Source organism: Erithacus rubecula (genome assembly GCF_903797595.1).
Source record: "Erithacus rubecula genome assembly, chromosome: 2".
NCBI lineage: Eukaryota > Metazoa > Chordata > Aves > Passeriformes > Muscicapidae > Erithacus > Erithacus rubecula.
In genome coordinates this window covers 68,048,201-68,120,289 of record NC_136685.1, presented here as the reverse complement: position 1 = coordinate 68,120,289, position 72,089 = coordinate 68,048,201, and the positions used below count along the sequence as shown (strand labels likewise).

General features: G+C 40.1%; 1 protein-coding gene across 1 annotated transcript; it reads left to right on the top strand.

Moving 5' to 3' along the window:
- The first annotated feature begins 48,607 nt into the window (after window positions 1-48,607).
- MAP10 (microtubule associated protein 10) lies at window positions 48,608-52,049 on the top strand. The gene has a single exon (XM_079297567.1). The coding sequence runs from the start codon at window positions 48,619-48,621 to the stop codon at window positions 51,061-51,063; it is 2,445 nt and encodes an 814-aa protein (XP_079153693.1). The 5' UTR covers window positions 48,608-48,618; the 3' UTR covers window positions 51,064-52,049.
- Window positions 52,050-72,089: the final 20,040 nt, after the last annotated feature.

Genomic DNA, 72,089 nt, shown 5'->3' with positions numbered 1-72,089 from the left:
CATCATTTGTCTGGACCTATACTCTTCAGTAGCAAAAATACAACCCTGTCAATAAGCAAATAAACAAACAGCCAATTGATTCCTATATCTGACTTTCTCCTACTTAAGTTCAAAGCATTTATAGAAGTATCTACTGCATTTTGAGTGTATTGTATCCTGGGCATTCAATTTGCTCAATTTGGTCAAACAGCACACTTTCTGAGACATGACTCACATCCCAAGGTGACATTACACTTAATCTAGAGCTGAAAGGAAACTAAACCCCAGCCTTTGTGGGGTTCAGTGCTGCTTTTAAAATACACAGCTATCACCCTGGAAGCTAAAACTCTGGTTGGTCAAAGACTTCTCAGCTGTAGGGGCATCTATGTAGGGGATGTCAATAGGAATGTGCACAGTGCATGATGCTAACTGGGAGTATGAATCTTGTCAGATTGGTTCTAGATACTCAACCCCACAAGATTCTGTGCATTCTGACCCTCGTCAAAAATCAAGAGAACTATTCATGTCATCTACTCTTTTCATTGAAGTATAAAGAACCAAAAAATTTTTAAAAATCTGTTATTGAAGGTATAGTATGATATGCTGTGTAGTCAAACAGACGCTTAGAGCCCATACTTTATATGGTAAATTTTCCTCCTGCAGAATTAAAACTGAACTGTATGAAACTCAGTAGAGTAAATGAGATTAATTGCTAGCAAAATGAGCCATGTGCAACAATGATTTTTTTTACCAGAAGAAAGTATTAAGCAAGGGAATTGCATCAAGAGTGTGTATTTCAAAAAACACACCCTGGTATTCTTTCTGTATCGATTGAAATTACCATTTTATTCAGTACTCTGATGAGTGTTTTATGCCATAGCTGAACTAACTTTGTTAAAGTGAAGGCTTTTTTACAGACAACTGTTTTTTCTCCTGCCTTGGTGGGAATATTAACTTGCATCCAGCCAATTTTAACATAACTCAGCAGCTTCATGTACAAAATACATGATAGTACACAGGTGCACAACTTTATGGATGGTGATTGCGTTTAAAAAAAAAAAGAGGTCAAATGTGGTCATGGGAATTTCCTTTAAAACTATATAAGGCATCAGCCATATGCAGTCTTCTGTGACAATTTTATGCTCTATCAGAATTTTTCCCATGTCTAAAAAAGCCTACAGGGAGCAGGAAACATCATGTTCTTTTAGTGCTGAGTGTGATGTTACTAGCAATTTGGTGAATTAAGGCTGATTTGCAGTTGTATCTAATTTCAACAGCTATTCCCTCATTCTAAATCTGGAGCTGGCACTTCCTACAAGCTGCAAGTATCCTCAGCTCCCCTTTGCATTCTTAGAGCTATCAAGAGTAGGATTCACCAGACCTTAAGGCATCTGTCAACATACATTTACAACTGAGCTAAGCAAAGCTAGGATCTCTTCATAAGCTTTGGGGAGAAACTGATAGTTTTAGGGAATGAGTCATCCAAGCAGTTTTTGGATACATGAAAGGAAGACACTTTGACTTTAAAGAGAAGTTAAGGTTACTAACTCAGAGATGCCTACTCAGAGTAGCTCTTTCTTAGCATAATTTATGAACTATATTGATTTCTCATAGCCCAGAACAAGTTGAGATGGATTCCTTAGAAGATGGAATTTCTTTCCTACAGACACATGGAAAGCTATGTAGATTTAAAGATGACAAGCATCCAATCTATATGACCAATAGCAAACAAGACTATATCCAGTTAAAGTAACTGAAAAAAGACATAAAAGAAGGTCAGAAAAGGCTTTCATTTTAGTGTCTACTATTTCTCCTTCTCCTACTTTCGAGATCCCCCAACATGACTTTCAGGCCCTGCTTCTTTACCTTCTGAAAAGCTGAAATTTCCATAAGGTTCAAATATGCATTTGCCAAGCAACCCTCAGCCTCAGCAAGAAATGGCCATCAGAAAATGGCAGCAATTGCAGAAATTAGAAATGTTCAGGTGACACCAGAAATAAAAAGGATCACAGGAAAGGGTTTCTGCCTCTACTGGTAAAGAGCAAGGCAGAACTATCTCCCTGTGTGCATAGCTAACCTTCACTGAACAACTGTGCTCCTAAAGAAAAGTGAGATTTCAAACTGAATGCTCTTCTGGGCTTTTGTCAGTAGCTGTTTCACTTTTTCATTTCTCCTTTTTGACAAGAAGAATGTCAGAAAGGTTCTGGAAGAAACAGCTAAAGGCAACAATAGGTTTACTGCAGGATTCCACCATTTTTTGTAAAACTAATGAAACAAACATCAGTTCTTAAATAAATGTCCAATGATGCAACCATGCTGCTGGGTCACATACCATTCAGAATCACTGCCAAAGGCAATCAGGGCAAATACACTGTAAATGTATTTCACAGAAAGAAAAAGAAGATGCAAGTCTTTAAAATAGTTAATAAAACAAACAACTCAACTGCTGTGTGATGGAGGCTGACCTCAGAAGACACTTGCTTCTGAAGTCAAGGGGAGACCTGACAAGTGATAAGAAATAACCAATAATTAGGCAATAAAAAAGTTTCTGCACATTTCAATGGAGAAACCCATGGATACATCCAGAAATGTGGCCCCAAAGAACCAGTTGTTGTGCAAAAATACTCAATTTCTTCTATACAAAGGTATGGATGTGTTTCCTATTTGCATTTCAATTAATTCTCCTGGGTATTCACATATGAAACACAAGGCACCACAACAACTGTTTTTGCAGATTTTGTTTCCTAAGGCCACTCTCTTAAAAGCCATCTTTCTTTTCCTCCACATTTATCATCATTTACCTGCAGGGAACCCAAGACCAAGGCATGTACGTCTCTATATACTCTAAGCGTGGCTGGCCCTGCTCTAGCAAGTGAGCAATAAGAAAAAGAAAAGAAAGAAATAAAAATAACCTGAAAAACATCCAACTTATCAAACCAGCAAGGACTTTCAGACTGGGACAAACATACTTCTTGTTTTCCAAATGAGTACACGAAGGAGTGCTGCCAGTGTTTTGTGGCTTTATTCCAAATTACATCACCGTAAAATGAGAGCAGATTCTGGTGCCCAAAAAAAAGTTGAACAAAAGTCAAGCAAGCCTGAGGCTCATGTAATGTGCTGAATTGATAGAGTACTTCACTTGAGAAGCAATGTACCAAAGTGTACCAATAATAATCAGCCATCAGCAGGGAATATCCATCAACTTCAAGCTTTTAAAGCCTTGAACTGTATGACTCAGTGATGCACCATAGTTCCATTTAGTTCAGTGAAATTGCACTGGCTTGTGCCATCTTGCAGTCTGGCCTTTTCTTCTTTATTGCTGATTTTTAAATCAAGGTAGTAAAATCACCCAAATTCCTAAGGACAAGACAGTTTTCTATTTATCACTTATTTCTGAATATGGTTTTAACTGTTTTTTCAAACCTTCTTGCAGTTTAGTTGGCAAGAATGAGTGCTTTCTCCTCAGAACAGGCTTGTTCTATACATTGTGGTAATTTTCATTACACACTTGTACAAGGCTCTGGATGTAAAGGTATAGTCCTTTATCACACCCCAGAGGAGGCAAAGATACAGATACCAGTGCAGACTTCAAACCACTGTCTGCCAATGCCTTTGGGCACAGATCAGTGACTGCCACCCACAGCTCAGGTACCACAGCACACTCAACTGCACTGACTCCTGCCACTACAGGAAAAAGTGCACTGTCCCGAACACCACAGTGACTGCAGACAGTACAGAAGGTACTACAGATGCCTACAGAAAAAGGTAGGCTTCCTTCAGAAAAGTATCTTTGCTCTCCCAGTTTAGCTCACTCCACAATCTTCCCAAGTACAAAAAGTACCTGAAAGTGACTAACAGCCAAAGCTTTGGTCATTGAAAGTCAGGAGGAAGTGAAGATCTAAAGATATTCCTCACTATACATATTACTGCTACAGGATTACTTGAAAAACAAATTCCCAAACCATCCTGAATTCTTCTTTGGTGAAGCTTTTGAATGAGGCACATAAATAGTTTTGAGTTGTGCCTATCCTTGAGAGAATGGGATAACAGACGATGAGTCTGCAGGTAACTCCTTAGGGGGATATCTGGGGGTGAGAACACCAAGCTGCTGCCAGGGCATCCCATTACCAGGACTGGCAGCTTCAAGACAAACACTTGTTTATGCAACCAGATGTAAAAATATGACTTTCAAGATTTATTTTCTTAGCATGACTCTCATTTCACCCATGGGGTGGTTCCGTATGAATGAAGCTTTGGAAGCGCCTACCCTGGAATTATTTTCACTAGGATAATGGGTTAGAGTAGTCATTCAGAGTCTACTGGAGACACACAGGTGCTGCTTTTGACATCATAAGTGAAAATCTCAGGCAAGCTAAGGCAGAGTAGTGACAATCATACCCATGTGGATTCAAAAGCAGCCTTGGGATTCCAGTTTCTGAGTCAGGTGTGACTGGAGGCATTGCACTCCAATTGCAATGTGTTTCTTATCTGAGGATGAGCTGCAGTCCAGTGACTCATACTGAGAGTATCTGCACTACTATTTGTCTAGCAGGGAATGCTGATAGTTTGTGGGGGGGGGGGGAAATGGCCTTATTGCAAAGGAGTAAAGTAATGGGACAATAGTAATAATAATTTACTTCTGCAAAGTGCCTCTTATTGTGAAGAAATCACTCAACAGATTATATACGTGTATATATGGGGATCAATCAGTGCCCTCTGCAGGGGACGTGGAAACCATTCTGCATCAGCAATGCTGCACAGAAGCATTTTAGAGGAGAAGTGAAGAACAGTTTCTCCAAATACACACATAGAAAGAAGATGTGCAGAAAAACTCATCAAGACACATTTATCATTATTGTAACTTTGAATAGGAAGCTCTCTTATCTTCTTTTCTAATTCCAGGGCAATGCCAGAACAAGTCGTTTTGCGAGCTTTAGAAAACATACAGGACATGAGAAAAACCTGAGGCACAAAGGAAGACAATAACTACAGGCCCCTTAGAGAGATAAGAACCCAGCAGCCTACCCACACTGTTACACTGTCTCATCCCAAGGGAACTGCATCCACAGAGCCAATCAAAAAACCTTGCTTTCACAAAACATGAAGGCATTGCAGTTTACCCTGTTAGATCAGACCACTAAACAAAGGGGGAAACCCCTGTGTGAAAATGTGCCTTCCACCACTGCCAGAGCAGACGTGACCCCTCCCTCTCACACTTCTCCCTGGTGCTCACACAGCCATGAAGTGTCTCTTCAGCTCACTGAGACAGGGCAGCTCCTCTGGACTTAGTGATTTTGTCCCAGGTTAGGCCAGCTGAGGGTATCATGTATCAGCTGTCACCCACCACCAAGGCAGAAGCCCAAGCAGGTCTCCTCACCCCAAGCAGCCATGGTGCAGCCTCTGCCCCACCCAGCAATGCTCTCTCCTCAACTGGAGCCACTCCACTGGGGACCAGGGTCCTCCTGCACCCTCTCATGAGGTACCCAGGCTCCTACACCCCTGAAAAAACTTACTTCAGCTTCGGGACTGCTGTGAAAGGGAGTGAGCCCACCCTCCTTCCCACCTCGACAAACACTCCACTCCCTCCTCCCCTCTGCTGTTAGTGATCACCTGACTGCAGGGCAACCAAGGGAACGGACAGATCCAGCACAAAACAAACAATAAAATAAACCAAAATAATATAAAATAAAATGTCGTCAACTCTTCCAGTTCCCCAACCCAAGTCACCGTGCAGGGCTATGTGCTTATGCTGACACAGTATACAGCCTTGGTTGCCACACCCTCTGCTTTGCAGCAGATGAGAAAACTCTTGGTTCAATCCTTAGTCACACCTGAGGAACCTGTGAGAATACCATAAGTGGATGCAAATCACCACGTGATAGTGGTAAGAGTGCTTCAACAGAGGGTCATATTTCTCCTGCAAACTGCTATTGTTTTTCTTCTTTTCACAAAAATCATAAAGAAATGCAAACTAAGGTTCAAATAACTGTGCTTATTAACCCCGTGTAAGGTGTTACATAAACACTTTGCTGTGCTGGCTGCCTTTCAAACCACAAAAGGGCCATGTAACAAGTCCCATACAATTTAAAAGTTGGCCTATTCCTGACTATTGCAAGTAGTCTCTAATATAAGAATTGTTGCCGTTAATGTATATAAGCAACCTGAAACAAAGGAAAAAAAGCCAGTTGGTCTCTCAAGACAATGCCAGCCAAGCAAACAACAAACATTCAGTGTGGAAATTCAAAGACAACCAACAGTGACCTAATTGTTCTCCTATCAAAGTCTATGGAGGTTTTGCTATTGATTTCCAATATAGCTACTGTTTGCATAGGCTGGAATTTAACAGCGAGGAAAAGACCTTTTCTTCACCTTCAGTTTTACAGATTGCCTCTTCCTGTTCATAACTCCAGAGTGCTTTTTTCATGTCAGCTCAAGAACCTTTTAATACAGAAAAGTCATATTCAAATACTCAACCATATGAAATTTTCTCCTGGTTCACTTTGAAAGCTGGAAGCAAGACAGGAAAACCAGTATCTTAGACTAAGAAAAAAAAAAAAAAATCAGCAAACATTGCAAAGTCCCTCTTCAGAAAACCACATGTATTGTCTGATATGTATTCCTTACAAAGTGCTGCATGAAATTTCAATCTGGGAAGATATGAGATGGATTCATGAAATGTCTGACATTTGGGGCAGATGGAATAGGTAGGAGCCTAGACCGCGATGCTATAAGCAGTCCAGGAACCATTGAGACCAAAATCCCAGCACAGTTTTAGGTCCAACACCTATATATATGGGGCATTTATATGGGGCATTGCATCCCCAAGCCTCCCAGGAAAGTACATTAGATATTCGTATAGCAGTAATGGCTAAAAACTGTTGGCCACAATTTGTTCCCTACTGATAGGAATGCCATGCTAAATGGTGTATGAAAGAATTCCCCCACAACAAGTAAGGGCAAAGCCAACACATTTCAGAAGGACAAGATGAACAAATGAATGACATGCGGGTATCATATATTGCCACCCCCTCTGCACACTACAGCTACCCTCCCACCCAGGAGATATTTTTCAGAGGCTATTTAGAATGTCAACAAGTGCATGTTTCAGTAAAAATATTAATTGTGTCCATGTAAAGGAAACCAAGATGATATTAATGATCCTCTCTGCTCTTGCTTTGACTTTGTTTTCATTTGTTTCATTGAGTTGCCTCACTGTGAGTTGCAGGGTGGCTGAGGCTTAAAAGCACATGATGGATCTCTCAGACTGAGCTACCCAGCAGCCTTTGTAGCGAAGGTCACATCTCAAACCGTTCCCTTGCTCGTAATCATGTCAGAGTCAATAAACGTTCCTATCTGAATACCAAATGTAGCAGTGCCAGTGGTTTAGATTAAAGAGGGAGGCACACAGGTCAGGCAAAGAGACCCCTCTATTGGTTTTCTCTGTCACAGTATCTTTGATCAATACAACTAGCATCTCTCATCACCTGTCCCACCACGTGAGAATATCCTACCTATCTCAGCACAATAGCTTGTCTGAATTCTCTTATTAAAAAAAATATGATTACTGTCTTGGTATTTTTCAGAACCTTGAAATGGGATATGTTCAGGTCTTTCTTCAAGGTGAGACTTGATCTTTTCAGCCAGCCATGAATTTGCAAAGCTAACATAACAACTCAGACATGTTAATGGGGCTGTTTCCAATGTCACCAGGACAGATCATAAATTTCATCACTTCTGCCAAAACCAGGAGATAAGCTCTAGGCTAAATTGTAAAGTCAGCATAGTCAGCTCAAGGCTGAGCCCAAATGCTTCTGACACTCCCGCACATATGTTGAAGTACACGTAGTCAGCCTCTGGCTTTCAAAATTGGCATTTAAGTAGCTAAAATCTCTGCTCCTCTGGGTCTCAAATAAATTTTACTGAGTGGAAAATAGAGTATGTAAATTATTAGTCCCAAGATTTGGGTAATTAGAGGTTTAGGCAATTTATATCAGCAATTGCAACAACAAACAGAATGCTTCAGCATGCCTTCTGCATCTTTCTGGATCAATTGGTACTTAACAACAATAAAATTTAAGGTTCACTGCTGACAAGCCAGCCCTCCCGACTGACAGCCAGAGCTTGTGAACTGCCTTCCCTGATTTTTCTGCCAGTGCTATGCACAGGTTGCTTGAAATCACACCTTTGTGGGAATTTGGGGAAAATGAGGAACTCATAACTTACTGACTACTCTCAAACAATTTTTTTTTCTGAAGCAACATCTGCTTTTAAGTGGTTCCTATCACACATTCAAAGCAGCCACTGGAGGGATAGGTTCACTGTGGCAAAACAATAACAATTTTGGAAACATTTTCAGTACATTTCAGTACATTTGGACTACCCTTCTGTGTATTTTTCCTTTGCTCAGTTTATTAAAGCTTGGTTATAATAACACCAGGGTTTTGAATTCCATCCCTGCATAGGCCATTTACTTAAGTGTTGGACTTAATGATCCTTGTGGGTCCCTTGCAGCTCAGAATATTCTGTGATTCTGATTCTCTGAGAAAAAGAGTAAGCTGAATCTAAAATTCCAACACAATGCAGTGTCTGTGTGCAGACTGGGTAAACCAGACCTAAAGCCAACTCTTCAGTGCCATGGACCTTACAGAGATAATCATGCCAAGGAAAACTTGTAAAAATTATTCTCTCACTTTGTAACATCACACAGGATCCCTTCTATGCAGGTGGAAACACTGACATAAAATACAGAGCAGTAGCAATCCAGACCAGTCGCCGTGATGGCCGTTCACCCGAACTCCAAACATAGCTCATCTTGACCCTGCACATCTCTGCTATTAATTGCTATTTACTCACAAGATACTCCATTCACCTCAAAGCTTGGGAAGCCCTGGGAACACGGAGCTGGAAGAGTGCTCACTCTTCCATGCTGGCAAAGACACCAATGACATCTGAAGTTATGTCTTCAGCTACCTTAAAAAATCACACCTCATCAGGATTTGCATCTGTCCCCTCCCATTACTGATGGTTTATGATTTGTTATGCTCTTCAGAAAGCTTTGCCCAGAAGCATCATGAAGTTTGGTAAAGCAATTCACCCCCATGAAATAGACAATTCAAACACCATGGAAATTTGATATTTTCTTCCATGTTTGTAAGAGCTGCATTTAGGGGGAAAAAGAAAGTGAAAGAGAAGAAAAGAGAGAAATTAGAACTCCCTAATTGATTCATGAACCAAAAGGATCAAGAATGCTTTGGATTATTTATTCACAGTTAATGATTTATCCAGCCCTAATTACAGCCGCTAGAACATTTTCCTTGCTGCAATATTAATTATATTTCTTTCATGGCTGCTATTTATATAAGCAGAAGATGAAATATGCAATTAGGTGATCAGATGCAGCAGCGGTGTCACTGATAATTTTTTTTCACAATAGTTATTATCCTCTTAAAATGATGGTAAAGGTTGGGTGTAATTGCTGCCCATCATTTACTGCAGAGTTCAGAGAGTTCCAGGACAGCTCTAATGGAGCCAAGTGAGTGGGTCCAAGGCATCCCCTTTCCCATAAGCAAGCCCAGGTCTCCCATAGTGCATAGAACATTTTCTTTATTTGCAAAGGCTTTAACATCAATTGCAAACATGAAAAGAAATAGAGAAGCTGAGGACAAGGCTGCCAAGAAACACCAGATCAGTCAGGACAACACAAGGTGCATGGTCCTAAAGAAAACCAAAACAAGGAAACTTCTGCACCTGTGTGCTGGGCAGAAAGGGGCTCAGAATCACAGGCAAGGACACCAACCAGCTGGAATCCCTGTGCCATCAGAAAACCAAGACTCTGGCTTGACAGAGAAGACATTAAAAGAAACCTTTGATTCCATCACCATTTTCTCTGGCTATGGGCACAATCTATCATGACACTTTATATTTAGCTGAATGCTTGCGTCAGAAAGGATAAAAACAGGAAGAGCACTAGTATCTTGATCTTTTACACTGCTTCATGTATACTGCCTTTCATAGGAGGTAACTTGCTATTTTAATTTTGTAGGCAGTAAAGCTGAAGTGCAGAAGAAAATAAAAATACGCTAAAGCATTACTGCATGATGCAATAGAAGAAATAATATTTCTATTATAGAAGCAACTATAAAATCTATTAAAGCAATAAGTTCTTAAAATTACTGTTAATGGCATACTAAAAAAAGAAAAAAAAACGAGTAAGAGACAGCATATTCCATAAAATCTTGGAGTAAATTATCCCTGTGAAAAGACACATATTCATATTCAACAGAACCTATAGTGGCATTATATCTGCTTATTTTACATCTCATATGATTTGTTCCCATAAAGAAAATAACAGAGGAGATATACCCCAGGGCTTCAGTTTTCTTACCTGCAAGTGTGAGAAGGGGGTGTTTACAAACTGTTTTTTACCCTATTCTTTCATCGAAAGTCCATTTTGGTCATTTCTGTGAACCTAGTTTCTAAGGTTAGTTGACCATTTGCACTTTCTGTGTGCAAAATGAAAACAGTACCACAGGTTCAAGGATTTCCTTTTAGAAAGAGAAGTATAAATATAAGAGGATTATCACATTTGCTGTTTAAAGTCCCAGTGACCTTCAGGATTTCTTTCTATGAGAGCTGTTAATTGTCACACTTCTAGGAAACAGTAAAATTTAACTAACAGAAAGGAAACTGGTTTGCTTGTGTCTTGCTCTAACACAGAGAATCAAGCCAAGCCAGACATCTAGTTATTGCAAGCATGCACATTTTTTAAGGCCTAAAAGGCTGCAGAAAGTAGAATATTTTGGTCAGAGATTTATTGCTCTGGAGGGGCAGCTGTGAGGCTGAATCTCAAACTGGTGAGAGGGTGCCTTAACACTTGTTCTTTTGCAAGAAACCATTTCACAGAGTTATTGTGAGCAGCCAGATTGCTGGTAAGAATAACCCACTGGTGGGACACACTTACTACCCTAGTGCTGGTCAAAAAATATTTAGTGGCCAAATGTTCCTTTAAAGCTTCTCCCAAAGTGAAACTCTGAAAGGGAATGCAGTGATTTGGGACAAGTTTAATATAAGTGAAAGCTTAAATAAATTTCCACAGCATTTACATTGGCTATTTCATCCAGTTAAGGTGAAACTGTTCTTGTGATGTTAAAGTGCTTACATTTATCTGATTATTTTGGCTTTCTATTTAAAATACTAAAGCATTACATTTAATAATTGATAATAAACTATTGTAATATAACAAAAATGGGATTATTAAACATTTTCAATTTATTTTTAAAGCAGGGATTTCCTTTTAAATACTTCTAAAAATTTGATTCCTATTTAGAGTGTAAGCTTTCAAATACTTGAATTTCTGCTTTCTAACCAATTTTTGCCAACCAAAGTGTCTTATGGCACTACCTAATTTTCACTGGATTTTTTTGTCCATTTAATAAATAAATCCTACAGCTCACTCAGAGTTTATTGCTGAAAGTATATTACTGCAGGGAGTTCCTTTTTATTGCCATGACACTTTTCCTTCCAAAATTTCACTTATTGGATTCCTTTTGTTTTCTTCATTGACTTGGGCTTGCCAGGGAGAAATATGTAGCTTAATATATTTGAGGTACTAAGAGCCCTCATGCAGCTGATGAAGCAGCAGCAGTGGCTAAGGTTGATGGGGAGCAACAATCCCCTTAGAACACACTCAGTGTGGTACCACGGAAATCAGAACGATTTCCCTGAGCAAAAAAGACATTTTTCTTTGAACATTGTCTCCTTCAAATCAAACTAAACTCCAGTCCCTCTCCTCAGAACCATGCTCTACTTTCTAAAGCTGAAACACATGATGGATGGCCCACATTGTTTGAAGACAAAGCTGTTTATAAATATCTCAGCTTCTGACAAAGGGCCTGATCTCACTTATAACAATTTTAGCCCAGCTTTACATTAACTTTTGTGAAAGAAGATCTGTAACATATGAACTCCGGAGACTAAAACTTCTTCCAGAAACGTGATCTGCTTCCTGTGTTTAAAAGATATTTATGCTCCCTCTGTAGCAGGCTGGAGTCTGCAGGGATTTTTTTTCCTGAGGAAAGATTGATTTATGAAGCTCTGTTCATGTTGCTATGCAGTCAGTCCCCTCTGCATTTAGGTCTTTACATTTTTACCTTCACCAGCAGGACTTATCAGCAAATGCATACAGCAAAAGGGGATCACCAGGATGTGGCTGTCACCTGATGACCTCAGGGCAGACATTTGCCATGCAAATTTCTGTGTCTCATAACACAAACTGTGAACAATGCCAGGTATATTGATACAGTACAACCTGCCCTCGTTTTAATCAACATAAGTAATTAATCTATCTTCCCAATTCCTGCTTCTATACCCTTGCAGGTCACTGCTTCCTTGTCCTCCTTTCCAGGCTTGACGAGAAATATCCATGGTATCTCAAACATGTACCAGTCAAACTGGACTCATACATCTGAAAACCAGTGATGAAGGCGAGCTGGAAGATTAGAGAAATGTTGCAGTAGGTCATCCAGAAGAACTGGCTCTGGAGGGGAAAGCAGAGTCCATTAATATCAGAATTGTTTCTTTCCACTTCAGAGCTCTCAAGGTGCAAAGCTTCAGATGTGCAAGATTTGACAGGCCTGCAGCACTTACAATTAGGGTGTGCAGACAAGGGTGTTTGGCACCAATGAGATGGTTTGGGGAGAAAATGCACCATTTCAGTCATCTGAAAAAGGGAACTTCAGACAGTTGTCACAGGCAGAAATTGGAGGAAGGTGGCAGCTGAACAAGGGCCACGACACTTGTAGCCAGGTCACTGAGAAAGCTAGAGTCTAGGCAGTGGGAGAGGAGTGTCTTGGTGATCAGACACCCAGACATGCAAAGCATCTGTAAGGAATGTCCCAAGGGAGCAGTAGTGCAGATGGAAGATGGGTCAGCATGGCTGAGCCAAAAAACAGGACTCCTGAGGAGCCAAAAAAAAAGACAGTGAAGCCAAAGTTGAAAAAGCAGAAAGCTCCACCATGGCCAGGTTTACAGAAGTAGAGGAATCTTATGAATTTCAAGCCAAAGTCAGGGTTCAGTTCTTCCATGAAGGAGTCTCTGAGCAGCTGCCTACAGAATGTGAAGAGCCCATGCAAAGCCTGGCTTCTGCACACACTCCTAAGGAAGCAGCATCAGGGTTTGTGAGAACCAAGGGCACAGGCACAATGCCTGATTATTATGGGACTGATGAGCCTGGTTTCTCCAGCCTGAAACTCATTCATGTTAAGGTAGTGTTTAACATTTACCAATTCCAAAACAACAAACAAAAAAGGCAGAAAATTCACACCTCAGACACAAACAATATATTACTCAGCTTCCCATCTGAGATACATTGACACATTGTAAGACTCAAAGTACTTAGGTGAAACTCACCAAAACTCATGGATACAGTCTCCATAACTAAACAAAAATGAGACCACTCATTCAAAACAAACTCTTTGAAATTGAAATTGCTTTGTTATTCTCAGCTCATGGAGGGTTTTTTATTCCTTATTTCAGTGTGATAAGAACTTGAATTTTGGTTGTGTTATTTTGTTTGTTTGTTTTGGATTGTTTTATCTTTATAATCTCTGCAGGGCCAGATTATTATATCACCATCCACACCGAGGTTCTGTTGGCTCTGTTGGTCTACAAGTAGTAAGGTTTACTTTTCAAGGGAAATCCAGCTTGATTGTGTTGTTTCAAAAATGTTAAGAAAAGATGGCTTTATCCAAGTCAGTTGTCTAAAACTAGTGAAAGAGAGAAAATGAAAACAACCATTGTTTGTGGAGACACTTAATAGTTATTTTCTCCATTATTTCTTACTTTAAAAAAAGGTATCCTCATAAAAACTACTTCTATGTCTGCTTTTAAAGAAACTACAACATATCATGGATTAAAAACCTCTCTCTTGAATTTGTTTGGATCACAAACTTGACTTATATCTACTCAACAATGCTTACTTTAACACATCTTGAGTGTACTGATAAAAAATATATCCTGTCTCAGGGAAAATAAACTGCAAAAGACTAGATGTTGATTTTCTCCATGCCTTAAGTTAATATATTACACATGGTAACTGCATATGCAAAAGGATTTCCTAGAGAAATGTGGGCTTATTTTACTACAGGAGGGAAATAAATGAGCATTATTAGAGCAGTCAGTGTGAGAAACATAGACTAACAATGTGCTTGGCATGGAAATCACACTGGTGTAAAGCTGATTCACTTCTGACTTACATTAGTGGAAATTCAAACTGGTTGTGACTTTCTGGTTAATGTGATGGTAAAACCCCCTCTCTAGCCACTGATTCAAAGTGTTTCCCTCAAGGCAACTGTGACAGAGTGATGATTTCAAGAAGGCTGTTATCATTATGGCTCTGTCACTGTCCATAGAACAAAATGAGCCTCAGAAACCTGAACTATTCATTAAAATAGTGCTACGCAGAACTGGAGAAACATTGTATGAAGAAAAGAAAACAGAACAGAAGGCCTTGCATCTTAACACAAGTGTTTTCTGAAAAATAGAGAATTAAAATAAGACAGTATGAAATTGAGCCTCTCCACTGGTCTTTGTAATTTAGACAGTTTTCTTAACTCTCTTTCTATCTCTTATATTGCACACTGCTGAATCACTTCCTGCACTCTTGCTACACACTTTAGTAATGATGACGTAAACTACTGCTGTAAATGACAGGGAAAAAAATCTTTCTTTTGACAAAGTTGAAGTCTGCACAGAAAATGAAAAACTCATTATTTGGCACCTGCAGCTATGGCAACCTCCCAGAATGATTATCTAATAAAGTACAGAACAGTGGTAAGCCTCTATTGCAGGCTGTCCAAATCAAATAGATTTTCAGCATAGAACAACACGTACCTAAAACTCTGCAAAGTGATGTGAGATTGCCACAGTGAGCAAAATCAGAGCAATGTGTCACAAGCAATCACACATTGTGGTCAATCTTCCAGAAGACAAGCAGACATTTTATCTCTCAAGAGGGCAAAAGTAATGAAAGGGCTTAATCCATTCATTCTGTTCTCAACAGCAGGGCCCAATTCTACCATAATATCACAAATAGCATCTGTTTCATGTTGGCAATCAGTCATTCATCAGCATTTAAGCCACCATAAATTCATCAACCTGCAACACACCTGAGGGAAAACCCAAGACTGGAAAAGCAGGAATGTTGGTGAACCAGATAAAGATGCAATGACAGCTCAAGTTAGGAAAAGTCTGGGCCCAGGTATCAGGATCCCTTCTGTTAAATGTGAGCTACCAGAACTCATCCAAATCACACCGGCACATGTGTAAACCACGTAAAAATCTTAGACCCTTTTCAAGACCCCTTTCCAAAACTAAGACCTCTATATCCTAGGAAAATGTGACCTTCTCAGGTCTTGTCCAGCCTTAATCAGTCTATGACTGCATGGTGTCAGCTTTTGCCACTTCCTTTGCTATCTGTTGCAGCAGGATAAGCAAACCTGGGAACAAGCTATTGTCCATTGCCTGTAGGTAGCACATAGCACCTCTGGCAGGGCAAGCATCCACTGCTGTCTGCCAGATTCCCTGGAGATCTTTAACCAGAGTAGCAGGCACTCCTCTTAGTGCCAGGATGCCACAGGTTGGCATAACTTTAGCCTTTACTCCTGCTGATATGAGGAAGCTGTCCAAATGCTGGAGATAAAAGGCAACAAACACATTGGCATTGCAGCACTTCCTGTCCTTAATAAGAACTTATGAAGGCAGGCTGGCTACACCAGGCTCCCTTTGGAGACAACTAGATTTAGTGTCAGTTATATAAAGCAGCCTAAACATTACTTTACTGGGTGGGGCTAATATCAGTACTTCCATATGAGACTGCTGGTCTTAACTCACAGCAATCAGATTGATCACTTACATTCCAGGAATATACCACAACCCCTGCTCCAATATATGTCCTACAATTCCTCCTTTTACAGTGACAGTTCCCAGGAATGCTTTGCTAAAATTAAATTGTATGTGCTCAAGGAAGCAATGGTTTAAATTCATTAAAAAACATTTCAATTACCCAAATTTCTGATTTCTTTCAGATGTTTCCTATGTAGCTGAAACTAGTGCACCGTGGCTGCCTCCAATCACAAACCCAGCTGTGAAGTAGTTAGGACTGACCTCCACCTTCCTCTGCTTCACCCTCCTCACCCAGCAAGCAGCAGGCAGCCTGGCCTGCAAACACCACCCAAGTGCAGTGCAGGGTGCAGCACAGTGCTGAATTGCAACTCTATCCCAGCAATTTAGGCCTCAATACATCAGCAAATGCTTTTAGAAACATCCTACTTATCATCTGCACTCCTCACAGTTAAGTTTTATAGGAAGCCAAACATGGTGCTACTGAATTAAAATTAACTGAAACACCATTTGCTTTTATTGCAATTTTTACTACAAGAAAAAATTACTGCTATTAGGCAGGATGGCAAATGGTTAAAAAGAGCATTCCACAAATGTTACAGTGCCATTTCTTTGGCTCAAACAGCAAGCTTTGGATTTTTTCCCTTTTTTGGGGGTGAGATATAAAGGACTGGATATATCTAGCACCATTTCAGGCCTCCTCAGACATCTAAGCCACATCTGATGCAGGGCTTCTAAGAGATCATTGCACAGTGGAGAGGGAGTTAAGAGGTTAAGTAGGATACTGTTAGAACATCTTAGAGATTGCAAATTGCTGAATTTTCCACAAACCTTCTTTCTTCCAGTGAAGGAAAGCAGGCAGTCTCCTAGCTGTAAAAATCTCTGCTAACTATCCCAGGAGACTCCATATCCAACCCCTCTCTCCCTCTGCTTCATTTTAAAGCCAATTTGACACTAGGGACAGAAGAACATTTCCTTAGCTGCTAAGTTAATTTTTGTGTTCAAAAACCTGGAAACCCCTCAGTTCATACGATTTAGTTCTGAGCTGCCACTGAGGTCTTCACCTTCAGAAGAAAATTAAAAATCTTAGCAACCTCAAATAGATAATTGATGATAAATGTACCTTCTCAGATTTATGTGAAAGAGCTCTGATGGGTTTTGGATGCTTCAGTGTAAAACAGGCCAGGCCACTTAGAAATTAAACATTTGCCAAAACTACTTAAGGGTGTTCTAGTATATTGAGCAGTAGCCTCATCTATACAGCTATTTTTATTATTAGAAAAGGTCTGTTGAAGCTGAGGGCAAACATTTAACTTTCATAAGCTAATGGTTCCTGGATCTGAAACTCACTTATTCACAGTAATTAACATTTCTCAGACTAAGAGTGTATTACTAAGAGTACAACAATTTCAATGGAACAATGTGTAACAACTAACAAACAAATTTCAGTGAAGTATTTATAATGATGTATTGTTACCAGTTTTAAAATACTTGTCATACTTCCTTATGTCTGGAGTTAGGAGGTATCTTCTCAGGCTCCTTGACAAATTTAACAAAATACAGAGCTTACTAGAGCTGCCCTGAGCCTCTGCACAGACAGCAGAGCAAAGGAACACTTGCAGGGCACAATGCTTCTGTCCTGATATGGGAGCCAGGACTGGGCAAAAAACCTGGCAAAGAGTCACAAAAGACACTATTTCTTCCTTCAACAATAGCAAGCATGCAGGGTGATCAGCCTAGCTCACAGAGCCTGGAGATTTCACAAGAAGACTCCCACTGGGAGTGCCTGCTGCCTTCACTTTGGTAATGGCCCCAGGTGCTATGACAGATTGAAAGTGAAGATACACAAGCAGAAGGCCAAGGGCTTGGCCTAGATTATCTGAGACATGTTAAAGAAGCACCACTCTTCACATACATTTTCTTCTTTTTGCAAAGGAGAAAGCGTGTGTCATTACTTTTTAAATCTAGGTCCTTTCCCATTACAATCAACCATGCTGAGGAGGACAACTGAGGGTGAGCAATTACACTGAAACACAGACAGACATCCTGTAGGCAAGGCTGGGATGTTTGTAAACAGGAAAACAACTTTGATTTATGCTGCTCAGGAGAAATGCCTTTGTCTTTATTGCTGGAAATTCAGCCCTTCGTAAAGTCAAAATTTCTGTGGGTATGAGTAATTTTTCACTTTTTCATTAGACACAGAAATGAAATGCCTTTGAATCACGTCAGCCTTGATAGAAATGTCTCAGATGAATTTGTGGAGTGTCAGCTCAACACTAAGCCGTGTCCACTTGAATTGCTGCAGTGCTGCACACAAGACTGAAGCACAACATAAGCATTCTCTTGGGGCAACTTTCTCATGCTGCCCCTTTGGCTGGAACACTGCACACAGATGGGCAGTGCATGGCTGCGGTGTGGTCAAGTAAATTCAATTCAATCAAAACACTCAGGCTGGAGAGAAACGTTGAAAGCAGAGGAGCTGGAAGGAAGAGTCCCACAGGACTCATTCTCAGCCTCCTGGACACATTGAAGCTAAAAAAAACCAACCAAACAAAAGACTGAAAGAAGCATTTTATTTCAGTTAACAAGTGCTACAACTAAATGGGAAACTGGAAAGTTTGGGACTTCCCTAAACTGACTCAACTTTTCATTTCAAGTCATGGAGAAGAAAAATTAGAAATATCAGAGTTTTTCACAGGATGAGATCCCTGCTCTTATGCCCACCCACAAGAATGACCTCAGGTTTTCTGCATTTAAGATGGATGTCGATAGGAAGTGAAAAAAGGAGATTTTCTTTCTCAGTATAAGTATTTCAGTTTATCAATGGTTCAGGAAGAACAGTCAACTGATATGCATTCAGAGGTAGCTTTTTTTCAAAATAAAAATAGATAACTTTTTTTTAAGATTGAAAATTATATTTAGCAGAAAACAAAAGAGAGATATCCTGTAGTATGTATTTCTAGGAGCTATAATTATAATTCGTCTCTTTTCAAAATAAATTAAATCCATGACTAACAATGCTTTTGCTAAGAATCAAAATGGTGTTTAGACCATCCTATGCCACAAACTCTTTTCTTGGGTACATTTCTAAAATTGAGACTCTTTCACATGTGAAAGATTCCTTGGAGGACATGTGTTTATAATTGAAGTGAGAATGAGAAATTCATTATATTCATGTTAATTTAACAAATAATGTAAAATTCTTTCACAGCAATTCTCTTTAATTATAAAATAAGAATCTAATTTTTCTTTTATTTTGAAACAGCCCAAATAGAGTTGTTGCTTTAAATGGATGCTTCAGGCAGTCTCACACATTCCCTGATCACCTGAACATTTTATATATGGGTGCCATGCACATTTACTTGCACTACATGCCCAAGGGTGAAAGTATGGTGCAGGCTGCCCAATTAGAGTTATCAAATATTTATGCAGTTATAACCCTGCTGGAAATGCTCTAAGTGCTCCATTGCAAGAAACAAAACATGTGGAGGAAAACAATCTGCACAGTACAAAGACAATCCATATGCAACATTTCTGGGAACTTTGTTCAAATAATACTCTCCACTTCTGCTGTTTTTAACCCAGGCTGTCAAAGAAATGGTGTTACTGGAAAAAAAAATGAAAGTAGCAGATCCTGGATTTCTGCCTCAATTCACTCCTTTCTAAACATCTATATTCTTAAGTGGCAATACTTTTCTTCTGATTCCTACTGTTGCAACTTGATAAAGTGATTGCACATACACAGATAAGGTACTTAAAAATGTACTGCCTTGATCACAAGGTAACTTCATATGTCTTTCCAAAGGGCAATAGGTTTCCTCCTCTGGGATCCAAAGTCAGACACAGCTATTTCCAGATAATTTACGAAACAATTTTATAGTCTCGGGTTCCCAAATTAAGGTGTAATGAGGTGGAGGAGACCTATGCACTGTGACAGCTTTTTGTGATAACTAGCCTTCAAAGAAGGAGTGTTAGACAAAATGGTCAGATCCGTACTTTACCTGCATTGTCTCTGGGATCTACCCCAAACTCCCCATGTCTGGAAGAAAGCAATGGGCAACTTATTTGCAAAACATATTCAACAGTAGAAATCAATGCCTGGCTAAGGGGCTTCCAAGGGGCACCTCATCATGTAGTGGCTTGCAGCCTGGGGTCTGTAGACATGGGGCATGCAAAGTATCTTCCTAAGGTGACCATGAGAAAAGGGTAAGAAAAACAAGGTTATTCATGAAAGAGGCTCATGCACCTCAGTACATCTATTGGAGGATGTGTTTGAGCCTTTAAACCAGAGTTAAGGCCCTCAGAATACTCTAAGTCAGTGTGTAAAACAGTACCATCTTATAAAGTATAAAGTATAAATGCCTCTCAAAGAATTAGAAAAAAAACCCCAAACATTTAATTACAGTAGTTTCTAACACATTCTCTGCACACCATTCATTGTTCTCTCATCTTGCTGCTGTTTTAATTTCAGAATTAACTGTGCAAATTTACTCTTTGTCATGAGAAGCGATGGATGTTTAATTTTGGTGTATGGCTGGGAAAGTTTTCACATGAGTGAGAGCCACAGATCCTTTTGACCTTGCACAGCTAAGTTTGTAATCAGTAGCTAGACTTCTTTGTAACTACTATGTCTGCCATAATCTCCATAATATTTTATGACATCCACTTTATTTTGTAAAAGGCACAGTGACTGATCACTGACTATATTTTAAAACCTCCCAGACTCTCATCAACTGAATTTTCTGGGCTCTCTGCATACATGATTGAATTCTGCATCCCACCCATACGTCCCTTGAATTTTTGCTTACTTGTTTTCAAGGTCATTGACCACCTGGCTGTCTGCAAGCAAATGCAAAAGCCTAAGGACACAGTGACCCTGGGAGTTACCACTCCTGAGGAGCTGTGTTTGAGCAGGGTCTTTGCATCCCTCAAAGCAATCTAGTTGATATGATCAGGTCAGAGGGGCAAAAAGCTCTGCTTGGGACTTCTCACATCCACAGCTGGATGGAGCAGGGGACTGGTAAGGGATAGAAACCTTCCTCCCCATCACCTCTATTTCTCCTCTCTCTCATGGAAAGCAGAATGGGAGTCATTATTTCTATGGATAACTAACAAGCTCAAGGTATCACTGAACAAGTATCACACTCAGCTCTGGTGTAACCCACTTGTAATTGTTTCAGCTCAGGCTTGCACCAAAACTGTCTCTCACTTATGCCCAAAGGACTTGTGCCTGAGAATCAAAACTGAAGTGCTTCATGTATCTCTTGGCAGAATTAACACTTGCCAGAGTTCCCAGAAATGTGTTTCTCTGCCACAAGTTATACAGCACCAGGTTGAACCAAAAATTCCTTGTTGCTATGGTTGCCACTTGCTCTAAATCTTTTTACTGCTCCTTGTTGAAAAGCAGCAAATGAGAATAAAAACATATACAACAATTGTAATTGCCTGGTGCATATTTTAGCATTTCTCTTTGGTGGCTGCTTTAAATTATGCACTAATACTGCTGTCATGTTTCTTCACTCCCTCTTCCCTGAGAGGATACCTTTTACAGTGGTGAAATTGGACACTGGGTGTAAGAATCACACATTTGAATAATTTTTTCAGGAGTAGACATGTCACACTCAATGTATTACAACTCAGGCTGCAAAAATTAGGTGGCATTTGCATTCATTAAGCATACATGAAATTTAATTCTATTAGGTCCAGCAGCATTAAGGTCTGTCTGCTGGTGCTGATGTTACAGCTTAAGGACATTACATCTTCTGGCTAGATTTTATATCATAACCTAATAAAGCCAGGAATTACATCCTGGCTTGATGCCTTTTTAAATCTAGCTCAGTGAATATACAACATTAAAGCTGTTGATGTAAATTATTTATATTCATCATTGTCCAAATTATTAATTTATAAAAAAGGTTTAACAGATTAAGAAAACTACAGGCACCATGCCCACAGCAGAACTAATTTAAAAGACAATATGATTTTCTCAAGACAAACCTCATATCTAATCTTCCCACTTTTTTACAGATACAATAGAGAAGAACAGTGAACATTTCAATGAGGCCATTTAAAGAATCAAAAGCTTACATGACATTTCAGTCAACTTCCCAGAAATTTTGATCAGCACAATCTCCCAGGAAAATCAGGGATACTTTACTTTCTAGATTTGGACATTCATAGCTGACATAAAAATAGAGAAAAGGAAGGAAAAATATGAAAATATTTGAATTGCAGATCTTTTAATTTGTTCTGCTGAAAGAATATTTTGGATTCAATACAAGCCCACACATCATAAATAAATATATGAGGACAAATCATTTTGGTCTGCATGAAGTTTCATAGAAGACATAATGACTGGGAACACAAGACTGCCCTCCTAACCACTCACAAATAAAATCTCTGTGAGAAGAATACAGGTGCTAGTGTAAGTTTTCATTAACGGTCCTTAACTCCCAACTATCAAATGAAGTAAATGTTCTTACCTTGCAGTCTTTGATTTCTTCTCTGTTACTAGCACCATCAGGCTAGTCCTCCTGGTTGAAGTACCAGTAAAATGTTTATTTGTAATGATCTGAACAACAAGCCTATTTCCATGGAGATGTGAGAAACAGGAAGAGTTACTTAATTATGCTTTATTTTCCTGTAAGTAACTTTCCAGTTAATTTTTTCAGAAATCAAAGTGTTTTACTGTATTTCCAACCTCACTTCAATGGCATAAATATTTACCACAGGCAAGAAATTATATTTTTTTCCTTTTCAGGGACATTTTGTGGAAAAGATCTTTGAAAGCATGCTAAGTATATAAATTGTATTTGCATATAGTTTAGTAATATATATATATAAAAATTAAAACATATGATTAAATTAGACTCATGGCAGCTATACTTTCATTTCAAAACTATTCTGTCATCTCTTAAAATAATATGTCTCAAGCTACCAAAATACTCTTTGAAATTCTTCAGATCTAAGTCACTAAGCTTCCTCCATAGTCAATGATGAGAGATAAGAACCCTCAGAAAACAAATTTTATCTTAAAACAGGTGTCTTAGATAAAAGACCAAAGCCATTTTGGAGTTTGCCCTCTAGGCAAGTATGCACTGGACAGCTTAGATGAGTAACTCTTAGAAAGCTCAGCTTAACTGAGATGTCACTTGTTATCTGCTTTAACTGGAATCCACTTTGAGAGCACAGTCTCAGCACCATGTTTTCTCTTAATTTACTGCAGTTTTAGGGGAAGAAGTTAAGAAGCTATATGTCTCTATTCATGAGTCAACATAAACTATTTCATCCACAAGAAAAAAACACATGGGAGATGACTTAGTAACTAATGGTCCAGAGTACATCAAATCCAACTCCAGGGAAAAGCTGTAATATAAAGTCTCAGGCCTACTAAGGAAAAAAACTAAATTAATAAATTTTCATGAACTTCAAAAAAATCGGTATTTCATTTTCTGTTTTCTATTTGTCATGTTTTCACATTGGTGTCTGTCTGGAACTTGACAGATCATAAAATATGGATCTATTTCTCTGACACTTAAATCTAGAGAAATGCAAAAGGCTGTGATCAGAGGCTTTGCACAGAAGTGATACAAAATGCACAGAAAAAGCCCTTCAGAGGAAGCTGATTTTGCTCCTGTCTACAGCTCCTCTGCACAGTTAATCTGCATCAGTTCATCCTGACCTTTTCTCTACAGCAGTCTGTGTCACACCTGCGTAAGAACATTCACCTCGGTGCAGTGACTCACTGGGAGACATTTCAGGCCAAGGTGGTAGTGGAGAGGAGGGGGATTTTCCATGGGTGCTCACAACTCATTCTACTTATGAAACTGCCCCTCATTTACAGAGTTCACTTACCTCTCTTCTCCTTCCCTGTCTGGTCCAGTGCAGAGATCCTGTTTGCAACAAGTGAAGTGTGTTCTGTATAAATCACTTCCCAGTGGAGTCACTCATTATTACTGTAGACAGGCTCTAAAGAGAGAAAGTCATGGCATTTACCAGCAAAAACTGTTAATGAAAATGTCATTAAATAAGTCAATCTGCAAGTCACAAAATGGCCTATTTACCTTTTCTCTTTTCCTGTCTTCCACACTTCTGCATCCCTGGGTACATTTCACTCAAGCTTATCTGTTTTAGCACCAAGTTACAGTTTTCCCTGAGAGAGGGACCCTTTTCTGTCAAATTGGTCATATTTGAGAGGAGGTGCTATCTAAACATTGTATAAATGTGTCAGAAACACACCGGGTAGGTATGGCACTAAACACCACGGCTAAGGAAGAGGAGAATCCAATCATTGCCTGGTTGTAGTGAGGCAATTTCCAGCAGCACTGATTTGGAAAGTACAATGCAGCCCCTGCTTTGCTATGCATTTTGTAGAGTTCATGACTGAGCCTCTCAGTTAGAACTTGCAAGGTTCTCATGTTTGTCATTGATGTTGTTCACTGGAGTATCTTTCTGGTGACATGTACATCCTTAGGATATCCTTTGCTGATTCAAAAAGCCAAATCCAAGAATTCTGCTAGAAATTTCCCTACTTCTTCAGATCATTTATATTATATATATATTATATATTATATATTAACCCAAAGCAACTGCCTGATAAACTGACTCGGATTGGCAACAGTATCCCTTTTAAATTTATTTCCTGGGGGCCTTCCATTTCCACATTAGAATGTTGAGAATTTTCCTTTGGAAAAAGGAGCTACTGGTATCAAGGAAAGGTCACTCTTAACTGGGTGCACATTGCTCACATTCCTAAATTATAAAGGAATTAACCTTTCTCTATAATTCTGAGGGCTACCAGGATCTGCATTGTATATATGTGTTTATATTATCCACCCAAAAAAATTGTGTGGATAAAGTAAGTATATTTTATTAAAACATCTACATTTTAGGTGCACGGAATGTGATGAAAGTGTCTGTTCAAAGCTCTGGCCGTTTTTTTTTTCTAGTGACATTATTGATCTAATAAAAAATAAAACTCCTCTACTCACAAACCTTTTCTCCCTTCTGACGTGAAAGAATTATGGCTGTAACAATCTGAATTCCATAAACACAGGATCAGGGAAGGTTTGAGGTTGGAAGACACCTCTGGAGGTCACCTAGTTCTAATCCCCTGCTCAGGCAAGGCCACCTAGAACTGATTGCCCAGGACCATGTCCAAGTGGCTTTCAAATATCTTCAAGCATGGAAACTCCATTACCTCCTGGGCAACCTATACCAGTGCTCAGTCATTCTCACATTAAAAAGTGTTTCCTGATGTTCAGACAGAAACTGGTGTTCAAATATACTGTTTAAAGTGTACACCAACCCTTATTTGTGCTCTGTACACACCATCCTGGTTGGGCAGCACATTCCTTTTCACATCAACTTGGAAACAGATTCAGACTTTTAGACTTTTGTATTACAGCCCAGTCATAGTCAAAAAGAAAATTATGAATCTGTTTTTTCTCAGCATAGAGTGGCAATTCATCATGATGGCAAAAGAAAGAAGCATCATTTCCCCATTTTGCAAAGAAGTGCAGGCACAGAGAGACTCCTACCAGCCTAAGCCTGTTTCTCCTTCCCTGTTACTGCATTTGGCAAGAAGAAGGAAAAAGTACTGAAAATATTCACACCAGGCAGTAACAGACAACCAGTGATGGGCAGGGAAGAGCAAAGCAAAACTGTTTCTTGCTGAAGTGTTAAGAAATAAATGAAAGTCCGACAGACAAAATGTAACCACCATTTCAGGACACTGCTCGTTTTGCCTTTGAAACTTTCACCCACTTTGGCACCTGGCACAGAGGAAGGCCACTAGTACATCCTGACTGCTGTGGGATGCCCGTGGGACAGAGAGCAGGGCTGTGTGATAGCCACAGTGAATTGCCATGGATTGTCCCTGTATCCAACTGCTATTTACTGTGCAGGACACATATAACAGTTTGCCTTGGTGGATGTACTTCACTGTCATGCCTGATCAAAAGTGCTGCCTTGGAGCAATCTTAGCTTGAGAGAACCCCAAGCAGTTTTATAAGCAAGAAGTCATCCTAAGGTGACACTTGAGAGGAATAGCATTAAAGTGTACTCATCTCTCTTGTGTGCCTGGCTACTTTAGAAGCTCACAGACAAAGCCCAGCTCTGCTAGCTAGTACTCAGAAGGGGAAAGGACTCTTATGCCCTTGTTCATGTTGTATCAGCACTTCCTAAGTAGAAAACTAACTAAAAATGCTGACTGTAGTCATGACCACTAGACTTTTGAGTAAAGATAGCTAAGTAAAAGATTTACTTTAAGGATATTTAAGTAAAGAGAAAAACATGTAAGCTAGTGAGCTCACTCTTTCTCAAACCCAGGAAGAAACCAACAGCACAGAAATTACACTTCAGGTGTGATCTCAAGGCACAAAATAGTTTACTTACAGAACAGTCATGTCCCCATGGATACATGCAGGCAATTCCCCTAAGCAATGCAAGCTGCAGTTCTCCCAAGGATTTTCCTTCAACCCCAAAAAAAATGCCAAGGTAGGGAGTAGAGATGCCCAAGCTAGCTTTAGAGCCAGCAAAAGCAGAGGGAGCACAGCATCTGCTAAAACACCTGGCTGCCACAAGCCAAATGCATGTTTCCCAGATGCAGGATTGAGGCACCATGCCACCTCTGCACCACCTTGCTGCTGTTCAGCCCAGAGGCAGCCTCAGTGTGGGGAGAAGGAAATGCTCTCTCCTTGAATCCACTGCATGAAGACAGTCTGAAATATCCTGCTGATCAGCACTGATGAAACCACACTTTCTTGCTCCTTGATTCAGCCTGCCCACATTCTCACTGTTCCACTTAAACTGATTTTCCCCCCATTGGTACAGTACACACAAGCAGACAGGCAGATTAAATTCTCTTTATTCTTTCTGTTGCTAGGCTTATTCATAAAAGTAAGACCCAAGCAGCATCTCACAGCCCTCAGTCAGCTCTGTGTTGAAATCATGAACACAAATCCCAATAATGGGCTGCAGCCAGCAGCCAAGAATGGGTTAAGCGAGTCTCTTGGGCAAAATGAAAAATGCCACTTGTCAGTAACTGAGATAGGATTTGTCTTGGGCAAAAGCACTTGGGATGGGGCTGCCAGTGTTATTTATGTCCTCAGTCTGACAAAGAGTTGAAGGGAAGGATTTGTTAAAGATTCATCAACCTTTCTCATTTGTTTAAGAGCTGGGAAATCCCAGAAAGGACTCCTCTGAGCAGACCTCAGCTGAAGGCAGAGGAGAGCTCTTGGGGAAGAAAACAAGTGGGACAGTTTGTTTAGGAGCAAAAAGAACTACACTTTTTCAGATGGTATCCATTTTCTCCTTTTCCAACCAGGTCAGCTGAATAATTCCTGGTCTGTGCTGTGCCAGAGGTCATCACAGACACTAGGAAAGCCTCTCTGCTTTTACAGTTGATGCAGTTGTTCATCTGCCTACATGAATCCCAGTAAAGACAACAAAATTACCCTTTGTAATCAGCCAGCCCAAATGCTTCTACAGCACCAAATACTCTATTAGATTTTTCTTAATTTGCTCTATTAAAAAGGGGGGAAATAGCTATTTCCTCTCATTTTTCATCCACAAGGAAGGGTAAAGTTCTCATGCTATAGAAATTTTATTTCTTCTTACTACACAGTGCATCAAGGTCTTGTGTTCCAAAGTCCTCTGAAAAGCTAAGATATCAAAAATGCATATCAAATACTAGCAAACCATATAAAATGGACCACCCTCAGAGAAAAGCGTATTTGGAAATCTACCAAAAGACTTTTCAGCCTAAAATACAGTACAATTAATTTAATTTTTCTGAAAACTTTGAAACTCCAATGTTGTCAAACACTTAGAGATAGTTCATAAAGTTCTTTAGTGAAATGTCTTTTCATTAGAAAAAGTGGCAAGTGACTGAAACAAGCGTGCATTCTGCAGACAAACCTAGCAGCATTGCCAAAACTTTTGTCAGAAAAGATTTTTCATCTCTAGGGTGTGATTTATGATCAAAACCCCAGAGAGGCTTAAAATCAACAATAGCCTGAAGTCCTGGGCTCTCACCGACATGAACTTAGGACCCCTGTGTACTAGGCAGGTCCTATAAATCACCAAGCCATCAACTACCTACCAAAGCCAGCCTCTTACTTTCACAAGCTGGCACCATTCCATGTAGCATTAAAAAAAAAAAAAAAAAAAAAAAAAAAGTGAAGGATATCCTTAGTACTTCTGTGGTCAGAGAATGTTTCTGGAATGTGGGAGGCTGGCAATGTTGAATCTTTTTCACCTGATGTGAGCTGATTAATGAACTGTTGGCTGTGCTAAATGAGGATCTTTCTTTCTTCACATTTTTTTTTTTTCTGTATAGAAGGAACTTGGTTTTAGCCCTATGTGGAACAAAAAAGGGCTTGGGGATTTTTTAAACCTCAGAGTTGTATACAACTAGAAAATCCTCTCTTACCCAGCTGTCAGAGATGACTCATCTTTGTGAGATGGCCGCAATTTTCTTTTGGAACACTCAATAGCTTCCACGTGAGCAGCAGTGCAGCACATAATGGACATGCCCTGAACTGGAGAGACTTCTAAATGAAGCCCAGACTAAATGAAGCTCCTTGGAGTTTGGGAAGAGAGATACACTTTTAACATGGACATAGAGGGAGAGAGCTGTACAAGCTAAGAAGCTGCAGGGTTTGTACTTGGTCTTTTTACCAGGGCTCTTCTGCTTCATGTGCAACCAGGATCCAGATTCAGGAACAAGGCAGGTTTTTAAGGCAGCCTGCTTTGGATATGGGCAACAATATGAAATATTTGTTGTAGAGCAAGCACACAGTTTTGCAGTTGGGGTGAATCTAGGTCCCATTTTAGCTTTAAATCAATCTTGGGATATAACAGTTCATTCTAGTCCAGTGCCCCTGCTTTCACCTTACCACAGGTTAACCAGGGGCCACCACACAACCAGTTATTGTTTCATGTAACCTGCTGTAAAACTACCTGTCTGGATCACTGCACACTTATATATCAATAAAAGGACATGATTTAGGAGTCCTTGGTCCTGCTGTTTCAGATATGAAACTGCAATAAAGCATATCCATCATGTCAAAAGTTGCTCTTAGGGCCAGGATTTGGGCAAAGTGGCATTTACCCAGAAGACTCAAGCTTCACATATCCAAACCAGCTGTTTCTGAGTTGTGCCATTGCAAATACAGTTTGCATATATGTGCACATCCAGCTAAGTGATGTGAGAACAATTGCCTGCAGCCTGGAATTTTTACCTGTGAGCATCCCAGGATGGCTTGAGAGATGAGCAAAAGAAGCAGACTACCTTCCACAGCTCATGGACACCAAGGTATATGTGCAGTTCAATTTGCTGTGGTTTCTTTCTAAAGCAGAGCTGGAAGACTGTGTAGCATTAAACGTCCCATAATTTTCCCCAAATTATCTCCTCCTTATCCTTAAGCCAAGGTGAACCTCTCCCCATCCAGGCCCTGAGCAAGATGCCCTTGCTCAAGTCTCAGGTCCCATCATCCCTTTAAGGAAAATGTCACTTCTCTTGCAACCACTCAGCAGGTATAAGGACATTTCAGGCCTGGATGTATATTGTCACTCCTCTCCCTTCACTCTTCTACACTTTTTACATCTTTTCTCAAGCAGTCCAAGAAAGAAAAAACAAAAACAAGCACAACAAAGTAACTTTATTAAAACTATATTAAAATCATCTGATTCACCTGTAGCGGGAGTATATTCTACTGAGGATATATTCCCTTTGCAGATCAAAAGTCAGCTGCACAATTCTGTAGGACAGAATAAAGCCAAGCCCCTTTCAAGCAAAAATGTACTCGGGTATCTAGGGATCTCCTGAAAATCTCCAGTTTATCACAGCACTGAAATAGGCAGAAAGCTGAGAAAAAACATAATGAAAGCAGATGCTAATCTACCTTTTCCAGTCAGTGCCCACCTATATCAGCCCCACAGAAGAGCACGTAGATGTCCTAGTAATCCTCCAGCAATTACTTATCCTTTTCTTGAAGACTTCAAATGGCTGAAGGCACACATCATCCCTTTGAAAAGCTAATGACAGCTGTCCTTCCCCTTTCATTCCTCCAAAATAACAGTTTTAGATGGCTCTCAAGAACAGGAACTACCTTTTTTTATTTTTCTGAAAACTTCTAAACCACTCTTAAGACCTAAGAGTTGGGCAGAAATCCTCTGGGATGTAAATGATGCTCCCTTTATATCAGGTGTGCTGGCTGACAGCTGACACATACAGAAAGCAAACATGAAGTAATACAACTATGATTATCTGCACATACTGTTTAGTTTGTGGCCATTGTCAAAGTAGACAAAGCTCTCATGTCCCATTTGGAGAGAGAGGTAAATACATTTATCTTAAAATATGAATATCAAGCACCTGTAATATTTCCTGTGTGACAGGTTTTATGTGGTTGTGCATATATGTGTGACAGACACTGCTGGAATATTTTAAACACCGAATTGCTGCATCTGGTGATTGGTAAATTAAATAGTCATTCATTAGTTACCACAGTGATGCAGATGCAATCCCAGTGAACAGAGAAGGAATGGGGTGGGGCAGACACAGACACACACAGAACAAATGCTGACAGAAGCACAACCCTGCAATGATTTTTGTTAATATACTTTTATATATTAAATTCCCCTAGCTGCAGGATCTTTTTCTATGTTCATTGCTTTTTCACCTGCCTGCAAAGGAAAGTGACACATGCTCTGATACAGTTCTCATAGAGTCAAATCCTGAGCTGGAGCAAATTGGTATAGCTTTAGTGATTTGGTACAGTTTACAACAGCTGGGGAATCTGGCAAAAAAAGAGCACCTAATTCCCTTTAGCTTCTGCAGCAACTAAATACTGCTGCATCCTCTGCTACTTCATAACTTCTTACAAGAAGCAGCTGCAAGTACCCTCATCATCCCCCAGTAGGCACTTGTAGACAAGCCCCAAGCCAGAGGTGTGAGATCCTGTGCAGTTCAATAAAGGCTGTTGGAATAAAGCTGAGGAAAGGACACTATTTTCTAGCAGCATGAGCTAGACACTGAGAGCAAAGCAGTCTTGCTGCATTTTGGGTATCATTTCAATCCCTATTCTTACTCTATTAGCCCAAGACATTTGCTCAGTAATATCTTAAATCCCTCAGCATCACATAGATTTCATTTAAAGACCCAGCATTCTCTAGCCCCTTAGGTCAGATATTAAATCTGCTTAAACATCTTGAATACAGTAAATAGTCACATCTTTATACAGAAACTGTTTTGATGGGGTCTTATATGGAGATTACAGAATCAGTATTATGCTTTTTTCCTACTTCAGTGAAAAAAATAACCATTGCAACATTGTGAGCTGCAAGGAGAGAAAAGATTATGTTTACAAATCACATATTTTGTTATATTTTAAGTGACTGTACAGAGTCCTGTAGGCAAACCCCTTGCAGTCCAGTCTAATGTCTGCCTTTTTAAATTTCTGCTATATGTGTAAGTGGCTGACAGCCTCAAAACTACCTCTTTGCATTCACAGCACTCCGAAAAGCATAAAACCCTGAAAACATGGTTTGTTTCCTCTCTCACTTCCACAGGTACTAACTGGCAGTAGCACTGCTGAATGAAAGAGGAGAGAAACATCTCCCACATACGGCTGCAGCTGCTCTGCCCACGCTGCCCTTTGGACACCATCACTCCCTGGGGATATGGCACTTTATGGACCTTTTACCAGGACTCACACCTCTGGCAGAAAATCCTCCTCCCCTCACAGCAATGGAGCAGCAGCAGATTAAGTGGCTCCCCACTTCCCTTTACAGCAAAGCAAGTGCCTCTCCACAGCCAGGCTCCATCCATAGGACTCGCTGCTCTCCTCAGGCACCAGCAAAGCTGCTGCTGTGAACATTCCTCCCCCTTTGCAGTGTGTCCTGTGCTCTAGCCCTGCCGAGCTGGAGAATGCAAGCACATGTGGGGAGCACACAGTCCTTGTTATGGTTAATGACAACCACAGAAAGCATGTTTTGCACACATGGATTACAATGATTGCTTGAGAGAACAACATGAGCAGCACATTACAAACTGGCCTTCTGTGTGCTTCAGCAAGGCTGTATCACCATCCTGTCGGGACAGCACACGATCTCTGATCCCAAGGGATGCAATGCTTTCCACAGAGACTGTCTGTACATAAATGTTGAGTACACAAAAGACCAGCACACGCTCCACAGCTGGCTGCAAAGCCTAAGGCACTGCTGGGTGCCCCCCCTGCAGCTTTGCAGCAGCCAGGCAAGAGAGTGATGTGGTTTCAGCACTGCATGCATCTTGCCTTTGACTTCCCAGCCAAATGGTGAGCTACTGATTGCAGGTGTTTGGCAGCAAGAGGCCTTCATGTGAACCAAGTGAGGCATTAACTGCTGTAGCACCGTGTGCTGAGGAGGCACAGAAAATAAAAAGTAAACTAAAACTAAAACAAGAAATTTCTATTTCCATTCAAAACTCAAGGAAGGAGAGGGTAGAGCACTTCTTGACATCTTTACTTTTTTAGTCCTGTTTCTGGATCTTTTCTGTAGGGGTCATGACTTTTTAATGTTTTTTTGTGATGAAAGCCTTTGACAAGAGCATGTGTCACAGAAAGTGCAGTGGTGAGCCATGGCTTTCATATATATGTTAACCAGCCTTTATAGCATTACACAGCCTGGGTGACAGAAGAGTAATTCAGTTAAGCTGCAGCAAAGCACATGAATTCTGTACTGTATCTCAGAAGGCAGAGGAGCATGGATCTGAAAGGTGAACAGCCATGGAACAGCCAGCTCCATGGTGTCTCACAGCACAGTTATTATGAAAATGCCTCTGATTGAAACATGTGGGATACACACTTCTGGGGATGGTGCTGCTGGGACTGCTGTGTTGGGCAAGCATGCTGTGAAGAAAAGCCTTTCCAGCCAGACAAGTGTTTACATGCACACCTTAATGCTGAAGTGAGAATCTGGGACAATTTGAGGCACTGGAGAATATCATGTTTCTGCTGCAGATAGCCAGATTTGCCCACAAGCAAAATTCACTCAGAGCCAAAGTGAATTTGCCTATCCATCTGATAACGTTTTCCTTCATCCTCTCCCCCTCTATATATAAAAGGAATCTGACTGGTGTAAATCTGCCTTTGAATGAAACTCATGCCTCTGAACTCCTTAGTTGTTTTGAAAATCTTTCTTTAAAAGTTCTGGTTTTCACTAAGATGCCTTTTTTGATAATGACAAGAGACTGTCCACATTTGCAGTCCGTAAGAAGAGCTACTGAACAAATGCAAGTATTCTGCCTTAGTTTTTTTAGTTTAGTGCTTTCTACAGTGGCTTAAGAAGAATCACCTACTGTAACATAGAATTTTGAGATCAGAACAGAATAGAATAATATAAAATCAAACAGTTCTGAACAGAACCATTCATTGGACTTCTATTTCTAGGCCTCAGTTAGGGTAACATAATTTGTAAAATGGTGAACAGGTAATCAAATCACAATCAGCAAATCTTCTTAAAAAGAAAAAAGAGGGAGACTTGGAGAAAAGATTTAAACAACAAGCATTACAGATAGGAGAAGAAAAGCAAATTCACAGCTACATGGGAAAATGTAGATGTAATCAATTCAGGATAAAATTAAATTAAAACACTGAGCAATGGGATGGGGGTCAAAATACAGGTATACAGGAAATCTTTGAGAAATCCTTCTGTGAGAACACAGTAAGGTCATTATTATTCTGCTCTATATGCATCATTCAACTAATGGGGAGAAAAATAATTTTGTCCAGCTACCCAAGCAACTCCCAGCTTAGAGGTGTTAAAAGAGCATAAGAACTTCTTGATAATATTAAAAATATTTCTGTGCCAATCCCCAAAATAGTAGCTGGTTCATCAGCTCTGCTTTATTGAAATCTTAACTCAACATTGTCCTGCCACATAATTTTGGTTGAAAATAACCTAGAAATTATAATAATAATTACAAAAGAGAGGGAGAAAGACAATGGACACCCAAGGTTTTCTTTAACTAAAACCTGCTATTGAGCTCCATGGAAAGAAAATCTATTCAGTGTGGCACATAATTCATTATTAAAGACAATCTTGTAACTCATAAGGAACATTAAGTTAATCTACAGTATAAAATAGCAAGCTATATAAAAAAGCATCAACTCTTATATACCTATTATAATCCTAAGATTTTGCAGCTCTCATAGCAAACACTTGGGAAATGCCAGCCATTGAAAGATAGTGTGAGGAAAAGAAATTAAACAAAACAGAAATGAAAGAGTCTGATGTCATCCAGAAACTGTTATATTTGATTTGAAAAGCATGCAAAAATCAAGCATAAAATGCAAGAAGTAAACTATTTAAACATTTCATTTCAAAGCACAGATTATATACTACAATTCATTTGTTGGGCTCTTTCTGCCAGGACACTGCAGCACAATGGTCCAGATCCTCAGCCAGAGAGAGTTGTTACAAACCTGTAACTCAGCTCAAATACTGGCACTGCACACAGGAATGCTGAGAGTGGACCAAACAACACATAAACAGCCCTATACCAAGAGCATGTGAAGCAGATACAAAAGGAACCTGGCAGGTGGGACAGACACCTTCAGCCATCTGAAAAGAGCACACCTTTGAGGCCATACTCTGAGTTCAGGGGATGGCCAAGCAAAAGAAATTTAGTGTTTCAAATTTTTATCCAAGCAAAGAGCGTTTTGTCAGGAGAGAATATGTACATTTTGTCACTTGTAGTAGGGAGGGTGAGAATATGCAGGAAGATTTTCACAAGGCTGGTTGGTTATGCCAGCTGTGTGAGGTCACTCACAGCATGCTACTCCCTGGGTACTATTCCAGTGCAGAAACAATTACAGCCAGTGGTCTCAGGCCTCTACACAGTGGACTTCTGTGGTCATTGCCTAAAATATAAATAGCTCCTGTCTATCACTACCACTCCTGCAGATTACTAACTCCTCAGTATATGACTTTCCTACCCTTGCCTGGTATGTCTGTGCCTTTAAAGAGGCCTCCAAATCACATTGTAGTGCACAGTTGCAGGAGGAGGGAATTTGTGGATGAAAACTATCCTTGCCAATATCAAACCCACTTTCCAGATAAATAAAGAGCTGTCTAAAGAGTAGCCACCAAGATTTTCAGATAAACTAGAAACAAAATAAATCCAACCCTAATTTGCTGTGATGCTATACACCTGTGATTCCTGCACCTGTACCAGAGTTCTGCACCTCTATGATTAAAACTGGCCTGTGCCTTTATTGTACAAGGACGGGGAACCTGGTGATGGGCTGGGTAGTGAGGAAACTGTCAGAAGGAGGAAATAAAAGTGGGAAACAAAGAGAAATATATCTCCCTAAACTCTAAGTGAGTTCCATGCTGTCCTTTTAACACTAGGAGGTAAAACATTTCAGGCAGAAATGTAAATTTTTAAGCTAAGAGCTTAAAAAAATCAAAATTCTGTTGCAATGATAATTAAGCGTCTCTGTTTGTGTTTTCTTGGCAAACGCTTCCAACATACAGAAGGGAAATGAGAGAATTTGTAGAAGACAGATGAAAATGTCTCTCATTGATAGAGGCAAAGAAGTCATTGTTCTGTTTTGTAAAAATAAAACATTCATTGCCCATCAACTGATGTACTAATTATTGATAGGGGAAAACCAGCAGGCAGCACTGTACTCAGTTTGACTGAGGGTGGGCAAACTTCCTAGCTTGTAACACCAAATGCAGAAAGTGCCTGATTCACAGGAAGCTGTCCCAAATGCAAAATCATTTTTAAGGGGAAATTTCTACATGAAAGAATTACACTTATTAGAATAAATCCCGCTGCTCTCTCACTCCCACTTTCTCTGAGTAAATGTGTATGCTAAAGGGCTTTTACTTCAGCTGAAATGGTTATCACATTAGCATGCTTTTTAAGGTTGTATTCCAACTGCTAGGAAAACACAAGTAAAAAGTTAAAACCAATAAATTAAAAAAAGAACAGCAAAAACTCTAACAGTTAACAAGAGTTCTATTATAAATAAAAAGAAATACATGCACAATGTAAATACATAAAATATTGCTGAAAGCTACCTGGAATTATGGATGTGGTGGAAAACCCACCATCAGATTTTGCTTAAAATCAGATTGCAGTTCAGTGTGTCATAGGTTGTGTGTTACAGAAAACTACTAAGAATTTAGGCCTAAATATAAAAACTTATGACATCAGCTATATATTAGAAATTTCATCAGTGTGGCAAGAAGTTCAGCTGAATAAAAGGCTGAGGTGTATTCTGTGTGTATGTTGGATAACCAGTGCACATTGACCAAACTGAGATGTGTTTTGAAGTTTGGTCCCAAAGACAACACTGGATATGGTGTTTTTTTCAACCTAGAAACTCCTTCTATCAATTTTCTTCTTCCATGAAAAGAAATCACTTACCTACCACATTTCAAAAGAAAGGGTGCATCTTGCATCTTGTTCTTCTGTCTGGGTCTTTTATTCTTCTCCTGGGTCTCAGCAGGTGTGCAGCTACACACTTGAATGTGTATACAGCAGGCCAGAACGCTGCTGACCCACTGTAGGGACAAAATTCAGGCAGGCAAGCTGGTCTTACTACTAACAGCCACTGCAGAATAAAAGATTCCAAAGTGCTAATGAAAGCCCTGCTGAAGAAACCAAAGAACTTTTCATACCCTATTAGAAAGTAATCTGTAATCAGATGTATAATTACACATCAGAGTTCACTTAAGAAGTCCTACCAACCTCTAGCCTTCCTGTCCTCTTCACCCTAAAATATTTTTTTTCCTTTCTCTTTTCTTCTTTTCATACACAAACTGTGCCCTTGGCCCTTTGAGTACATTTACAAGACCTACTCCTGACCTACTTTTCCATTGTTAGTCCTGCAGCTCTTGTCAAGAAACTTGGCAGAACCAAAAGCTTTAGTAGCAAAGCAGTGAAGTCCCCTAATGAGCTACACCAGTGAGCAAACCTTCCCTAGCCTCACCCTGCCCTTGTTTCAGTTCCTTTGTTATTCAGGTCAGGAGCAAAGTCTCAAAGGAAGAAGCCTGATCTCCCTCATGGAGTAAAGACTCCGGAACTAAGCTCTTGAATTTAACCAGAAAAGCAGTCCAAAGAGAACTCTAGGAGCAAGCAGGGACATTTTTAAGTTTTAAGGAAAAAACCAAACTAATTTTTCTCATTTGGAAACTTATTGTTTTGAGCAGAAGTGTCTGATTTGGGGTACCACTCTTAAAAGCTGATAACTAGCAATAAGTGTGAAGATACAAATATGGTCAAGGACTAGGAAAAAAAATAAAAAAGAAAAGAAAAAGACTGAAATATGGCTATTTTGCAAAGACGAAACATACAAAGTGACCAAAAAAAAGTCTAGTTTTGAATTTTCTTCTACTCATTTACTTTCTGCATCTGGCAGAACTTACTTGATTTTTACTCTTTCAACTCTCAGCTGTTCTCCATCCTGCAAGATAACCCATACATCAGGTGCACACGTGTGCATACAGCTCTCCTGGGGCTCTGATGGGCCTGTACACCAGCACAAAGAAGCATCCCATCAGCCAGCAGGCAGGATTTGCAGCATGATTAATATGTTTCACCCTTGATGAAAAGGTCCTTTACAAAGCTCTACTGACCTCTACCATTCCTAACTAATAAAGGGAGGAAAAAGAACTAAGAAACTGAAAGGAATTTTAACAAGAGAAGTCAGCCCATGCTCTTGTTTTACAGGGTGTTATACTAGACACAGGAATCTTTTGCATCTTAAAAAGCAGTTAGACAGGAAGCTTAATCAACATCAGCACTTCTCACATTGGGGAAGCTTCAGGTCCAAATCTGAGCTTTACTCTGTGTATAGCCTTCATACATCCCATTAGAGAATCAGGGCTCTGGAAGGTGCAACCCCTGGCACAATAAAAAGAAAAGGTTTGGCTGTCTGGGTGAAGTTGAAGTTTCTAGCCTACCTAGTATTCTTCCTATGTTACAATTTTAGGTACTGTTCAGGAAAGAGAAGCCCTTTATTATGAACTGTACAGCACAGCTTATTTTCTTCAAGCAAACACAAGAGTATGGGCAAGTGGCTGAAATGATTGCTGTGAAAGAGTATAAAGTTAAAGCATATCTTCATCCACCATATGAGTAGAATCACTGACACCATAAGCAGCTCTTGGTACCTATATTATACCATTAGGTATCTTGACCCTTTACACAAAAGGGGCACTTGTCAGAGATGCACAGAATTTTTGGCCAGAAGGGTCTATTATGGTAATTTAGCTCAGTCTCTTGAATAGTGCTGGCAATGTCCATTCATCCTTTCAAGAATACCAGCAGAGGAACCAATTAATTTTGCTTGTGGTAGCAGCATCTGCAGAATGGCACCTCTCAAGTACTAAGGACTTCAGCAGCCCCCCTTCTCTGGAGTCAAGCCCCTTAAGCCCTTCTTTCTCTGGTGCCAAAAAAAGCCTTTGGATACAAGTGATGGAACGACAGAGCCACACACAAACCTGTGAACAACAGCTGAAAGTCTCTGTAGGTAATTACTGGTTCCCTGTGTGAACCAACATGTTAATGACAAAAAAATCATAGCCAACATGTTTTCTCCTAGCTGGCTCTAAGTACCTGCAAACTGTGATTTCCTATTCTAGTAATAACACATATTCATGGAGATGTTAAGATGATAGCATCTTTTATTTAAGCTAATATTGTCTCCTTTTTGCCTGTGTGATTTCAGATGAGTTTCCAACACACCTTACCATATCTATACAAATATCCTGCCACAAATTATATTGATGTTATATTATCCAGCCTGCAGATCAGATAAGATCACACCACATTGTTTAAAGATCTGCATTTGTATGTTACACAGTGACTGTGCCAACCTGCAGTATCTTTTGCAAAGCAAAGCCTTTGTTTATTAAAGAAAAAATAACCTCCTACTGAAGATCTTGTGTACACAGGAAATCACAGGAGTAAAATTAGAACAGAATAGTTTAATAATTAAGGCTGGCATTTTTCTTGAACAATATACTTTTTCCTGATCTCTCTTTTATTCCCCAGAAATTTAAGACAGGATTTACTTCATTTGCATCAGTTAAGGGTGTAAACATGGTCACTGAAAGATGCGAGGTTCATCAGTCTTCCTTGTGGTATCAGCATCCATCAGCTGTCTGTGCTTGTTTGCATGCACAGGGCTGAGATAATCACCAGATTTGGAACTGGGAAGCAACCCTCTTTCAGATTAGCTCAACAGGGACTGCTGGGTTTTGTTTATCTTTCTCTGCAGCACAGTGCAGGGTCCAGAATAATCTGCAAATGTCACCCAGCAAATCTCCTGCTAGTCGGGAGGACTTAGAAGTGCCCTTGATCTCTCCTGTTCTCCTCCTGTGACACAATTATTGTGGCATTTTGTCTTCTAGCACAGACTTGGAGTCTGTTGTGAGAAGCCTGGAAATGTACAGCATCCCGGGGTGATATGAGCCACAGAGCACATGACTGCACATCTGCAGCGTGCCTTTCTCCATTTGGAGAGGCACTGACTGGACAACTTGTCTGGTGCCATGCAGTGCTGTGTGTTCAGTTTATCTCTGCGGCTGATCCCTTGCTCTGGAAAGACTGCAATGGAGAGACCTCTGCAGGGAATTGTGGATGCAATCCTAGATGCACATAACTACTCCTGAGCTATTGGCTATGGGCTCATTTATAGTGTAACAAGTGAAACAGAATCCTTCGGGGCTTGCCTCTATTCATCTCTATGTTCAGCCTGCATTTGGTCAGGCAAGCTCCACCTGAAATAACAGTACCATTTCAGGCTCCATCTCTAACTCTCAGCATCAAGGTGCTTGGTTTTGCTTTACACTGGTTGTGAAAAATACTCTTAAAATCTAGTACAAGAAGAATTTTGTTTGCCAACCTCACCAAAGATCAAAGTGTAGAGTTCAAAATCACCCCACTCAATTGCAGATATCTAACCAAGGCAGCGAAATTCCTCTTGGTTCCTGTACAACCAACACACAGCAGGAGGCTACTCAGAGAGGCAGCCTGCTAGTCTGAAGAATTTCTGGAAGAACTACACATCCCCTTCAGCAAAGGGCCAATGTGGCCACGTTGCCCCCACAGGTAGGATGAATACAGGCCTTAGAGCCGGGATGGACAAACAGGGTAGACATGCAAATAAGAGAAGCAGAGAATTAAATCAAAGCTACTGCAAAGCTGAGATCTGTTTTGTGCAGTGTTTTCCATACACAGATTAGAGGTGAAGGGGTTTCAGCCTCCTTACCTCTTGCTAAGAATTACACACAGCCATCCCCTCTCTTGTTCTCCCACCACAGCCAGGCACTCCCATGCCATTGCAGGTCACGGCACCACCTGCCTGGTGAACTCAGCAGAATGAGCCTTTTTCCTGTTTAAGAGCAGCCTACAGAAGCACAGCTGAGTTTTCAGAAAGTGTTTTATCCACTGCCTGCTTGCAACAATACAGACAGCTTTCAACAGAAGTGAGAAGGTATTAGGAGGAAGAAACCTTCCTCTGAGAATTTCCAGTGTTAAGACCTTCATGAAAGATGTCATTATAAGGAAATGAATGAACGCATTTGTTAGCTGCTGTGAGGTCTCAGAGCGGCTTCTATTTTTATCTCCTCTTACCCCTTGAAGGAACTGAGAACTAATATTTGTGATGCCTGATTGAGGATATCAATGTTTTTAAAAGCTGCTACTCCTTCCAGGGTAGGAAAGAGAGTCTGGGTTTTTCACTGGTTTGCCTCTTGAAATGAAAATTTGGTGACTGTGTCTCTAGTAAGATGTGTCTGCACAATCATCCAAACCTATTCCCATCTATTTATCTGGTATGGAATCTTAACAAATCGGAATGATGCACGACCAGCTAGTACATGTGCAAAATACACTTGCTATTCCTTTCTTGAGGTATTTTTGCTATGCTATGCCCAGAGAACATAGGTTCATGTAAAATCATGATATGTGCTTACTGAAGCTAAAAAGCTGAGTGAGAAAAAAAAATTAAAAGGATGCTTTCAGAACAGAAGAATCTTATGGGGAACTCTTATATTGGTACTAAACCCCCTGAGTGTAATGATCTGTCTGCCTGTAGCAGCAACATTTTTACTTTTAGGCAGCACAGTAAGAAATCCTTAGTCCAGTTACCAATACCAATGTCTTGAACAATTGTCCACAAAAATAAGAAAGATTTTTGAAAAACCTTCACCCACTACTGCAAGACTGGATGAGACTTATCTAAAAGACTGTTGATGTTGCATTTGATGAAGCAGATGGGTCACTGCTGAGCACACACTGTTACCTTGCCAGAGGCTGGGTGTATTGCCAGAGCAACACTTTTTGCCTCCATTGGCCCAAACAGCAAACAATCAGTGTGGAAATCAAGAGTGGAGATCTGATCGAAAGAAGATGGAAGAGTGTTTGCTTCATAAAGTCATATTCTGTGGAGCAAAGATTTAATTTATATTTTCATTCATTGCATTTCAAATTTCACTCTTCACATGAAATCATTACCAGCCTAGTCACATGTTCACTATCTCAGGATTTAGCTTGGAGAAGAGGACAAGTTACTGCACCCCTGAGTGACATAGTTCAGAAACAGAGCAGGCCTACATTTTTCAGAACTTTTTCTTTTTGATTATTTCCCCTGCAAAACTAAAATAAGCAATTTAAAGGCAAATTTAAATCAGCATATTGAGGACAGTTTATTATTTATGAGATGGAAATCAGTATCTTGGATGACTGAACTCATTAAAGACCCTTTGGAATAGTTCCCATGTATTTCTTCCACAGTACCAGCACAACAAATAATTCACACAGTAATTAATGCCACGTCTTCCCAAACAATACATGCTTCCGACAGGAACTGTTCAAATAGGAAATGAAAGAAACTGCACTAAAATAGCAATAAGCTTAAAATACACAGCAGCAAAACCAGAAAGTTTTGTGTTAGGGTAATACAGATACTTTAGCTGAATTTACTGGGCCAAAGATATCCCTGAATTAGCTCACAAAAGGTCAGAAGAACTAACAAGGAGGGAGGCCTCTGCACTGGCAGAGCTTCTGCCTGACCTAGTGTCTGGGCTTACAACAGACAGCATTCTGTCATCCTGCCACGCAGACTACACAGTGTAGCACAAGAGAAACAAGTCTATTTTCCTCCCTAGCTGTAGCCCACAGGGCTATTTGCATTGCAGTGGATATAAATACTTTTCCAACATTGTGACTACCTGTAAAAAGTCCCTGCAGGCATAGCTACACTCTGCAACGGAGTGCGGCACTGGCATCCCCAGCCGGGCCAGCTGAGGAAGCGGCAGCAGTGCAGCTGTGCCAGCTGTGTGCTGTGCCAGCACAGTGCCAGCCCTCCCAGGAGCTGGGGAAATAATTAGCTCAGGCAGGCTGCCACATTTGCAGTGCTTAAGAGCCCCGCATGGCAACACGGGGAGCCTCGCCATGCACCGGCCTCTTCAGCGGCACCTCTCGGGCTGCAGTGCCACTCCTGAAACAGGGACGGAGCCGGGCGGGTCTCGCAATAAGGAATTGCTCACTTCCAGCTCCTCTTCACTGCTGGGGAAGGACTGGTGGCCTCACCACTGTGCTGTGGTACTGCATTTCAGAGGCAAGAGAAATAATCCAGATGATAGCCACTTGCCATAACTCCCCAGGGAAATGGTGGGGGGGACAGGAATGTTGTGTTCTCACAAATCAGATATTTTTTCTCTTCCAGGGGGTACTTATTCACTCAGTACCACTGTGAAACACTGGGCATGGCTTCTAAGAGGAATTCAAGCACAGAAAAACTAAATCGTCCCAAGGAGATCTATGTCAAAAGAGAAAATTGAAGCCAGATCTACAGATTCCCACACTTATCATCCTAAAACAGTTTACTCTTTCTTTCTAATCAATAAAGCCATGTAATAGGCCATGATTTTTCCCTATCCATACATTTAAGTTTCACATCACAACCACTACCACGGTGAAAAAGAGTCAGCAAGTTACAGACATTAGCAGGATACAAGTGGGAAGTACTCCACACTTGCTGCCCGGCAGACCAAGAGTAAGGACAGAAGCTAGAAGGAATGAAGCATGATGGAGGGGCATCACTGTTGAGATCCCTGGAACATGCTAGCCAAGAAAAGGACCTCACCTTTTGACTGGAAATCCCACTGACAGGCAAGCCAGGGACAAACATTCACAACAGAGCCATCTCTCCTACAGTCCACCCTACTGAACCATGAGATTTCCATCATGTCTCCTTGGAAAACAAGAAAGGGGATGAAAAATACAGGGCTTATTGGTACTTCTTTCTGCAACCTCAACAATCAGTCCAATTCACTAAGTGGGATGGAATTTTTCTGCCCCCTTCCTACCAAGCACAGACACCTGGATACAACTCAGCTTTATGCATATCCAGTGAGGAGGATCCGGTCCAGCTCTGCACAGCAGCATGCCTGAGTCTATATTTTGCTCTTCCTAAAGCAGAGCTCTCAAAACAGCCAAATTTGTTTTAAGTTGTTTTTAAAGGGAAAAAGGGAAACATCAGAGGTTGAAAATGTGCAGCAAATGAAACAGCTGTACTGTAAAAAAAAACTCTGAAAAAACACACTTTACAATGGTAATTATGACAAATTAAACAATGAGTGTCATCAGTGTGCTGGTACAAAGCACACAATACTGTTTCCTACTCAAATATTTGCAGACATCTCTGATTTTTTTTTTATTTTAATGAAATCTCATCTAACTATTGAATTGACTTTAAGAATCATCCTGAGGCTCACAAGAGCTTTCACAGTCAGAAGCGCTGTCAGATATTTGAACTGCAATTTGCCCCCAATGGTTCCCAATGGTTGAGCTAGAGAAATGCTGTAAACATGCCCTTTTAGGAGTGATGAGTCTGAAAAATCACTGCCTGCAAAGACAATTTCTCTGAGAAGAGCTGAGGACCTCTCTGGCTGTACAGTTATAACAGGAATTTTAAGTATTCCCACACCTTGACAAAATCTTTACTGCTGGTTTTCTGTGTTTCTCAAACATATCAAGGCAACTGCTCTGTTGTATGATTAAGCTGTCCTCTTTGGATGGGTAAGCACTTGGAATCCTCTCCACATTCACTACATATGTGTAGGATAAGTATGGGCTGCAACCATGAAGGAAAGGAAATAAATCAAATCCTTCTGAGAACTTTTGAGAGCTTCACAGCTATTGGATGAGAAGTAACACAGTTTAAACAATGATACATTAATTAATTATAAATGACAGCCTGTGAACCCATGGAATTTCTGTTAATACCAAGTGAATTTGTGATGGTTTATATAAAATAAGAAACTGATAGAAAAGCCTCCATGTGCTAATAACACACAGATATTCAAGGAAATTGACTTTGACTGTTGCTGGGCATTATACAAAGAATATTCAATGAGCTGAATGCTGAGGTTGACCCTTCATTATTGTTCTGTTTTAAGCAAAAATGTCTATTTGCTTTACTAAGAACTCTTTTCAAATAAAGGAAATCACCTCAGATGTGACTCTTAAGGACATGTCTCACTGTCATGTTCAATACAGTTGTCTGAACTCCTGTATTTGTGACAACCTGCTTCCTGTTGGCTCTCACAGTATTTGCCAGATTTTTCCTTGTTTCCTTTAGGTGTCTACTTGGACTGAGTATTGCTGCATCTAAGAAAGATGATGGCGACTGCTCAGTACAGAAGGAGAAGGTGAGCTTTGCTGCAGTCCCACTAATCCCTGAAGAAATTTGGAATGAGAAGACAACCTGGCATGTGTTATGTTTCTAAGCTGGCTGTAAAACCTCATGCATCTCAAAGGCCAACCATTTCCCCCACCGATCCTGTGTGCCACCCCTGCTGGCTTGGCAGAAGCAGCTCTGCCATAAGCCCCAACTCTCACCACTCAGAAAAAGTAAAATACTAAGGAAAGCAATGAAGTCATTTAAAAGACAGGAATCAGATGAGTGTTTGCCAAATGGAGAAGGGCCACATGACTAGGCAAAGAATGTTTATTTTAGCACTTCCAAAGTCTGCTAAAGATAGTAGAGAGTGAAGATAAACGTGAGAGCTATCACACCCAAGTAAAAGAACTTCACAAGCATCTTTAGGGTAGCAACACAAGGGAGGAATTTTGGAGCTGTAGGTTCTGTGCAGCTGCTCTGACCACCTGAACAATGGGGCACTGTGTGGACAGGAGGGTACACACTGGGAAATGAGCAAAAGCACAGTGTTCTTCATTTTGATGGATAATAAAATGCCGATGCCAATAATACCATTGCAATGGTTTCTAGACTGCTCCACACATCACTAGATCTGGGTCAGCACAAAATAAAGGATCATGAAGTAGAATCCAGACACAAAACAGCAAAGTTCCCTGTGAGACTGAATATACTGAAACATATGCAAACAACAGTTTCTGAATAGATTCAGCTTTCTTATTTGACCTTATTTTTTTTCAAAACTTCTAGATTCTTCAAGAGAGAAACCTAAATAAATTGCAAAAACCTCAAATGCTTTGCTCATGTATTTTATACATTTTTATATTTTTTCTGAACTGATGAAGAGAGTTATCGAAGACTACCATGCTAATTCCTGAATTTCTTCCTGTTTATTGCCCTCTCACAAGTGGCTGACTCAACAGACAACTGAGAAAAGACTAAATAAGTTTTTTCTGGGTGGCATTTTAAGCTGTAGTATTTTAAGAACTGCTATTATGTTGCAGCTGAATATTCCAGCAGACTGTCTGACTCCTTTCTGAATCAGAGTGCCACCAGGCTAAATATTTGCACAAATTCCATGCATGGCCCTGTACATTCTGCACAGAGAAGAGCAATTTTATATACAGATAAACAGTGGCTATTTATGCCAGGATTTGATCTCTAAAAAGTACAATCTTTAGGATAACACCAGAATAGGCAGATTCAATTGTGAATATAGCAAAATTCATGCTTTCTCAAGATTTGTTTTTAAGTGTCTCCTATGTCTCAATCCATAAACAGACATACAATTGCATAGACCTCTTTGTGTAGAGAGATCGATAAATCTGAAATTGTACAGGAATTAAAGGCAAAAAAAGACATTTCAAAGCCTTCAAAAGATAGATTTGAACCAAAGTTGCTGAGTTGCTGTTAATGATACCAATTGTCTGGGTTGGAATTTTTTGAGACAGAAAGTTGGTACTTCAAACATACAAACAAGGTCAGTGAAAAATTTCACTGAATCAGCAAAATGCCTCAGACTTCCAGTGTTTTAGAAAAACGCCAGAAAATTCGAAGTCTATAAAAAAGGAGAACTGAGAAAAAGCAGAGCTATTTTTAAAAGATTACTAAATGTAACTAATGCAGATCTGAATATGCACCTGTGGTATTTGGAGTGGTCGAGGTAATGAAACTTGGCTCCTTAACCCTACTTCTGCAGCAGTGTTTTCTAAATCACTCCTCAGTGATATGCAATCTAAAAGAGACTTATCACAAGTCTCCTTTAAATGGTGGTTAGTAGAAATCATGACTGTTAGGAAGAAAAACCCCTTTCTTTCTTCCAGCTTGCAGCTCAAAACCAGAATGCTGTTTTCTGTTTATTTTGAATAGAAATATGCTCTCATGACCAGAGGACTGAACTAACAAAACACACCAACTGGAACAAACTTAAAATTCCCTACTGCTTTCTATTAAAATAATTGTTTTGTCACTAGCTTGCTAACTGATCTTACACAGCTTATTAACACCTTATTTACACAAGTGTTGAGTACTTTTATTTACATTGTCTGTGCAGAACAAAACACAGAAATTGATTTTCAGGGTCTTGCAACTGAAAACTTCAATGTGCAGAGATTCAGCATCTTAAAATAAAAATATGGTTCCTCCATAACTTATCCCCAAACTCCACTTGCAGTTACCACACAGAAAGATGCATCTTCCTCTACAAAGATTATGAATAGAAATCATGAACTTAACCTCATAGTCACAGTAATGTCCATCTATAAAATGGGCAAAATGCTGATCCATTGTCTTTGCAGACAACCTCAGGAGAGACTATTTGACCACTGTGAAATCTGTCAATTTCAGTGTAACAGGAAGCCTTTCTTCTGCCATTTCTCCTTTATGGAGAATGTCTACTACACTGTCAGGCCTCCTGATGTGGGAACTGATTGGAGAAAAAGGAAACACAAGGAAAGCAGATGACAGATGGCAGGACATGGAGGCAGTAGTGAAAGAGACTGGCCATTTGTCTTGTCTGCCACAATGTCAGTACAAAGCCACACATGAACACTGGCCTGATGGAAGAGGATGTGCAGCTCTTGGACTCACGTGCTTAGAACAGTGGCAGTGGAGGAACTGAGAACAGAATTAATTACATAATTAAGACGATTACATAATTAAGTCCTGATCACAACACAGAAGTCAAACTCCTTAACTCTCTTCTCAGACATAACAGCTAATGAAATGTGTCCTTTAAATAATAATCCAGAGACCAGGCCAACAGCGAAGAGTTGGATTCTTTGACCACTTCCTGTTGGTTTCTACTTTTCTAAAAAATAGTGAATTGATAGCTAAAGAAAAGTGGAAAAAAAAAAAAAAAAAGGAGGAAATAACCAGAAAGAGAAAGGGGATTGGTCTTTCTTTTAGTTACTTTCCTGCTAGTAAAAGGGGAGTGTCTACTGGAATTTTAACCCAACACCATCAGTTTAGGAGACAATGTTTTAGAGTCAACTTACAAATTGAAGAAAACAGGACAATTTTTTTTCTATCTCAGCAAGTATTTGTTGTGTCTGTGGCAAGGAGACTGTGGTATAAGAGAAGGCCAGAGAGGGAAGGGCACTCTCTTTGCCAGGCAGGAGGCTGGGGAGTGAGATTCTACACAAGTATGTTCAACTCCCACTCCCACTTTATATGTAGACAGGAAGGAAAATGTGAGTTTATCAATGCATATCCAAGGTACTACGGAGAAACTCTTCAGTATACAGTCCTTGACACAGACCCCCATGTTTCTCTTGGAGCAGGAATAGACTGCAACTATCAATAGGACAAGAGGACACAGTTTTAAGCTGTGCCAAGAGAGGTTTAAATGGACATTAGGAAGAATTCCTTCACAGAAGGGGTGATTAGATACTGGGATGGGCTGCCCAGGGAGGTGATGGAGCCACCATCCCCGGAGGCGTTTAAGGCATGACTGTACATTGCACTGAGTGCCACGGTCTGGCTGACCTGGTGATTTTCTCTCAAAGACTGATATCAATGGTCTCAGAGGTCTTTTCCAACCCACTTGATTCAGTGAGTCTATGAATGTGAAAAGTTTACAGTCCCTCAATGCCTCCACAAACACCACTCCAGCTGCTGAGGGAGCACAGGGCCCATCCCACCTCTGCTCCAGTCTCTTGAGCACTACAGCGGGGAATACACGACCAGGGTGCTCAGAGCCCAGGCCACGAGCACGACGCCTGTGGCCACAACACACCGGGCGTTTGTGAGACACCAGGGAACACCTAGTTTCTGTGGATTGCGACCGCTGCCCCCCAGCCAGCCACCAGGCCAGGCAGTTCCCAACCCCCGGGCCCCTGAGCCGATCACCCCTGGGAGCCCGGCCCTTGTTCCGCGGCGCTGCGAGGCCGCGGCTCCCGGGACGCGCCGCACCGGCAGCGGCGTGCGTCGCGACTCTCGCGAGAGCACAGCCCGCCTCGCCCGCACCCCGCACACACCGCGCCTCTCGCGAGAGCGGGGCCCGCGGGCCGGCATGGAGCGGCTGTTCGCGCTGGAGCTGCTGGTGGAGGCGCTGCGGGTGGCGGAGCCGGGGCCCGCGGAGCTCCCGGGACCCGCGGAACGCCCGGCCGTGGCGCTGCGCCTCTTGGACTTCCCCACCCTCGTGCTGCGCCCCGCCGCCGCCGCGCCGCCCCTGCGGCCGGGCCAGCTCTTCCCCTTCGGCCGCGGCAAGCGCTGCCTGTTCCGCTTGCGCCCGGACTCGCTTTTCGCCGCGCTCCGCCGGCGCCCGCTCCGCGCCCTGCTGCTGGCGCTGCCCGCCGGGCTCGCCCCGGGACCCCCCCGCCTCCTCGGCAGCTGCGCCGTGTCCCTGGCCCCCGCCGCCGAGCTGCTGCAGCGGCCCGGGGCGCCCTCCTCCTGCGGCCAGCGGGGCCGCTTCGCGGTGCGGGACAGCGCGGGCCGGCCCGTCGGGGAGCTGGTCCTGGGCTACCGCCTCAGCAGCCTGCAGGCCGGCGGGGAGAGTCCTGCCAACCCCCGCGCTGCCACACCGCCCGCCACCACCCCTGAACCGCCAGACGAGGAGGAGCAGAAAGAAGGGGAGGAGGAGAAAGAAGAGGAGGAAGAGGAGGAGGGGGAGCAGCTGGAAGGCAACGTCTATTGCCCTCCGCTGCTCTATTTCAGCCGTGAGCCGGCTGAGCCTCCGCGCCCGCCAGCATCAGTGGGGCAGTGGAAGCACGTGGAGCCCCAGAGAGCGCAGGAGAAGGACAGGGCCCACAGCCCAGCACGCCCCAGTGCTGGACCCTCGCTGCTGCACCCCGCCAGCCCTCCACAGCCCCACAGCAGCCTGCTGCAGCTGCCGCTGCTCAGCGCCTTGCTGGCCGAGCTGTCGCTGCTCACCCGCGGCGCTGTGCCTGCTGCTGCTGCTGTCCACCCCCATCTTGCCTGGCTCTACCCGGCCCCGGGGAGTGGGGACGCGGCCTCATGGCCCCCCAGCCGCTCCGCTGCCCTCAGGCCTGCAGACACACCTGTGGGGCCTGGCAGGAGCAGTGAAGTCATGAGCCCTCAGCTCAAACAAGGCTGTCAAAAGGCCACCTCCCCAGGGTCGTCTGGGGCTGGGAGAAGACCCGAGAAAGCTGTGCCCCAGGAACAGCCAGCCTGTGAAAGGAACTCCAAAGCTAAGGAGAACAGACCTCCCAGAAAGAAATTGTTGTATGGGCTGACAAATACACTGAGGCTACGGCTGCAGCAGACCAACCCGGATAAACTGATAATTCATGAAAGGAGGGAGCAGTACAGAAAAAAGCAAATGGGGATGCTGAAAGAGAGAAGCCCCTTAACCAAGAGAAAGCTGGCCAGAAATACTGAAGAACAGCATGTGGTGTCTTGCAGGCATTGTAGCACGGGAGGCAGTTCAAAGCGGAACAATAAGTTGGATAAAATTGTTCAGACTTCATTAGAAAACAGTGCTCTCTCAGAGTCTATTTCTGTGACAGGAGATGTATCCCCTGGCCTGCAGAAACAGTCTATTGTAAGTCTATCTAGGAACAATTCAATTGCAAGCAAAGAATGTCCTTATAAAATAACTGCAGCTCCCTTACCGGAGGAAACTGTGTTAAAATCTACTCATGAGGAAAAGTATGCAAAAGCTCAACTCCCAGCAGCATTCCCGTCAGATGCTAATACAAAAGGAAGTTACAATGATGCAACACACTTAATCCATCATAAAACCATAGAGCATGACGATGTGTCTGTTGCAAGTGATCATAAACTAAGCCCCAGCAGAAGTGTTGAAAACAACTCTGAATTCATATACTCTGATGACTTTGTTGCTAGTCCAGAGAACACAGTTTATTCAGAAGATTTCACCAGTGCTGAGTGTACAGGCAGAGACTCAAAAGTTCTTGACAGCAGTCCTGAACCTCTGTGGCTTGAAAGATCAAATCAAGATAGGTCAGATACAGAGCCAGAATCTAGCAGGTCCAGAATTTCAAAGACAAGTCAAAGAGTTCAAAGTATTTCAGATCTTGTGCCAGTTCCTTCAGCTTCATCTCCAGTCCAGTCTCTGAGGAGAAACTGTGACTTTAAAACCAGCATGGGAACTAGTGCTGAATCTGCTGATTCACTTGACCTTGCTGAGATGGAGGCATCATTGTTAGATGAAGAGCAGAAAGCCCAACAGATGAGTAAGGAGAACGACAGGGGTGACAGACGTACTAAAGAAATACCTACACTGAGAAGCAAACAAGTTAAATCTGGTACTGATCTGAATATAGGAAAGGAACAGACCTCTACAGGACAAAAGCAATCAGTAACTCAAGTTAGCTCCTACTCATCATCTAACATGTCTGATCTTGAACTTCATGTCCTGGAAAACAGTATGTCAGACAAAGATGATGATTTTCTAGAAAAACTACATGGTCCTAATCAGTACAAAGATATCAGTGAACTTGTAATAAACAAGCTCCCAGGATACACAATGTAATTATAAGATTTCACTGTCTGGATTAAGATACCTGTTACATTTAGTTACACTGTGTGAAAGTTAATTTAAGATTCCACCATGCACGTTTATTACATCAGTGAATTTAGTTATGAGATTTTAAAAATAAACTACTATTTGAATCTCTAACAACTGGTGTCTACAGCCTGACTTCAGCGACAGTATCTTAACACAAAAGTAATCCAAACAGCACACATGAAACATAACTTATTGTCAATGAAATGAAAGACACAAGCAGCAAAAGGAAAAGTACCCACAAAAGTAGTCCAGAGTAGAAGTAATAACATGCTACCAGAACAGCCAAGTACAAAATTCATTCCTACCCGAACAGAAGGTTTTATTCCTCCTGAAAATTTCCAAGCTTTCTTTGATTAAAAATAGTTACTTAAAACCTGTAATCACAGCCAGTAGCAACACAGAATTTTATCAGCTAGTCGGTTTTACAATGTGTTCGTTTCCCTTTTCCATCACTAAATACAGGGACTGGAACTGGATGAACCTTTTAGAGTTTCTTAGGCTGAAGTTTCATTTAAATCAGATTTTCACAATTTATTATAGAATAGTGTAAGAATTATTGGTGATAATAAGTCTGTATTGTCTGGGAAAGCTTTAATAGGTGGATGGAAGTTACTTGACCATGAAGACTAAGGGTGTGCAAGGAGTAGGGAAGAGCACAGTGAATCTTCAGTGCCTCACAACTCCCTGATTGCATTCTCTGGCTCTGGGGACAGAGGTGGGGTCAGTACCCACAGTTCAGAAGCTTGGAACAAATCAGCATATTATGTCATGTTATAAAGATGTGAGGTATTGAGAAATTTGTCGTGTCTCCTTTGCCATTAAGATAGTTGAACTGATGTTTGCTTTTGATTTCAGGTTTGCTTTTTATGGCTTCCAGTTGAACTGAATGTCTTCTGTTTAACTATGGAGGTTTTTCTGGAGTGCATATGCTGATCACAAATTCTGGAGATGTTTTTATGTACTTTAATTCCTTAGTTTTCAGTCTCACATACCCCCTTTTCCCTCTCTGAGTAGTTCATCTCCTATGTCAGATTTCCATTCTTATCAATTAGGGTTTAATGACAGATTTATCCACTCCCCTTTGCTTTATAATTTACAATCTGACTTTTTCCCACAACGTTTTAATTTCTCACTGCAATTTTCCATGTACTTTACTGCAAGAGCCCGTGTTTACACTTTAACAGCTTGGAGAAGTTTCTCTTCTTTTCCCTCCTACTATGTGTTTATTTTGTAGGAATGACAGTACCTCTCCTATTTAAAGCATGAACATCTGTGAGGATTATTGGAGTATCTAGTGTTGACTTCTTAAAACACCACTACTAATATTTTTAATCTAAAGGTAAGCAGTTGAAATTACCTATATACCAAAGGAATCTTTGGCCAGAGCAATTCCTAAATCTTACTTAGGGTGTCTTTCATCTGCTATTTTGACCAATTTTTTTTTTTCCAATGTCATGGACTTTTTTGATACACACAGATTCAGACTCTCATTTATTCATGGCAGCTGTTCTGATTTTATTGATGGAGTAATCTCTTGCACTTCTCATGAGCAAAACTGTCATTAAAATACAATGCTGACCAACCATTTTTACAGTAGGGATATTTAAATGAATTGCTAATGCTACAAGTGCACAATTTGAAGAACATTATTTAAGAAAATTTAATTTCAAAAACAAAAGTTTGTTTTCAACTCCAAGTGGGTTGAAACTCAAAGGCAAATTTCCAGTCTTTTTTCTATCCCTTATTCCATCTTCATTTTTCAATTTCCAGAAGCAAATATAGTAGAAGCAATATTTCTTTTGTTTAAATAATGAAACTAATCTCTCTTCAGCTAATTTTATTTGGAGTAACATTTCTAATGTTTACTGTGTAATAGAATTTGAAATTTTATCAGGAGAATGACAAAAATGACAAAAAAATGCATATTAGGAAGACAATAGGAGACATTACACTAGAACAAAACTGCAGCATCATGCTTGCATGGCTTAGCTTGTTTTTCCATTTCGAATATATTCTTCAAGTAGTGATTATTGCATGGAAAGGTTAGCAGATAATTTCTACCCTGAGGGATAATAGTCTTTTCAGATATTATTATCTTGTTGTGAAAGTAAATGAATTTTTACTTAACATTCAAACAGCAATTCTCAGTCAACAAAAATGGGAAAGATCTTTATAATTGAAAACCCATAAACCATTATATTGGCAAGAAATAGCTGCTAATGACAGGAGGATTCTATGTCAACACAACAGAACAAAACAGAGATATTTACTACCAATATAAAATCTTTTAAAATAGCCACAACAAACTCCCTTATGTAGAATTCCTGTAATAATCTATACCTACATTACACTAGCGAGCCAGTTTTGTCATTGTAACTTGCATCCTGTACCCCTGTTATCAAGTAGTTCAGATCAGAAGTTTAATAAGAGATTTCTCTAATGGAGGTATTACACCATTTTTTCATAAAGACATAATTTCTGAACTGTAAGGGCTGAATTGCATGGGTGATGTTTGTGCAGGGAATATGACAATATGCTGGGAGAAGCAAATAATAGTAGCATATACACTGCAATTCTTGCACAGCTGTCCCAGAAGTAACATAAATACTTAGGAATACATGGTCTCATTGACTCATTACATCTAAGAATTTCCTTGCTACAAACTATTAAATAGGAAACTACAACAATATAAAACTTGAAGTAACTATAAACTTCAAACTTTACTATAGCGGAATTAAAGGGTGAGAAGTAATTACTTAAACTGACAGATCCTCACTAAAAAGCCACCTAATTTCTTACTTTAGACTTGTTACTTTAACAAGATTACTTTAAATCTGTATGATATTTTAGAAATAAGTTAGATGGGTGTTCAAAAAGATAGTTTAATTGCTTAAATTAAGAGTGGTTTAATCTGTCCGAATACAATTGAACTTCATGTTTTATAATAAGACCCAAACCAAGAAATAAACTCTTAGATTTACACATTAATTTTTTGAACAGTTATTTCAGCATGCAGTTTACTATGTAACTGATGATGGGAAGAGCAGGATACCAAATACTGATAGTTTGGCACTCTTCCCCTTCTACTGTAATATTTTCTTTCTGCTAAGTACTTCTTACATTCTTACTACTTGATGGCCAAGAACAGTGCTAAGAAGCCAGGTAGGTTTCCTCCACTTCATTTTTTGATTCCTCAGCACTCTGATTACATGACACAGTTTATTCTCTGTGATTTCTCTGATGACAGTTCCTACCACCTATTTTATTACTTGTAATCCCTTCATCATTTTGGAAATGCTTTCCCTCAGTTTTCTGAAATTCCATCCAGCCCTTGGTAATTGTGCAATTGAACTTTTGACTCTTTGCTTCTCTTTGTGTAAGTGCTGCTCAGAGTTAAATGCTAGTCATTATTTAGAAATCTCTGTGACTTTGCTTTCCTTTTCTCAGCATTTGTCACCAGCATCTACTTTACTACTTGCTCATCTCTGATTGTCTAAAAAGAAGTCAAATCATTGAATCCCCTATTTACACACTTAAAAGGTTTTGTTGACTTCTACATGCAGGACCTTCCCCAGCTGCTGTATACCACCACTCATTCAGAGCTGTAGAATGACCATCCAGGACCGTGAACATTTGCCCATAGTTATCGTTTGCCATGGCAGACATCAGGCTTCTCTACCTCTACTAAACCCTGCCTTTATTTTAAAGTTCTGATTTCCAAGTAAACTTTTCTTTTAAGATGACTGGGGCCATCTCTGTGAGAACAGATGTTGGCTTTAACATGCATTTAGACCTAATGGCAATCACATCTGCTATAGTTAATGTTTGCTACCAGATAGCTGCTTGCAATTTCCATCCTTTCTTCCAGTCAGTATACTGCTCAATTTTTATATAATTTTTATTCACATTGAGGTTCTTCCCTCATGTTTAATCCCTTGAATGCATGCAATTCTGTTATGCTAAAGTCACCCAGACAAACTGCAACTTCACTGTCTTTTTCTAGTTTGCCATTGACATTAAACTGTTTTTGCTTTGGTTTGGCTTTTATGATTTCACTTGTCTGAATTTTATGTGGCAATTGTAATGTAAACCTCCCCTGACTTTACAGAATTGCTTGCATATTCCCAGAAGCATATTCTGTGTTCTCTATTGTGTTCTAGAGGATAAATTTGAATGTCTCATGCTGGAGAAAACAGTATTAATCTTTAATTCTGCAGAGACCTCTGCAAGTGATTCATTTACCAATTGTTTAAAATAACATAGCTTGGTAGAGGAAGTGATTAAATAACATCTGAGATATATATTATTCCTAACTAAATGAACATTTAAAGATTGATTCAGGTACAGAGAATAAAAAACCCCAAAGCCAAACAAACCCACCTTCCCTCCTGAAACAACAAAAATCTCCCATAAAACTAAAATGTTAACTAAAACAATTTCAGATGTCTATTATATATCTTTATTCTAATAATGGACATTTTACAAACATTTTGGGCATTATCCTGAAAATTTCCTTAATGCCTTTATGTTCCCTATGTATCTATTAACAGAAGGTAGCAGGTTTTTAAAAGGAAGTAAAGGTATTGAAATTGTCATGTCCCCTGAAATTCCATGAGAATTAGTCACCTCAAAAAATGGTTGTGGAATGGAAACCCATGCAGAGGACTCTAACTGTATTATCACTTGGAATGCAAAAATGTTTTTGAAAGAAGATAAGTCATGCTTCAACAAATATTTTCAGAGGCATTTGGAAAGTTTAGTGGTATCATGATTGAAAGAAACTCCCTTGGTGTCAAGGATATTCCAGCCCTTTTTCTCTTGTTTTTAACTGCTGGCAGATTCAGTATTTTTCCTGTCCCTTATGCTTATGTAGAGAGTACTTAACCTTTGACTCCTCCCTAAATTTCCCTGCCAACAGGATATTCAAAACCTTATTTCAGAGACATCTCCCCCTGCCCCCATTATGCCTTTCATCTCAATACCTTGCCTGTTCCAGTTTCTCATCACGTATTTCATGCCATCTTTAGAATTTATCTTGCCCCACTTATCATTCAGAAAAACTCCTAACACTTCTCAGACACTTTCACTGATTTCTTCTCATCTTTGATATCAAACCAAAGTTTTGACCATTGTCTGCTGGGCTTTGGATGGTTTATCCCCTTCCTGCCTCTATGAACCTGTTTCTTTCTCTGCAGCTATCTCTATGTAACTCTACCTTCATTCATTAAAAAAAAAAAAAAAAAAAAAAAAAAAAAAAAAAAAAAAAAAAAAAAAAGGAAATTGCTGTACATATGTGTTTCCTTCCTTCACATCACTCCTGATCATCCTCTCTGTAGATACCTGTGTTGTCTAGAGTTCTTGTCCACAGGAACATGCCAGACATAAAAATTTAGATAGAAACCATCAGATCATGTCTGATCTTCTCTACATTGCAGTCCTTAACATTTTCATATGCTTACTCCTGACAGCTGGTGTCAACACTAGGGTAAGACTAAGGTAATGATCAAAATGTAATGGCATATGTAGTGAAGGAAACTCTTCAGGATGTATTGTCAAAGCTTGCTAACGTCAAACACAGTATGGGGGAAGCTTTGATCTACCAGGGGATGCAGTTTTAATTTTCTTATCCGTAACTCTAACAAGACTCAGGAATAGAATTACTGTAGGTATGAAAACAGCCTTTACATTGTTGCAGGTCTCTCATCTCCTGCTGCTTCTGCAGTGTTGCTCTACAGGCCCCCAAACATGGCGTGGCTTTATTTGTAAAGTGGAATACATGTATAGGGTTTCTTCAAAACAACCTTCAACAGGGTTCAGGGTCCTTCAATGAAAAGGCAAGAACCTGAATTCAAGGTACTTCAGTACATTTCCTACGTACCTGTTTTTAATAACAAAATATTGGAGCACATTCACCATTATCAAAACCTTTTATCAACAGTAGATTTGGTTAATTTTCAATGACAGCAGAAGATTTGCTAACCTAATGCTTCCCTCGTATTCATCACTGTTACAAAACCACTTTTTAATTGCATCCTTTTTAAAAATTTTTAGCTGTTGATTAAATTCTGTTAAATTACACACATACCATGTGAATTTATTATGGCTTGATACAGTCAAGGTCTGCATCAAGGAAAGCACTAATTGCAATAGAGTCCTAACTGAAATTTGCTTTTCATTTTTCTGATACCTTATAGAGCAGAGTAGTCAGCCAAGGAAACAGCCCTTGTCAGTTACTGATCATATTTATATGTCCAAAATACATGTCCAGAACAGTGAGTCATGGCCAAACAGAGAAGTGTGTCAAGTTGGGGGGCTAAGTTTAGATGTTCCTCTGAAATTTTCTTTGATTCTTCTGAAGTCTTAAAATGGAATTGAAATTTTTTTTTCCCCAGCCTTTGTGAGATTTCTAACAAACAAAAGGGAAGACAAAACTAATTTTCTAGGAAGTGTCCCTATCTTCTTAAACACACATCACATCTTAACACAGGAAAGTTATTCAAGAAATGTTTACAGAAACAATTTGAGAAATATTTCCAAGCACTTTTCCACTTAACATCCCAAATAATTTGAGAACAGCGTCCTTCACTGTACTTATTACCTCTACTTCTGATCTCAATGGGAAGAGCTGTGAAGATACACATTTTGTTTTGGTTTGAGTTTTGCAATACTGTAGATCCCAGCAGTCCTGCTTTTACTGGAGCCATTTCACACAGGCCTGCCAACAGTTCCACAACTGGAATAAATACCAAAGTTATGGATCAGATGTACAGCAGAAAACAGACTAAAGCCATACTGATGCAATAGTAACAAGAGTTTGATCCCTGCACTCCAGGTCAAAGAAAGTATGTGTTTCTGGAAGAGCTCCACAGGCCTTGCATTTTGACCTGCAGGACATTAAAATGAAGACAGACAATAAAGGGAAGGAGGAAGTAAGCTTTATAGAGATGAGTCCCTATTGGATGAAACCATTTGCTTCTCCCTGGCTAATTTAAGCATCTCAACTGTTGTCTCAGTTAGTTTCCTGATTATACAGGGAAGAATTTGTCTTTTAAGACAATCTGAATTAAAATTGCTAATGTACCAGAAATGACATTTTGATTATTCCTGTACAACACACTGCAACTTGCTGGTCTTTTCTTTCTTTTTGGTCTGAGAGTTGTTCTGGATAAAAACAAGCAGTACACACAAAAACACACATATCACCAAATACCATTTGATATCCCAATTTAATGAGACAGAGTAAAGCAAAAACAACTAAAGAAACCAAAAGGAAAGGCTTGCTACTCAAAGTTTAGAAATTGCTAGAAAGTCACCAGTGGTGACAGGGATTCCTTGTTCTTCCATTTTTCATCATTTTCCTGACAGCATTGGGGAATATTGGCAAGAGTTTCAGGCACATCTAAAGGTTAAGCACAAAAAAAAGTCTCTTGAAACAAATGTATCAGCTAGGAAACCTGTCCCCACTCAAGGAAGTGGTCAGGAAATCCATCAATCACCACATCATCTATTATTACACTGTATTTTCTAAAACTGCCTTTGTGATTGTCCTCAGTTCCTGTGTTTAAGAGGGCAGCTGGTTCTGTCTTTCAGTACCATGCTTGTTACTCCTGAAGATACCAAAATAATTTTGTCCATTTCTGTATGACAGCTCCCTCTTGTCTTTCTGCATGACAGCTTCCCTTTACTCAGAGCAGCCCAGATGTTTGCTCTTACAAGAATCTGCTGCAACCACTTTATCTTCTCCTCCATTATCCCACATACAGTCTCAGAACCAGAAGAAAGACCAACCTACCACTTCACGTGCACAAAAGAGGAATGTGGGAAAAGAGCTCCAAGGACACAGGCAGGCAGGGAAGCAGGGTCCAATCCATGCCTGCAACTTTACCAGGCTTTAATGATCATCCTCCCTTCCTGCAAACGATAGGCCTGGAGCTCATGACACTTCTAAGCCCAACACAGTGAGTGTATTTCCTTGCTCAAAAGGTCCTAAGCAAGAGTTCCAGAAGTATGAAGTGTATTGATGCACATCCTCTCAGTGTGTATCCTTTCTTACCTTTCATAAACGTGCTTTACTCAGCAGATTTCCTTCATTTGTCCTGTTAACATCTACTCTAAGTTCCCAGCTTGGGTATCTGTTACAGTATCCTATCCCATATTGAAAAAAGCATTTGCCTCAGGATAATTGCTTATATTACACATACTGATATGATTACACAGTATGATTTAAATTACCACCCTGATTGGATTATAGTTTTTACAATCTCTGAAATTCCGATTTTTTAATAAGGACCCACTAGTTTATTGAAGTTAAAAAGCTGTTTCGGTCTTGTGGAAATTTATTACTTTTCATGGAAGCAATTCTTTTCACATTATTTAAGCACTAAGATATGCATATTAAACATTTGCAAAGTACATATAGTAATTGTCCCAGTAACATTAGCATAAACATGGTTTGCTGCAATCCAGCACAGAATATGTGGACATAACTATTAGGAACCATCTGGTGACCTGGCACTTGCTGGTACAGGAATTAAATTTTAATTTATTTTTATTATCAGAAAGTGAAAGTGACAGCTCCCACTTGAAACCTGAGAGCCAGTAAACTGTCCATATAAAGAGAAGGATGTCACCCAGTTAATGGGTTGGATCACACTGCTTGATTACATACTTTGTAACTAATGTGCTCCTTCCCCATGTTCTTAGACATATATTGCTTGTGCAGTTGGAACTTTAAGAACTGACCACATGGCAGGTAAATTGTGAGTCATACTGCAATTTACTGAGAACAAGGCAATACAATAGATGAGTCACTCATCCCCCAGGTTTGGCATGCCAGGATTGCATCTTGTGCAAGATAAAAGCCCAAAGGAAAGACTGTATTGTAACAATAGGACTATTCCAGCTACCACTGCACCTGCATTTGGGTTTACCTGGAGCTGTGAAACAAAGCTCAGAAGTGTAAGAAAACTTCTCTCCTGCACCAGCACTCACCTCACTATCCGACAGTGATTCATTCAGGTGTTGGTCTTCAGGGTCCCAAAATAGCAGCCCATCAGCACCAGATGAACAAGCCCTAGATTTCCTGTCTTCTCTCAGCCATTGGTAACTATTACTGCTTTAACATTTAGTATATAACACTAAGAGTCTATCCAAAAAATGTCACCTCATCCAAAAATGGTTCATCTTTTCTATATTAAAGTTGAGTTATAATTCTAGTTCCACTAAAGGCATTGGCTCAGCAGGTACTGACCCATGAAAGTTATTAAAGATCTCAATTTTGCAGTCAATAAACCAATTTCAATCACAAGCACCTGGAGGCCTGTTCTGCTTCTACCATCTCCAGTTGTCTAAACCAGAATCAGAATTTGCAAATGAAAAAATTAAATCCAGATTGTGACCCTCTGCACTTTGGATTAATCCAAGAAAATTCCACAGATCCACACTGCTGAAGACAGTTACAGTTCCAATCTTTGGAGAATTTCTCCAATGCACTTTCACAAATATGCAGATACACTTGACTTTGCAACATTAACCTTGAAGTCTCCATCAGCTTAAGAAGTAGGGGATTTCTCTACATCCATTTTTAAAGCTTCAGCAGTTCTCTTCTAGCAAAAGTAACTGCACAGACAGAAATCACTGCCATCATCTGCACAACCAAACCACCACAGCCTTTAGATTAAGCTTCATTGCACAGATATAACGTTGGTTAATTTTTATATTTATGCTTTTGGGGCATTTTATGTTAAATAATGTATTTTTCACTCACTAAATTATTTCTTTTAGGCCCTATGTTCAGTAAGGCAGCAAGCTTTGTACAAACAGAAACTACTGTCAATGTCGAAAAACCATAACATAAATTGACTCTACTCCTAAGTTCAAGCAAATATCAGTAGCATAATCCTTTTCTCAGAGTAAGCTCTGCTTGGAAACTAAATGGCCAAAGTGCTCCCAAGGGCAGCAATTAGTATTTTAGCCAGTGGATTCATTTGAGGAGACTTGTAAATTTAATGAATTCCCCAGTAGTCAATCCATCATAGTCAGTAATATGCTGGCAATCTTGCAACTGATAATGTTGCCAATACATTATAAGCCCTCATTTATTGCCTTAAAGTTTAATTCAACAAATTCTGCATGTGAATTCAGATGGTGATACTTTGTGCTAATGCAATCATAGATGCATAGATGCAATGCATAAATCATATGCATCTGGGAGCATAACAACACTGAACCCACTACACTTGGCAGGACACCACTGGGAAGGCAGGACATTTCTCACCCAAGATTCTTTTATATCCTTAATACCTGTGCCTCTAAACTAAAACATAATTAGATCTACCCCTTCTGGGCTTCATTTTATAGATTAGAGGAAAGCACAGGGGAGAGGTCTGAGTGAAAACTCAAGCTGTCTATATATTCAGACAGCTTTTAGACATGAATATGGAAGTGCTGAATTCAGCAGTGAAATATAGAACTACAGGCAACAGTGCTTGATGAAATGAAGAATTCATTTAATCCATCCTCTTGCCCAAAGGCAAAAGTCAACTTGTAACTATATCAGTCCTGACAGATTTCTGTCTAGCCCTTTTTTAGGGAAAAAAAAAAAAAAAAAATCAGTGAGAGAGATTATGCATCTTCCCCAGGCAGTATGTTCCTGTATTTAATTATCCTGAATGTTAAAAGGCTTTCCCAGGGTCAAACCTCAGTGTCCTCTGATACAATTAAGGTCCATTATTTTCCTTCTTATATGCCATAGACAAAGAGAGCTATTTTTTCCCTTCCTCTTTAAGAGAGCTTTCTGCATACTTAGGACTTGTCTTTCCTCTTGTTTTTTTCTCTGGACCAAGCAACCACAGCTCTTTCAGCCTTCCCTCACAGGCTGTTGGTCATTCTTATTGCTTTCCAGTAAGCACCATACACATCTTCCATGGGATACAGCAAACTAAAGCTATATACTGACACTCCAGTGCAAGTTTCTCTAGGACTTTATACACCTTTCAGTCTCTCCCTGTTTAGTATTACCTGCAAGTATAATACCCATGCTCCCTCTTCTATCAATTAATTTCTAATGAAAAGATTGAGTATGCCCAGAGTCATAACAGACCCTTTCAATGCCTCACTACTACTTAGCACCATTTGATCAGTGACCCAAGGAGAACTATGCACTAAAAACACAAAACCAGTCACATGAGCAATTTCACATCCAGAGCATGTTTCCCCAGCTTATCTGCAGGAATGTGAGAGCAAGCAGGGCTTGTGACATCTATTGATTCTCCCCATCAAAGCAGCCTGTCGATATGGTCATAGAAAAAAATAGATTAGTATGATATAATTTCTTCTTGACAAATCCATACTGGCTATTATTCCTTTCCTTGTCAACTTTCAAGCACTATTATAATGTTTAACGTGATTATTTGTTACAGCATTTTCCCTTGCAGATTTCCAAAGGGAAATAGACAACATGCAGGTAATTGGTAGTAAGGATATGCTGTCCAGAAAAACAAATTATGAGTAAGGGAACAAAACATAACTCAGTGGCTTGTGTCTGTAAGCAACCAAAACTCTAATGGAACAAGGTGCAGTTGAATGGAAGAAAAAAACTCATACCTTTAAGTGAGACTAAAGAAATCCTTTATGTTTCTTACTTGCCTTCAGTCGTTGCTAAGGTAGATTCACCAGAACATACAAAAACTTAATAGTGATAACATTAAACCATAGCAATATGCTCAGACCCCTTCAAATCCCTGAACAACTTTGCCTTAACAGGATAACTTGACTGCTATCAAGCTACACTAACAAGACATGCAGTTTGAGATGCTCTAAAGAGAAGTAAATAAAGTTGCATTTCCACTAAATAGAAAATGCATTTCTATGGAGGCTGGAAATGACTGACAGTACAGATTTCTTACAATCAATGTTTAGGAAGAAATTCCGTCCAGATGTAATCAGGAAGAGCATCAAACACCAGCTATTGCTGGACAGAAGAACTCAAATCAGAAAGGAATTCAAGCATGTGTTTATCCAGTTCCTCAGTGCCATCTCAATGCTGTATTTTTGCTTTAGTCTGGAGGTAGCTTGCTCTCTGCTCACCAAACCAAAAGGCCAAGCTAGGCATCCAATGGTTCATATAGAAAGTGCATGGAAAAGGATCCAAATCCCTACAGGCCTTGCCCACGGATCCTAGTGCATGCTTGTGTAAAGCAGCACACCTCCCTTTTTTTTCCCATTCAAGAACTGCATTTTCCTCTTTATGTTATGGCAGGTTCTAGTCCACAATCCAGGAGAGATTGGTGTAAACCTGTTTTCTCTATGGAAGAGCATAATCCCAAAGTTATCTTTTCTCCCCAAAGGACAGGGCCCCTCCAAATCCCAGTCTTTGTGGTAGGCTTGAATGTAGCTGGAAGGGCAGTCATTGCACTCTTCGCATGAACTTCAAAAATAGAACAGAAATGTTCACGCTTGAAGATCCAGCTGTCTCCACTCTTTACCTCTTTTTGGATCTGAGACCTCCAGAATTTCTCTTCATTTGATCCAGTAGAACTAATTCACTTTTCATTGAATTGAACCTCCCGGACTATTTATTTTCATTTGTGTATTCCTTGATTACCTTTTTCCTTCTTAGCAACATTTAAGTATTCTCTTTTCAAAACTGTACAAGCTCTGTCACAGCTGGACTCAGGTTATATTTTCCCCAAATAAAAAGCTACGACATCCTTTCCTTCTTTAATTTTTAAAACTGTTGGCATTCAAGACACCACTGTGTCACACACTTCATGCAAAACACAGCTAGCTTTTCAAAACTTTTGAGTTTTCCATTAATTCACTCTGACCATTCAGTTGGCATTTTCATGCCTAGAAAATAATTCTTAAGGAGAACATTTTCAATTTATTGTTGTCTGAAAAACTACTGTGTATTGACCACCAGTGTGAACAAAGCTGAATGACAGCTTTATCAAAGTCAAAAGTTAGGTTTTATGTCTCAGCAAACACTAGTGGAATCTATAAAAACTAAAACAAACTCTTTAGAGTGCAAGAAGAGGGTATTTCAAGATTTTTTTAAAATAAATGAACATTTAAACAACAATATTGTTAAGAAAAACATATGGCATATAACAGATGGACTGACATTTGCTTTTCAGTAAAGGAAGAGAGCTTTAAAAGTTAGGAACTTTAAAACCAGCAGCAGAATTTACAAAGCTAGAACAGAGCTACAGCATGCTTTCCTTCATTGCTTATGCATGACTCCAGCTTTACTGGGCTTAATAAATCATTCTGAGCCTTGTATTCATAGTGAATTTTTAAAAAATATCTGTCAAATAGATAATTAACTTCTGTATTTAGAATTAATTTTGATTTAACCATCCAAAATGCATCCTTTAAATATACACTTAAACATGTAATGATTGGAGAAGGAACTGCAATTTTTAAATTCATTCCACAACAATTTCAGCCCATTCCTACTTCACAAGGGAAAAAGACAGCACCACCTGTAAATGTATTTTGTGATTCAGTTTGATCTTACTGTTCATGGATAATCCTTAGATGTGATACAAAATCTTTTTATGTTTTTACTTAATACTTTCCCTATAGAAAGCTATTCCATAGTGACTGGCTTAGCACAGAATACATTTGTGTGATATGTTCTTTTTTCTACGGCACATCATAAGAAATTAACTTTTGACTCTAAACTTGGTTTCTGTTCTCAAAAGAATAAAGTATAATGAGACAAATATTAAGCAGTTTTGTTCAGATGGTTTGGGATTTCACTAACTCTTGCTTTAAGCATGGATATAGAGCTTATAATACAGTTCATATTACATTATTCAGGCACGAATCTACTATAGAAAAAGTGAATTTCTAATTTGTAAACAAAAGATAAAGAAAGTCTTTACTAAGTCAGATTTCTCAAGTTCTTGGACTGGAGTTTCTTGGCAACAAGAGCTTTTGCCTTCTGTGCTACTCTCCCTTAGGCAAAAAGAGATGGGTTGTCTGCTTTTACAGAGTGGAGATATATTCATTTGATGTCGACTCTTAGTTGGAACCTATCAGTTACAACAACAGAAGCAACTTTGAATTCCAGGAGCAAGTCCTTACTTAGTGCAAGCAAGGAGGTGGGGAGATGCAGATTGGCAACAATGTGGAGAATCTGACATCTCACTAATGCATTTAATATGCATATTTTTCAAGTCAGCTATTCTTAGATGAATTTCCTTTGGATGCACCACATTTAAAGGTGTTAGCTCTCAGAGCATACAAATTCAAGAGTAAGAAGCTGTAAATTATGGAACATATTTCCCTTCAACAGAGGACAAACTGGAGAAGTTATCACAGAGCCACAGCACAATAAAGCCTGTCTTTCAAAGATAAGCTGAAAAGACCTTTCCACAGGGAGCTAACCACTTAGTTAAATAATGATAAGCCAAGTTTTAAAAAATGTTTTATCCAGGACTTTATAAAGTAGGCTGTAGTGGGTGCAACTAAAGGTCCAGTAAAAACTCCAAGGAAAGGTCACATGTACAATAGCCCTTCCTCAGTGTACTTGTAGCCTTTGCTGGATGCATTGGCCCAGTGATGCAACCTTGGCAACACACAGATCCCTGCAGTGCTAAAGCAGCCGTGTCAGCCAGCTGCACCCTTGCTCCAACCTTTTATCCTGTGGGAAAGCACTCATGGGATTCTCTCAGATCCTTCTGACTTTGTTTATTTTCAAAGGGCCTGTGGTGGAAACACAGCCCTTCTTGCAACACAGAGATGGCAAAAGCAAAAGATAATTAACAACACACACTTTAGTTTTACTTTTAGAAAAGAAATCAGATCAGGCTAACTACATTTGAAGCACTGGAGATATTTTCAGATTGACCTGATGGCTGAGATACTCAGATCAACTAAGAAGGATGGTAAGTTTAAATTAGGTTCCTTTAAATTATAGTCACTGTTCCCAGAAATTGACACAAACCATTAGTCAGTCTTTATTTCTACCATTACTGTGGTGAATTTTGGGTCTTGAGGCAAATGCTAGATTAAGATAGTTTGGGAGCCTGTGAATAGCATCCTTTTCTGCTTTCTGAGCTGATCAAGAATGGCATTCTGTCCATCTCTTGGGTGCCAAAAGCATTGGGCACTCAATTAATGTTACTCTTTTGAATGACTGATTCTTTTCCCAAGTTCCTATACTGGCAATGACAATGATGTACAAGCCAAAGGGAAGGTTGCTTCTCCACAAGGTCAGTTGAACATGCTCTCTTTAAAGCAAAAGCAGCTCATTTATATGGATGAGCCAAGCAAATGAAGAGATGGAGTTACAGGCAGAGTGCTGGAAGAGCTCTGGTTTTGGAATAGCTGCTGGCAGCATGAAGGCTCAGTGATCAGGCACCTCCATCCCTACCTTCCCAGAATGTCCTAACCTACTATTAAGTTGTGAAAGGCTGAAAAACACTGCAAAACTATGTGAAGGGGAATCACTAGATCACTAGCCCTTTAAAATCTTCTGTAGTTTAGCACTGGTTCTACAAATAGGCAGAATATATAGTTTCTGGCAATTTCTTTTAGTCCCGGAGAGACCCTTTCTATAAAAAGACATTTATTTTTCCCTTAGATACCTCTGAGTTCAGAAACAATGCAAGTTATTCATCACTGTCAAGTTTTGAACTCCTTCCTCTTCACAATAGATTTTTGAATAATAAATATTCATTAATTGACCTAGAAAATCTGACTTTTTGCAGGCTTTTTTACTCATGGCAACACAATCAAATACTGCATTTTCATCTGCATATTCTTCACCTTCAAATACCCATCCTCCTCTAAAAATACTACAGGTAACAACATAATAATACAAAAGTTGTCTCAAAAATAATCCAAACCCTTGAGTAACTACAACAAAAAAAAGGCTGAAGAGTTATTGTGGGAAAGGCATTTGACCACGAGGGGCCAAAACTAGGGTGATGAGATAAACCTCTTGGTCAAATTTCTCACACGGTCACTGAATCACAAGGGTTTAATTCTTAATTCATAACTTATATCTGGGAAAAAAGGTTTCATAAAGAATTTAGTCTTCAGGTAAGCAGAGCAGCAGAAACCAGACACTACTAATTGTTTTCCAAACCCAACTCAGCCAAGTAGCTGTGAGAGATCAGCTCCAGAATTAATTCCCTTAATTCTCCTCCAGTTCTCTCTGTGTACAGAAATAAATAACCTAAGACCCACAGAAATATCCACTGAATCTCCACTCCAGTAGCCCATCATTCTACACTCACTCAAAGCAGAGACTTTTTTCCTAGAATCTGACTGTCGCCACAGGGACAAGCTAGGACATGGGCCTGCCTCAGCAGAGTCATGGAGACCAGCACTGCTGCAACATGACTAGAGCAGGGATTGACAACCCCAAGGATTTGAAAAGGGCTTGGATCATGGGCAGGGTGGTCCCAGGTAAGACCTACTAGGGCCATTCGGAGCAGTGGATGCCTCCAGGGCTATGCCACTCTACTTCCACATACCTTTATCCAGTATAATGCAGATCTTCTCACTGAAGGAATAGCTGGAGTAAAATTCAGAGCCACACATCAGTGTAGTTGTCCTACTGCCTTTCAAAATGAGATTGCTTAACAGTCTCAGGTGTTTAGCCCAATCCACACAGTTCTTCCCAGTATGAGATGCCCTCAGTCATGTGATGGAAAGCAGCTGTAGATAATTCTTCCTCATCCAAAACTACCTTTGGCTGCATTGACTCCTGATCTTCCCTTGCCAGGACAGAAATCCCCTTTAATTCCTCCCCCATTTTCCAGGATAGAGGATGATGTGGCACATCAGCTACAGGCACTTGTAAATGTACAACAGTGCTGACCTTTGTAAAATCTGTCTGCAGATTAACACTCTGCTTCATCCGCACACCATTTGGCATACTTTATCAAGCTCTTTTTTTCCATAGCTTCCCACAAACCCAAGCAAGGGAACAACAGTGACAGTAGCCATTTGGCATCTCATGGCACTGGGGGGTTTCCTGCAAATACAGTTTACCTAAATGCCATCTGCTCTCCCACACAGTCAGGAATGTTTTTCTTGGGTAAGGAGTTATCCTGGATCTAGTTTATGTAACCCTCTGAGGCATGTTAAGCCCAATGCCAAATTGTTTTCAGGATGAAGATATACTGTTTAGACAATCGGGGTCTAAAATGATGTGTCCTAAAGTCTAGTTGTGGTTAATTATTAAAAGGAGTAGGAAAAAAACAACAACTTGTTTTCTTCTTCGCCTCTGACTGAACTCCCCCAGTTTGTTTGTGCTAGCTCTCTTGTTTATAGCCAGCCTGGATCTCACACTGGGCTGTCCTGAGATGCATTAATGGTTTCAAAGCACTCTGCTCCTCAGTGCATTCCTCACCCTTGCTACAAGAGTATTATTAATTACCTACAATTCCCCTATGCCTCCAAGCTGAAGAGACCATCAGTTCCTCCAGAAACATGTTCCTAAAGCCTTACTGATGAGCCTGCCCATCCTCCCTATCCCTTCCTCTGCTGACCCCAGAGCATCTACAAACTGTGCTGACTTTTCAAAAGAAATGACTGCAGGTGCCTCATTCTTTGTTTATTCTGGCAAGACTGGAAATAGCAACTGCTAACAAATATTTTGCCCTTCACAAGGCTTCTCACAGAGATGCAGCTGTTATCTACTAAAAGTGCCAACCCTAAGGGTAAAGCAGACACTTAATTAGGTTAGGATAAGCGTCAAAAAGGTGACTATCTAAAATTAGTACCCATAATGCTGTGTGGGCTCAGATCCTTACACTGAATTCTCACTTGTGTGATAGGGAAAAAATATTTCAAGCATTTTGTTTCCCATACTTGTGTCTCATGGATTGATGGCTCTGTTTAATCATCAAAAGCAGCAAGTAAGAATGCATACACCTGGGACACAACAATAAGCTTTCAGAGAATATATCACCAAATATTTCTGAATTTAGAAGCCTGCCAAGGCAAGGTGCATCCACAAGGAGTCCACTGCAGATTTTACAGTGAGACCATTGTATTATGCAGGGTTCTGGGATTCTTGCCTGCACCCTGTGAAAATCTACACAACAAATGGTGGAATCTGGGACACCTTTTCCACAGTGAACTTTAGCACCCTAACACAAGGAACTTCCTGTAATTAGGCACACAGTAGTTAGTGCCAAATTTGCGAGGAACAAATTCAGGTCTGATTCAATTATTAATATACATTTCAAAATATATTGTGCTTTGGACAAATAGCCCCCAGAATGAAATAAGCAATTTTATTTTCTGATCCTCTACCATCCATACTAAAGAGTTGTTCAAGCACGTTGGCATTTTTATGAAATAACAATTAAAATAATATTAATAGAGAACACAGCTTGTTTTTGAAATTGAGCCCCATATGAGAGTCTCACCAAGGAACTTGTCTCACAGTTCTTCTGAAGCAGAGTCTGCAGGAAAAGTTCCAAGAGAGACTAAGCAAAAGGTCAAATCAGAACATTTATAATGGCTTAGTTTGAAGTATCACAAAGCTTCGGGTACAAACATTAAATCCATTTTTGCAAAGGATCCCATCATCCTTTTTTATATATATTCAAGAAGAGAGTCATAGGCTTTCTGACTTTTTTTTTCCATTATGCCTGCTCTGAAGGTTTGAAGGCTTGCCTCAAAAGTTTAGGACAACTAGGGCAGCATGTCAAGATTATGTTTCCCTGCTCAGGTATAAGAAACTATTTTTAAAATGATGGGGTACTATAGCCTGGAGAAGAGGCAAAAGGGATTAAGTCTGATTTAAAACATTTGAGGCCAAACTATGTTTAGTATTTAAACAGAAATTGTCATCTTGGGATTTCATACAGGCTGTGTCAGTTTCACGTAAACACATGACAGGTACACACAATAACTTACTGCAACTAAAAATAGATACACTGAATCCTTGCATCAATCCTTAGAAAAGCAGATGTAAAGAAGACTACAACCTGAACTTCTGAGTTGCTAAGATATCCTTTCTAATGGCTTTGACTATTATTGCATAGATAGAAAGATTAGAAAACCAGTCACTTACATCAAATAAGAAAAGAAACCTCAATGTTCATTGTTGACTTTTGACTGTCATCCTGTTTTTCTACAAGTTTGCAGACTTCTGTGCCCCACTGTTGCTCAGGAAGATGCTTATTGTAATAAGGATGAAAATATTCCACTGCAACTGCCCCATGCAGTGTAAGGAAATAAAAGCAATCGCCTTCTTCTCTCTGGATAGATTCCAGTCTCTGTACGTTTTTATAGTTAAAACAACAATAAACATTCAGGTCCTTCAATAAAATTAGTCATTAAAATCCTACAGTTTCTTCTCTCTCACCAGGGGAAGAAAAACAGTCTGAAAATAGGCATTGTTATGGAAGATCCCTGGGTAAGTATAGTAGCTTCTCACCCAGATAATTGTTCGTAAATGCCCAGGGCCATGGCTCTGCATTTTCCACAAAAAGCATGCAGTACAAAAAGTGTGGACGAGCAACCAGGATCTAGGGCTATGTATTACAGAAGTATAATGTGCATCACAACTATCCTTTCTGTAACAGTCATCACCAAGGAGGGCTGGAAGAAGCTGTGGCTCAGAGTTCCCTCAGACCAAAAGCAACACCTGTGGGCTGCTCTGTGGACTCAGCCTATTCTGGATGATAGCTCATGGATAGGAGCATGTCTAGCCCAGTTTCTATTGCTGTTACAGATAGCAACCCACATGTTCCAGTTGCTCCAGCTTATTCTCTTCACTTTGTTTCACAATGCTGTGATTCATGACTGGATGGTATCCAGAGTTCCCACTTGTAAGGGAGCCCAAAATAATGAGCAAGAGCTGTTTCAGGGGTTTCTGACTGAACTGGTTGGGCTCACCCAGACAGTTCTGTTCCACAGCTCCAAGCAGGTCCATGCTGAGCACGCAAGGAGAGATAACTCCATTGCTTCATGAGACTCCCACAGCTGCAAAGGCTGCAAAGACACCCCAGGACTGACAGGACCTGATGTTGTAACTCCTCAGAGAGCTAGGCAGGACACATCTGTTTCACTTTTCAAGGACATACCCATTCTATGACCGTGTCACAGAATTTGAGAATTTCAATATCAAATAATAACTCAAAACCACTTATATTTACTTTTGTCAAAGTGTGGGGGGGCTACAAAATGAATAAAGAGAGCCTTTAAATGTTATACAATACAGCAATCACTGCTAAATCTTGTCTGTAAAATATACATTGTTGAGGTCAACTGACAGCTTCACTCACAAACTACTGAGTCTTTTCCCAAAATCTTACCAAATTTCAGACTTCTCAGTGAGAACAACTGGACTTTGCCTGATACCTAGGTTTTGGCATATCTATTGAAGAGCTAGCTAGAAGAGCTTTTTATTTAGATGCAAATAATCATTCTTTCAAGACAAGAGGTAACAAGTATAATCATTTATGTTGCTAAAGGAGAGAAGGAGCTGGAGTTACACTGGGGAGCAGTCTGACCCACTGTCTTCCAGCTTTAAATTAATTACATGAGGAAATCTACCATTTTTATATTTTACTTCTACAAGTCATTAAATACCAGTGTAATTGCTGCTCTGTTTCCTTTCTAGAACATGAATTCTAATTAATAGCATTGTAGTAAGTTAATGTAATATGGTAATGACTTGAGAATAGCTTAACTGTTGTCATTATAGAGCACCTGCAGATGTTCAGCCAATTGGTTCATTCATTATCTGACCATTCTCATGTATCCATACATTGAGAAAACTTTGCCTGCAGGAAAGTCAATGAAGTATTCCCAGCATTACTACTGGGAAAAGCTTGGCTTTTTCTAAGGGTGAAATGTCTAAAGGGAAAGGAGAAGGTTGTGGCTCATAGTAGAAGGCTTTTTTGACATCACTGTCATTTTAGGAAATTGAACTATTTCCCAATGTCTGTAACCAGAACATCCTGTCATATACTGCCTTCCATCTCTGATTATTATAATTGCTTAAATTCAGC

Bases quoted from the DNA above. Each gene is read 5' to 3' on its own strand.
- MAP10 (XM_079297567.1), top strand. From the start codon at position 48,619: ATGGAGCGGCTGTTCGCGCTGGAGCTGCTGGTGGAGGCGCTGCGGGTG.